The sequence below is a fragment of the Acomys russatus genome, chromosome 4 (assembly GCF_903995435.1).
Source record: "Acomys russatus chromosome 4, mAcoRus1.1, whole genome shotgun sequence".
Lineage (NCBI taxonomy): Eukaryota > Metazoa > Chordata > Mammalia > Rodentia > Muridae > Acomys > Acomys russatus.
In genome coordinates, this window is record NC_067140.1 from 5517379 (window position 1) to 5588746 (window position 71368).

Below are 71368 nucleotides of genomic sequence, written 5' to 3' on the forward strand. Positions count from 1 at the left end.
AAAAATATGAAAGTTGGAAACAAAACTTAGAAGAGAAGTTAGAGAGGCTTATAACTATGAATAACGATACTAAGATAGAATCAGAAGAAAAAGGGCTAGAGCATGCAACACCACTTTGCGACAAGACTACAGGGTGGTCCACATCTGTTAAACAACCTACATGATTTTCCCAGCCTTGATAAAGGAACTACCAGGAGATGAGGAAAATCCAATGTTACCAGGTTTTTGATTGGCAACCTATAGATACACATGATTTAAAAGGGTTTGGCCAGGTGTGGTGGTGCACACCTTCAATCCCAGCACTCAGGAGGCAGAGGCAAGCAGATCTCTGTGAGTTCGAGGCCAGCCTGGTCTACAGAGTGAGTCCAGGACAGCCCAGGCTACACAGAGAAACCCTGTCTGGGGGAAAAAGAAAGAGAAGAACTGGGACACACAGAATCATATAATTCCAAAATATTGGAGAGATTTGATAACAGTCATTCTAGAACCAGCCCCCCCAGTTACAATGGCCTCAGTGATGGGACAATGCAATACGATGGGAAGTGTGGATATTGTCAAGGATCAGTTACCAGGTGAAGGACCGTGTTGTGGACTAGAGTACAGATTACCCTTGATGATGCTGTCCTGGGACAATGCTGAACAATGGCCATGAATTCTTGGAACAAGGTTGAACAACAGATGTGGGAAAGATTAAGCTTTGTCACAGGTGGAAGCAGTCTTGGTGGGCTTTACCCTTGGGGCACCCTATGAATACCTTGTGCCAGACTGAGTGGAGCCATCTGGGCCTGGAATTCAGGAAGCAGACCTGGGAACCCCAACGAGGCTATTGTTTTTCTAATTGACCCTCAATGGGAGAAGGAGACTGCCCTTCCCATGTGACTCAGGCAGGTGGGGAGGAGAGAACAACAGGTTCAGCTCGGGCTTGGGTGCATGTGGAGCAGCGGACAGGCTGGACCAGCACACGGGCCAGAGAGACACCTAAGGACCGGTCCCGTGGAACGGATACCGGAAGGTTCACTCTTTTGTCCCTTTAACCGTTTTTCCTTCTTGTGTGAGCTAGTTGGGTTGTATAATAAAGTTTAATTGTTAAGAAACAGAGCCAACAGGGACAAATGGAATCATCTGCAAAAACAAGGTTCAAATGAATCTTTTACTGACTTTTTACTTAGAAAACCCAAAGCTCTGAATAGAACAATAGCAGACCCAAATGCCAGAGAATTTTGTACTTTCAAATCTAGCTTTTGACAATACTAAAAGACACCTTTAATCCCAGCACTCGGGAGGAAGAGGCAGGTGGATCATTGTGAATTTGAGACCAGCCTGGTCTACAAAGTGAGTCCAGGACAGCCAAGGCTACACAGAGAAACCCTATCTTGGGGGAAGAAAAAAGATACAGCTTTATATTGGGGAACCACTGCTGATTCTTTTAGATAAAATGGTTGACTGACCAACCTATTTGGGTTTTTTGGTTGTTTTGGTTTGTTAGTTTGAGAAGGGGTTTCTCTGTGTCAGATCATGGAGTTACAGACAGGTGTGAGCTTCCATGTGGGTGCTGGGATCTGAACTCCAAACAGCTCTTTATTGACAACTGTTACACTCACTGAAGGCATTGCTCCACAGACAACAAATGACCCACATCATTTTTGTCCAGAGATACCACCTCTCTTAATGAGAAATCTTTTTTTTTTTTTAAACAAGGTTTTGCTTCTAGCCCTGGCTGGGAAATCTTTGTGGGATTTGGTTTTTGTTTTTGTTGTTGTTTTCTTTTTCGATACAGGGTTTCTCTATGTAACAGCTCTGGCTGGCTGTTCTGGAATTCGCTTTGTAGGCCAGGCCGACCTCTAACTCATGGAGATCCACCAGCCTCTGCCTCCCAAGTGATGGGATTAAAGGCGTTCATGATTACACTCGACTATGAGACGTTTTATTTTTAATTTATGCTAGTGTCCACTATCCCAATCAAAAAAATTACGAAATACTCATCTGCAAGATCCACATGTGTTCCTGGCCCACTCTGTAACAGCGTATTAGGATTATTATCATGCAGCCAGGTGTGGTGGCACATGCCTGTAATCCCAGGACAGCCAATATACCACAGAGAAATCCTGTCTTGAAAAAGTAAAAAAAAAATAAAAAAAGGTGGTGGTTGGGGGGGCCGGTTGGAGAGGTGCCTCAGTGGTTAAGAGTACTGGCTGCTTTTCCAGAGGTTCTAAGTTCAATTCCCACTTCCCACCAACCACATGGTGGCTCACAGGCATCTGTAACACCATCCAATTCCCTCTTCTGGTATACTTATATACATAATAAAAAACAACAAACTTAAGTTGCCTTTCCACAGTATTCTCAGTTCTACTCTATTCAGGGGCATGTTTTGCTGGTATGAGCAGGATGAGTACAGTTTTCCAGCAATCCTGCTTATTTCACAGCCTTTTTCTTGCGGTACTCTTTGCTGATGGCTGCTAGATTAATCTATCTGTTTCTTTCTTTGATAACATTGGTGATTCTACCCAGCACTCAGGAGGCAGAGGCAGGTGGATCGCTGTGAGTTTGAAGCCATCCTGGTCTAGAAAGTGAGTCCAGGACAGCCAAGGCGACACAGAAAAACTCTGTCTAGAAAAACAAAACAACAAAAACAAACAAACAAACAAAAACCAGGGAGAGAGAAAGAGAGAGAGAGAGAGAGAGAGAGAGAGAGAGAGAGAGAGAGAGAGAGAAGGATCGGACTATTATGTTTATTTGATAAGCTTTATGGCACAAGACCTGAGCGGTGGTGATCTATTTTAACCCTCTAAAATAATCTAGGTACCTCCAAGCTGAAACCCCTGAGATACTTGAATTTGATGGCTATCTCTGCTCCAGCTGAGACCCCTCCTCTTGGTTGAATCCAGTGTTCCTCTCTCTCTTCTCTTTCTCCTCCAACCCCTGGCTGGCACAAAGTCCAGACCTATTCTCTACCTGGCTCAGTCATTGGCTATCAAGCCTCTTTATTGACATTTAAGAGAACAATTGGGGAACAAAGTTTATACAATAAATTCTCCAAACAAGGATTGTAACCAGATATGAGGAGCACAGAAATCAGCATTTTAGTCTTTTCTTGAGGGCGTTCTAGACAGGGTTTCTCTGTAGCCTTGGCTGTCCTGGACTTGCCTTGGAGATGAGGCTGGCCTCTGCTGCCTCTGCCTGGGATTATGGGCCTGCACCACCAGCATCAGCATTTGAATCTTTACAGAGTACATAATAACATTTTGCCTCAGTAAAAGATTTTACCCACCTGGAGCCGGGTGGTGGTGGTGCACGCCTTTAATCCCAGCAGAGGCAGGTGGATAGCTGTGAGTTCGAGGCCAGCCTGGTCTACAAAGTTAGTCCTGGACTGCCAAGAATACACAGAGAAACCCTGTCTTGAAAAACCACCACCACCACCACCAACAACAACAACAACAAAGATTTTACACCCCTGGAACTGGAGTTGCAGACAGTTGTGAGCTGCCATGTGGGTGCTGAGAAGTGAACTGAACCTGGGTCCTCTGCAAGAGCAGCACTTGCTCTTTTTGTTTTGCTTTGTTTTTTGGTTTTTTGAAACAGGGTTTCTCTGTGTAGCCTTGGCTGTCTTGGACTCGCTTTGTAGACCAGGCTGGCCTCAAACTCACAGCAATCCACCTGCCTCTGCCTTCCGAGTGCTGGGATTAAAGGCGTGCGCCACCATGCTGGGTGAGCAGCAATTGCTCTTAACCACTGATCCATCTTCTCTGTGTAGCTCTGGCTGTCCTGGACTCCCTTTGTAGACCAAGCTGGTCACGTACATCTGCCGACCTTTGCCTCCCCAAGTGCTGGGAGTACAGGTGTGTGCCTGGCTTCCAGCCCCTATTCTCTTTTTTGTTTTGTTTTTGGTTTTTCAAGACAGGGTTTCTCTGTGTTACCTTGGATGTCCTGGACTTGCCTTGTAGACCAGGCTGACCTTGAACTCACAGTGATCTGCCTGCCAAGTGCTGGGGATTAAAGGCATGTACCACCAGGACCAGCTGATGTTTTCTTTTCTTTTTGCGGTAGGGAGTGGGGGTGGGGGTGTTCCAGATGGAGTTTCTCTGTGTAGCCTTGGGTGTCCTGGACTTGTTTGTTTTTTAAGACAGGGTTTCTCTGTGTAGCCTTGACTATCCTGGCCTCGATTTATAGACCAGGCTGGTTTTTTTTTTTGTTTTCAAGATAAGGTCTCTCTGTGTAGTCCTGGCTGTCCTGGGCCTCACTTTGTAGACCAGGCTGGCCTTGAACTCAGAACTCCACCTGCCTCTGCCTCCCACGTGCTAAGAATAACAGCGAGCGCCACCACCGCCTGGCTATTTTTGGTTTTCTTTTTGTGTGTGTGTGTGTGTGTGTGTGTGTGTGTGTGTGTGTGTGTGTGTGTTTTCGAGACAGGGTCTCTGTGCAGCCTTGGCTGTCCTGGACTCGCTTTGTAGTCCAGGCTGGCCTCGAACTCACAGCGATCCGCCTGCCTCTGCCTCCCGAGTGCTGGGATTAAAGGCATGCGCCACCACGCCCGGCTTATTTTTGGTTTTCTATCTCCCTTCTACTATGAAAACTCATTGAGGGCAGTGTGTCCCTATCTGGTCCCATTGGCCAATGCATCCCCAACACCCAGAATAAAATGTGTGTCCTGGAAAGCCTTTAAATTGGTGGATGAAAACATTAGCAAGTGGCGGAGGCAGCTACGGCAGGCAGGTGGAAGGGAGTCTCCAGGGCTCTCCAACGCAGTTCTGGGCTTCGGGGCTGCACCAACCACACAAAGAGATGTCTTTTGAAGCAACAAAAAGGTTAAAACAAAGTGTGTTTACACTTGTTGCTCATGGTGCCAGTCCAGCTGAGCAGCAAGAGGTCACACAGAAAAGCAGTCTTTGAGCCTAGAGCCTTCTTCAGTTCTCTATCTCCACACGGGTATGCGGTAGCTCTGTAACACAGGTAGGCCCTCAGATGAGGATGTCCACACTCAGTACAGTAGAGAAGACTCCTGAGGAGGAATGAGAATATTTCCCTAAAGGCTAGAAACGGTACCTCCTTGAACATCTCACTTGAAAATGTTCTGAGGTGAAGTCAACTGGGCTGTTCCAACTCTTGTTTGACCATGGACCACCCACTGCAGGGAGCAAGGTTCCTGGCTGTGCCCGGATCGGTGAGGCAGGGGCGGCCAGGACAGCCCAGACTCACGGGCCCGCTCTTCTAATGTTGGGTCCACTTGATGCTCTTGAGGTCAATGCCATCCTGCACCATCTCCCAGAGAGGACTGCCAAGGAGAAGAGGTAGTGAGTGAGCTGTAGACAGGAAGCAGCAGCCATCACTGGCTCTCAGGCCCCCAATGGTGTGTCACTGCCTGTCCTTGTTGCTCCTCTACCTTCTCCCCTGGTGAACCCCAATACAAGAGATGACAAACCTTTCCCAGCTTCTGTAAATCCTTGTCAATCCCAGCCTCTTCCTAATTTCCCCCTCGTAGAAAGCGGGGTTTGTTTGTTTGTTTGTTTGTTTGTTTTTTGTTTGGCTTTTTATGATTTTTTGAAACAGGGTTTCTCTGTGTAGCCTTGCATGGCCTGGACTCACTTCCAAGATGAGGCTGGCCTCAAACTCCCAGAGATCTAACTGCCTCTGCCTCCCTGAGTGCTGGGATAACAGACCTGTGCCATTGAACCCAGTATCGCCTCTTCCAAACTTCTAAAATTAGGAATAGCATCTGTGACTTTAACCGGAGAGGATGTCTTGGATCTATACAAGAAATGTTACTGAGAAGATTCTGGGCAATGACCTTAGGCCAAATTTGCTGTCAGGGTGGTGGGAGTGATGGCTATGAGAAGTTTTGTCTGTTTGCTTTTGCCACTGAAGGTAAAGCCCAGAGCCTCATGCACAGGAGGCAGTCTCCTGTGCTGAGCTGCAGCCATACACCCAACTACTGAAATTTCTGGCTTCCATTTCCCCAGTGAATTTTCTGTAATGTTACTGAATCCAATCCTTTGATCTTGTTTCTGAGAAAAGGTGTCACTGACAGTCTTCCTGCGCAGCTTGAGAGCTGCAATGTCAGGCATGTGGGTGACTCCTGGTTTTGGCTTTGTGCTTTCTAGGCAGGCACCACCAAGCTTTTAACGTCAGCCTTCTCTTGGTTTTTGCAGGGCTGGGGGGGTCAAACCCAAGGCCTTGGGCTGGGCGTGGTGGCGCACACCTTTAATCCAGCACTCGGGAGGCAGAGGCAGGCAGATAGCCGTGAGTTCAAGACCAGCCTGGTCTACAAAGTGAGTCCAGGACACCCAAGGCTACACAGAGAAACCCTGTCTCAAAAAACAAAACAAACAAAAAAACCAGGGTCTTTACTGATGCTAGCTAGACAAGCAACCTGTATGCTAGATACAAAAACCTCATTTTTAAACCACACTCTGAAAAACAAGAAGCTTTGTGGAACCTTTAAGTCCTATAATCCCTTTACACTTGGGTTTCTGGCAGTACGAATACAGAGCATATTGCCAAGAAAGGAGTCAGTATAGTTCCTTCCAAAGAGTCTGCATGCGGCAGCGCGCACCTCATTTCTCGGAGACGTTTCACGTGGTGAATGCACTTCTCCACAGTGTAGTCCACTTCCTCTTCTGTCGTGAAGCGGCCAATGCCAAAACCTGAGAGAACACAGAGGACCTCCATACCGGGCAGCCGTTTGGGTTGTTGTTTGGTTTTGGTTTTGTGAGATAGGGTTTCTGTGTAGCCCTGGCTGTCCTGGACTCACTTTGTAGACCAGGTTAGCCTTGAATTCATAATGATCCACCTGCCTCTGCCTCCCAATGCTGGAGTTACGGGCACATGCCACTGAGCCCTGCTTGGTTTTGTTTTGCTGACCAATATTCACCGAGGACCTACTAAATCCACAGAGAGGCTGGGGATGTAGCTCAGTTGGCAGAGCTCTTGCTTAGCGTACATCCAGTCCTGGGTTCAGTGGCTCACGGCACAAATTGGACATGGTGGTGCGCTTCTGTGAGTCAGCACTCTGGAGGTACAGGCGGGACACGCAAGGCCATTCTCGGGCTACATAGGAGCTGGAAGCCAACTGGGCTACACAAAAGCCCCTTTCTAGATAAATGCTCCTAAGAATACAGTTTGTGGGTCAAAATCAACTGAGACGTCTCCTACACCTACTCCAGACCTGCTGGGCAGAGGATCTGAGTATGCGGTGCAGACACTTTCATCTTCACCAAGATTGGAGAAGTGGGCATGGGCATAGCTTAGCAGGCAGAGTGCTTGTCTACCACGTGTGACTCCCAGGCATAGTGCCCACATGCCTGTATCTGAGCACTCTAGAGCTGGAGATATAAGGACAGAGTTCAAGGCCAGTCCCGGTTCCTAACAAGACCTTACCTTACTTAACGAACCAGGTATACAGCTGGGCAGTGGCACACCCCTGTAATCCCAGCACTTGGGAGGCAGAGACAGGCGGATCTCTGTGAGTTCTAGGCCAGGCAGATCTACAAAGCGAGTCTAGGACAGCCAGGGCTACACAGAGAAACTCTGCCTCAAAAAATCAAAACCAAACCAACCAAACAAAACAAAACAACCACCCCCAAACCCCCCAAAAAACCAACAACAACAACAAAAAACCAGGAATGCACACCCACTTGAATGTGGGTGTGTGCATGTGCACTCGATAGACAGACAGATAGAAACACGCACACACACTCACTCACTCACATCTTCTCTCTCACACACACACTCACATACACTTACATGTTCCCCCTTCCTTCCCCCCTCTCACTCACTCTCTCTCTCTTTCTGCAGCTGAATACTGACCTGATGGAGGAGTGTGCTAAATCCTCATCAGTGCCAATTGCTCTGAGGACATAAGAGGGCTCCAGTGATGCAGAAGTGCAGGCACTAAGGATGGAGAAATAAGCCTTTTAGTCCACAGGACACACAGGACCATCTCTCCTAGGGTCCTAGAATCATACCATAGGGACAAAAAGGACATAGCCTGGGAATGTCCTGGGACCTGATGATGCCATGTACATCCTGGGACATAAATCCAGCCTTTTTGGTCCCTACAGTAGATAACTTCCTTGAGCAAGGGCACTGTAAGGAGTGAAAGAGCATGACAGCTCGCGCGCTGGCTGACAAAGGAGCCAGAGAACCTCGGTATCCAGGGCAGGAAACACAACATGTAGCCCTGGAGGACGGATGGAGGATGGAGGACGGAGGACAGAGAATGGATGGAGGATGGAGGACGGAGGACAGAGGATGGATGGAGGATGGAGGACAGAGGATGGATGGAGGACGGACAGATAAACTCTGGTGGTTTACAGCTGAACTGTTATAGCTGAACTGTTAGTTCAACCCCGCAAAAGACAAACACATCTTCCGCCGGGCCACAACTTTAATCCCAGAATTTGGGAGGCAGAGGCAGGCGGATTTCTCTGAGTTTGAGGCCAGCCTGGTCTACAAAGTGAGTCCAGGACAGAAACCTTGTCTCAAAAAATCAAAAAACCACAAAAGAGCCCTTGTATCCATACCAGGAAACCCAGTGGCAGGCAGGGTACTTAACTGGCAAGCTAACTGGTGCGACCCCAGTACCTGTCCACTTGGTGCAACTCACCTCCCTGAGGACAAGGCAACATCCTTGAGTGCCATCAGCAGGCTCTCCCCTTCCACATACGCAAAAGAGAGGTTGACACAGCCTGAAGAAGAGAAAACACAATGCTGGCGCTCTGGGTCTCGGCGTCTGCCAGAAAGGAGACTGAAATGTGGAGTCAGAGCTCAGGAGCACACAGTGCTTGAAGTGGAGGAGGCACGCGCAGCCAAAAAAAAACCCTTTAGCTACAAAATATTTTTCAAAAACAAAAACAGAACAGTGGGGGTGTGGAGGGCGCCATGAAGGCTCAGCAGGTTAGGCCCTTGCTGCACACTCCTGCTGACCTGAATCCTATCTCTGAAACTCACATAAGGGCAGAAGGAGAAAACTGACTATACAAAGTTGTCCTTCAACCTCCACACAGGCACCACAGAAGGCATCCTCCAGCCCCACACAATAAAACTTAAAGAGAAAAACAGAGCTAGGCGAGGTACCACATGACTTTAATCCCAGCACTCAGGAGGCAGAGGCAGGCAGATCTCTGAGTTCGAGGGCAGCTTGGTCTACAAAGTAAGTTCCAGGACACCCAGGGCTGCACAGAGAAACCACTTCTCAAAAAGCAAAAAAAAAAAAAACCCCCAAAAACCAAAAACCAAAAAACCACCCCCCAAAAAACAAGCCCCCCCCCACACACAAAAATCCCCCAAAAGGAAAAACAGATGCAGACTGAAAGTGCACATCCATACCAGGGTAGTGCTGTTTAGGGTCCCCGTTCATCACCACATCTGGAAGGCTCTTCATTATCTTCTCAATCAGCCGCTCCGCTAACCTGGAGATCCGCTTATGGTCATACTGAGGAGCAGGGAGGGGAGCGCTAAGTACAGTAACAGCAACCAGCTCGGACAGCACATTCCAGAAGCCCTTCTCCTCACCCAGGCCTGACACGTACCACACGGGCCCTTCTTGTCTTTGCTATGTGTGGAGACCTCTGGATCTCCAGTATTGGGTATACTATCTGGTATTCAAAAAGTGCTCAGAGCTGGGCCTGGTGGCACACGCCTTTAGTCCCAGCACTTGGGAGGCAGAGGCGGGTGGGTCTCCACAGAGAAACCCTGTCTCAAAAAAAAAAAAAAAAAAAAAGGTGCTTAGTAGCTGAACACAGGGTTCCAGCTACGCAGAGAAAAGCACACAGGTAACTGCAAGCAGGGCACGTGTGGGGTCCAGTTGAATTCCCTCCCTAAGAACAAGGAGCTGCAGGACCTTTACAGAGCAGGCTGTTATAATTTTGTGCGGGACTGAACCCAAGCCTTGTGCATGCTACGCAAGCACTCTAATACTGACCCAGCGCTTTATTTTCTGTTTTGACCCAGGGTCCTGCTATGTAGCCCAGGCTGGCTTTCAATTGAAAATTCTCCTGCCTTAGTCTCCCAAGCAACTACCATTACAAACATAGGATGTCACATCTGACTCAAAGACAGGATTTTCCTAGACTTCCTCTTCCAGCAGAGATTAGATGGCTGGGAGGGATAGGATGTCGAGGCAGAACTCCCAGTACCTACCTCCATCTCTTGTTGGGCCAACTCACATGCAGCTCCCAGCCCCACCACCAAAGGTGTAGGCACTGTCCCAGACCGCATACCCCGCTCCTGCCCGCCTCCACTCTGTAGGGCCTCCACTCGTACCCGGGGCCTACGGCGGATATAGATAGCACCAACCCCTTGGGGAAAAAAGTTGTTATTAAAAAAAGAGAAACACAAATGAAACAAAATATTACCTTCTAAAGAAATTAAAATATCCCTGTTTCGGGAAAACAAAAAACAAAAACCAACCAACCAAACAAACAAAAAAAAAAAAGAAAGAAAGAAAGAAAGAAATTAAAATATTATTTCGTGTTTTATATTTTTTCTACATTAAAAAAAAATGGATTACTAGCCAGGCATGGTGGTGCAGGCCTTTAATCCCAGCACTTGGGAGGCAGAGGCAGGTGGATCGCTGTGAGTTCAAGGCCAGCCTGGTCTACAAGGCGAGTCCAAGACAGCCAGGGCTACACACAAAAACTCTGTCTCAAAAAACAAAACAAAACAAAAAAGTGTAACTGTTTTCTCTCTCTCTCTCTCTCTCTCTCTCTCTCTCTCTCTCTCTCTCTCTTTCTCTCTCCAGGGTTTCTCTGTGTATCCTTGGCTGTCCTGGACTTACTTTTTAGACCATGCTGGCAGTGTAACTGTTCTTACAAATAGAACTATTAAAACAACAACAACAAAAAACCCCAGTAGCGCATGCCTTTAATCCCAGCACTTGGGAGGCAGAGGCAGGCAGATCTCTGTGAGTTCAAGACCAGCCTGGTCTACAAAGTGAGTCCATGACAGCCAGGGCTACACAGAGAAACCATCACAAAAGAAACCAACCCACTGGGCTATGGGACAGCAGACATGCCTATGGCCCTACCACTCAGGAGACTAGGGAAGGAGGACCATGTCTTAAGACCCTGATGTAGGTACTCAGGGAAAATCAGAAATCTTAATCAAGTCACACTTTAGAGTACAAGTTGGAATCTGCAAGAACAGCTCACAAGACTGTTAATTATGACCTGTGGGAAACCTTAGCAGCCAGCATGGTGGGCAGACAGAAATGTCAGCCCTGTCTAATGACATCTGTCCTGTCTTTTGCTTCTGCTCATGGCTATGTCTAGTGAAACCTGAATTAACACAACCCTGTTTAAGGACATTGTGAAGGGATTAAGGGGGAATGCCAGCTCTGTACACAGCAACTGCAAGAATCTACAGGAGGCGAGTGCTTTTGGCTATTGGTGAATGACACTTCCATATTCCGGGACACCTTGAATGAACAGCCTTCCTGGAGAGCAGACACAGTCTCAGTTGATGGTGATGAGCATCTGTGAAAGCGTTTGCTGAGAAGTTCAAAGAGGAGGCAGGCACTGGTACCTTTAGGGCCATAGATTTTGTGGCCGCTGATGCTCATGAGGTCAATTTTCATGTCGTTGACATCAAGAGGGATTTTGCCCACAGCTTGGGCTGCATCCGTATGGAAGTATACCTTTCTGGAACTGCAGATCTGCCCTGAGCGATGACCGAGAGGAAGACCCTTAGCACAGTGACAGTCACCTGGCACTGCCGACGAGCTAGGCGACTACTAACACGCATGTAAGTCCTCTCCTACTCCCCGCCACCCCCCCACCTACCCCAGCTCCCCGCCAACTCCCAAATTCTCTGCTATTACTTTAAGATGAAGGGCAAAACACCAAAGCACAAATACGCATGATATTTTGATGCCCAAGATTCGTTGTACCAACTCATTAACTCTGGACTTTGGGAACGTAATACTACCCTTTAAATTCTTTTTTCTTATTGTTTTGTTGTGATTTGGGGTAAAAACTGAAATTAAAAACAACAACAACAATAACAAAAACCATAAATGGCGCTCAACCCTAAAGTCTAAAACCTCAGATAATAGCCGCCTAGAATGCAGGTCAGCAAGGCACGGAGCTCTTTCCCTTGGTGCAATTGGCTGCCATGTTAGAATTCTGTCTGTTGCTGGCCCCTCCCATGGAGCCGGGGTGGGCAGGATCAGGGCTAATCTGCTGTACTCACCTATTTCTGCAATCGGCTGCTTTACTCCAATCTCATTGTTCACTGCCATAACGGAGACCAGGCTGGTGTCTGGTTGGATGGCAGCCTCCAGTTCCTAAGAGCGTAGGAGTTAGGGGTCTATGTGATGCCAAGAGGGAGCTGTATAAGTAAGGAAGCAGACAGCCCGACATCTAGAAAAGGGGCCTTCACTATAGCCCTGTCCGGACACTTAACTCTTAAATACTAGGGGTTAGAGTGGGGCTCAGTGCTTACCTAGCACGTGTGAGGCATTGAGCTCAATCGCTCGGGTTCCCAGTTAAAAACACAAACTGGCAACACAAGGGGCTGCAGACATGGCTCAGCAGTTACAACTGCTACTGTTCTTCCGAGGGACTCATGTTCAGCTGCCAGCACTCCACAGAGGCTCACAGTGTCTGAAACTCCACTTTCGGGGGATTGAACTCTTTTTTCTGGCCCGCACAGGCACCAGGCAGACATACAGTGCAGGGACATGCACACAGGCCAAATACCCAGACGCAAAAAATAAAAGATAGAAAAAAGGCCAGGCACGGTAGCACATGTCCATAATCCCAGATACTAGGAGGTAGGGGCAGAAAGAACAGAAGTTCAATGCCACCCTGGGCAACAGAGACCCTGTTAGACCTCATAAAACTGCAACCTATGGGGGCTGGAGAGATGGTTCATCAGTTTGGAGCACTGACTTCTCAACCAGAGGTCCTGAGTTCAATTCCCAGTAAGCACATGGTAGCTCACAACCATTTATAATAGGATCTGATGACCTCTTCTGTCATGCAGGCATATATAGATATAGAGTACTCATTTACATAAACAAACTTAAAAAAAAATATATATATATATATAGGAGCTGGGTGTGGCGATGCGCACCTTTAATCCCAGCATTCGGGAGGCAGAGGCAGGCCTGGTCTACAAAGCAAGTCCAGGACAGTCAAGGCTACACAGAAAAACCCTGTCTCGAAAAACTAAAACAAAATGAAACAAAACAAACACACACACACACACACACACACACACACACACACACACACACACACGGGCTGAAGAGATGGCCTAGTGGTTAATAGCAATTGTTGTTGTGGTTGTGTAGAGGGCCTGAGCTAGTTCTCAACACTCACACTCATAACTACCTGTAACACCCAGGCACAGACTAAATAAATGTAAAAAAGAAAGAAAACGTAGTTGCGTAAGTATTGTAGCCCAAGACTATTAACCAGTATTTAATAGGTAGAAGCCGGAGGATCGGGAGCTCAAGGTCACTCATGGCTACATAGCCACTAGAGGCCATCCGGAGACTCATGAAACACTGTTTCTTCTTCTTCTTCTTCTTCTTCTTTTTTTTTTTTTTTTTTTTGGTTTTTTGAGACAGGGTCTCCCTATGTAGCCTTGGCTGTCCTGGACTCACTTTGTAGACCAGGCTGGCCTCGAACACACAGCGATCCACCTGCCTCTGCCTCCGGAGTGCTGGGATTAAGGGCATGTGCCACCACGCCCGGCCTGAAACACTGTTTCAAAGCCAAGAAATAGTGAGCACCCTTTCCCCCACCCCAAAGAAAAAACCTGGAAAGCTTACTTGAGACCCTAACTAGACCAAATAGACAAATCCTTACTCCAAGCTACTATAAAGCCACAGCAATAAAAGCAGTGTAACCGTGACATGGAAACATGTACTTAGGCCTTTTCTTTTAGGCAGGATCTCACTCTGGAGTCCAGGCTAGCCTCAAACTCTGGGAATCCTCTTGTTTGAGCCTCCAGAGTACAGTGTTTAAAAGTGAATTCCCCAGCTGGGTGTGGTGGTGCACGCCTGTAATCCCAGCACTTGGAGAGGCAGGCGGATCTCTGTGAGTTCGAGGCCAGCCTGGTCTACAGAAGGAGTCCAGGACAGCGAGGGCTACACCAGGAAACCCTGTCTTGAAAGACAAAAGACTGAATCCCCCCCTACACTGACGTGTTTGCTTTTGCAGTTCTGAGAGAATGTCTAGCCTAAGCCTTGTGTATACTACTATGCAATAATTCTACCACTGAGCTACACCTCTAATCACCGGGCTTCCTTTTTTTTTTTTTTTTTTAAATAATTTCCTATGTGCATGGTGTTTTTCCTGCATGTACATCTGGGTGAGGGTACCAGATTTCTTGGAACTGGAGTTCCAGACAACTGTGAGCTTACATGTGAGCGCTGCAAATTGAACTGAGGCCGAGTTCTCTGGAAGAGCAGCTCATGCTTCTAACCACTGAGCCGTCTCCAGCTCACCACAATCCCTCTATAGCGTGATAACAAACCGCAATGTGGCTGGGTGTGGCAGCGGGTGCCTGTAACCCCAGCACTTGGGAGGCAGGGGCAGGCAGATCACTGTGAGTTCGAGGCCAGCCTGGCCTCCAAAGCAAGTCTAGGACAGCCAAGGCTACACAGAGAAACCCTATTTTGAGAAACCAAAAAAAGAAATAGCAATGCAGGGAAGAGAGAGGACAGAGCCCTTCTGTGATGTGTGTCCCTCACACCCTGCACCCAGTAGCTCTCATACAAACCAGCATCACCAAAAAGCTGAGGCAAGTTTTCCATGAAGGAGGAGAACGGTGCACATACAGAACACGATATTCTCTGACCGATGTATTTCATGCTCCACTCTCCCATTAGATCAACCTTTGGCCCCACACAAAGCTGGAGGGACAGCCTTGCAGGATGAAGCCAGGCTCCTCCCCTTTGCCCCTCCTGCCTAGAGTCAGTCCTACCTTTAAGTCAATGATCCCAGTCTTCTGCACAGGGAGGTAAGTGACCCGAAAGCCCTCGGCTTCCAGCGAGCGGCAGGAGTCCAGCACACATTTGTGTTCGGTCTGCGTGGTGACCAGGTGCTTTTTTCTTGACCTGTAGAACCTGGCCACTCCCTAAGGGTTGATGATAATAAAAGAAAAGGATAACATGCTTGGAGACAGCAATGGCATGCATCCCACTTATGAACAGTCTTCCTGTGAGTGCATGCTAAGGATTGAACCCGGAGCCTCGAGTATGCTAAAGACATCCTACGTCACAGATCAAATCCCCACTCGTGTGTAGGCTCTGTTTTCTTTCTTTCTTTCTTTTTTTTAAAGACTCGTTTATTGTATATGAGTGCTTTATCTGCGGAAGAGGGCACCAGATAACATTGTAGATGGTCGTGAGCCACCATGTGGTTGCTGGGAATTGAACTCAGGACCTCTGGAAAGAGCAGGAGGTGCCCTTAACCACTGAGCCATTTCTCCGGCCCCGGCTCAGTTTTCTTAACCAATATATTTTATTATGAACTTATTAACCAAGCGTATGTCCTTTATAACCTGAGTAACCTAGACGATAGGAAAAGAGGATTAAAGAATAACAAAACCATAAGGATATCAGTTCCGAGGAACGGTTCTCCTGGCGTAATCAGCAGGATTTCTTCCGCTGGAACCTGGAGTAACCAGAACCCGGAACCTCAGCAGGAGCCAGAGCCCCGAAGCCTTCCCTCGAGCAGTTCTCTGTAAGAGCGTCTTGAAGTGGAGGGATGAACAGTCAAAACTATCCCAAATCTCTGCAGGCCCCGCCTCCAGTTCTGGGCTCGTTTATATATCTCCTCCCAGATTCTATTCACGGATCTTTTCAGCTGCCAACAATCAAGTTCCCTCACGAGGTGGTATGTCTTCTAGTGGATTAACCTCACCTATTCTCATAAGACCCTTCTGATCCACACTTAAGATCATAACAAAAACAGGTTTATCTCTCCTTCAACTCATGTATGTGATACTTTTTTTTTTTCTTTTCTTTTTGGTTTTTTGAGACAGGGCTTCTCTGTGTAGCCTTGGCTGTCCTGGACTCCCTTTGTAGACCAGGCTGGCCTCGAACTCAACACCGATCTGCCTGCCTCTGCCTCTCCAGTGCTGGGATTAAAGGCGCGCGCCACCATGCCTGGATGTATGTGATACTTTTAACATCAAGAGAAATATAAAGATAGGCTAAGAAAGATTGAAATAGCCAGAATTTCAAATGCTATAATAAAATAATAAAGTGATAATGTTTATGTTATTAAAAAGACAAGCAAACAAACAAAAACCATAGCCAAGGACAGCCCATATAGCTATGGCCTCTGCACTCGGGCATTTGCAAGAGGACACCTGCATGCTGGGACCCTCTTGGTCTACATATTAAGTTGTAGGCCACTTAGGTCTACTTAGTGAGACCTTGTCTCTAAACAAACAAAGGAGCAAAAGGAGTGAAGGGGGAAAGTAAGAAAGGACATAGACATGGCTGAGTGCAATAGTCTGTAGTCCTTGCTACTCGGGGGACTGAGGAGCTCTGGATCACCAACCTGAGGAAAATAGTGAGATATTGTCTCAAAAAAATAAATAAAAATAAATAAAATAAAAGATAAAATGAGGGCCAGGCATGGTGGCGCACACCTGTAATCCCAGCCTGGTTTACAAAGTGAGTCCAGGACAGCCAAGGCTATACACAGAAACCTTGTGTTGGAAAAAAAAAGGGGGGGGGGCACTGGGGGGACGACTCAGTGAGTGAAGTGCCTGCAGCATGTGCATGAGGCCCTCCTGGAGCCGGATGGGGGCTCAGCAGTTAACAGGAGAACCGGCGTCCCCTGGGACTCATAACTACACTTGGCAGGGCCTCTGACACTCTCTTCTGGCTCTGAAGGTACTAGGCACACATGTGGGATGCAGACAAATGTATAGGCAAAATATACATAGAATAGAAATGAGTAAATCTTTTTTTTCAAGTTTAAATAAATAAGCATAAGGGCATGAACTCTATCTCAGAACCCAGAGCTCTTGTCATTCCAGGTTTGGAGGGGCAGAGACAGGAGAATGCCAGGGACTCAGCTGCCAGGCAGGCTAGCCCCGTTAGTGAGCTCCAGTGCAAGGGGAAACCTTGTCTCAAAGGATGACCACTGAGGTGCCCTATGGCCTCCTCATAGAGGGGGACTTTCACACCTGGCATTTAAATATTTTGTTGTCACTGATTTAAGAGTCAGTGAGTCATACTGCCTTAGTTTTTCATGTTTCTTATGTGTCTGTTTTGTAATACGATACCTGATTAGTTTGGTGTCTCTCCTGTTTTTATCTGGGAGGTGTTCTCATGGAATAGTGTGTGCTGGAGGGTTCAAGCCCTAATACCTACCATTCAGGGATTTTTTATTTTCTTTTCTGAGACACTCTCACTATGTGAACTCACAGAGATCCGCCTGCCTCTGGGTCCTGAATGCTGGGATTAAAGCTGTACCATCACAGCCAGCACTGCTTAACTATAACAGCTACGAAATGGGGCCAGCCTAGATGCCCATCAACAGACGAGTAGATGAAGGAAACATGTTACATAAACAACAGAATTTAATTCAGACAAAAAGAAAAATGAAATAATGACATTTACAGAAAAATAAATGAAATCAGAAATCACTTTGTTAAGCAAAATAAGTCAGATGCAGAAACAATATTGGGCTGGAGAGCTGGAATCCAGGCATGATGGTACACACTTTTAATCCCAGCACTCGGGAGGCAGAGGCAGGCCAATCGCTATGAGTTCGAGGCCAGCCTGGTCTACAAAGAGAGTCTAAGATAGTTATGGCTACACAGAGAAACTCTGTCTCAAAAAACCAATAAATAAATAAATAAACAAACAGAGCATGGGCTGTTCTTCTAAAGGTCCCGAGTTCAATTCCCAGCAACCACATAGTGGCTCGCAACCATCTATAATGAGATCTGATGCCCTCTTTTGGAGTGTAGTTATATATGCAGGAAAACACTGCATACATAACAAATAAATAAATCTTTAAAATAAAAAAGAAAGCATACAGAGCAAGCCATGAGAAGGACACCAATAAGTAGCATCCCCTGCATGGCTTCTGCCTCAGTTCTTGCTCATCGAGGACCATATGTTATAATATGAAGTAAACCCTTTCCTCCTAAGATGCTTTTAGTCATAGTGTTTGGTTTTTTAAGATGTTAGTCCTTTAGCCAGGCGTGATGGCGCACGCCTGTAAGCCCAGCACTTGGGAGGCAGAAGCAGGTGGATTGCTGTGAGTTCAAGGCCAGCCTGGTCTACAAAGTGAGTCCAGGACAACTCCAGCTAAATAGAAATCCGTCTCGGAAAAACAAAACAAAACAAAGATGTTAGTCCTTTGAAAAAGTGAACAGCAGTAACTCTGTCTTAGGTTTCTGTCGCTGTGATCAAACTGTTCAGATCTAAGAGCCAGCTCCTTTCCTGTCCAGCTGCCACACTGAACTCAGAGCAATAGGATAAAAGACAAGGTGACTGCAAAAGGCTGAGAAAAGCTTACAAGATGGCTCAGTAAGAAAGACACTTGCCTGGTGCCTTGGATTTAATAGTCAGAACCTAAGGAAAGGTGGAAGGAGATTTCAGACTCCACAGAGTTGTCCGCTGACTCCCACACACAATTTTTTCTTTAAGGCAGAGAAAGAAATAGGGAGAAGTAAGTGGGTAGCTGGGGAAAAAATCTGAGTCCAAATGATAGAGGAACAGTAATCTCTAGACCCAAGAAGTATCTGGCTCCCTCGTGTTTAGCTCTGTCCTTCTTCCCAAACGCCCCTGAGGTGCAAAGGAAGTGCTCCAGTACACCACACCCCCGACCCCCACCTCCGTCTCTTACCTTAATCGCTATGTTGTTGGATTCAGTAGCTCCACTAGTGAAAATGATCTCCCGAGGATCAGCTCCAATCAGGGATGCTACTTGCTGTAAGCCAAGGGCCAAAGACACATAACATCAGTGCCCCCGACAGCAACCGGGCTACAGTCACAGCTAGGACAGAGTTGTGTACCAAGAGCTGTGCCACTGCATTCTACCAACAACTGCTTACAAAGAAGCCCTGTGACTACAAGGTCTGACTAGGGCTAAAAAAGAAACTGATTGTTACAGCTCAGATATTTTATCCTTTCTCCATTCTAAGACAGGCCAATAAGACTGTCAATTGTATGCAGGGGGATGGTGGCATAACGTTGTTAATCCCTGAACTCAGGAGGCAGAGGCAGGTGGATCGCTGTGAGTTCAAGGCCAGCCTGGTCTATAAAATGAATCCAGACAGCCAGGGCTACAAAGAGAAACCCTGTCTCAAAAAAGCAAAGTAAAGCCAGGCGTGGTGGCGCACGCCTTTAATCCCAGCACTCGGGAGGCAGAGGCAGGCGGATCACTGTGACTTCAAGGCCAGCCTGGTCTACAAAGTGAGTCCAGGACAGGCAAGGCTACACAGAGAAACCCTGTCTCAAAAAAAAAAAAAAAAAAAAGCAAAATAGTAATAGTAATAATAATAAATTGTCAAATGTAGCTCAGTTGGTAGTGTGCTTGACTGGTATTTATGGATGCCTGGGTTTGATGTCTAGCACTGCACACAGCAGGTATGGTGGCGCACACCTGAAATCAAAAGCACGTAGGAAGGGGGCTGAGGTAAGACCGCTGCCACACATTTGAGGCCGTTCTGTGATACACAGTGAGTTCCGAACCATCTTAGATGAAAGTGCAAAGATGCTGGATACTGGCGGTGGCACCTTTAATGCCAGCACTTGGGAGGCAAAGGCAGAAGGATCTCTGTGAGTTCAAGGCCAGCCTGATTTACAAAGCGAGTCCAGGACAGCCAAGGCTACACAGAGAAATGCTGGCTGGGGTGGGGGGAGGGAGTGCAAAGTTGGCCGTAAACAACCAAAATAGGGGCTAGTGAGATGACCCGTGGATAAAGGCATTTGCTGCAAAACCTGACACCCCAGAGTTCCTTCTCTGAGAACCTACATGGTAGAAGGAGTAAGACTGCTCCAAATTGTCCTCTGACCTCCACTCTGCATACTGATACAGACATGTACATGAATATACATGATCACACATGCATGCACACACACACATGCACAAACACACACGCAAATATATATATATATACACACACACACACACACATATATATATATATATATTTGTTTTGTTTGTTTGTTTTAAAGATTTATTTATTATGTATACAGTGTTGTCTGCTTGTAGGCCAGAAGAGGGCATCAGGTTACATTATAGATGGTTGTGACCCATCATGTGGTTGCTAGGAATTGAACACAGGACCTTTGGAAGAGCAGGCAGTGCTCTTTACCACTGAGCCATCTCTCCAGCCCTTTTGTTTTGTTTTTTTAAAGAATTATTTATTACATAACAGTATTCTGCCTGCATGTGCACATACACACCAGAAGAGGGCACCAGATCTCATTACAGATGGTTGTGAGTCACCATGTGGTTGCTGGGAATTGAACTCAGGACCTCTAGAAGAGCAGACAGTGCTCTAAACCTCTGGGCCATCTCTTCAGCCCTTATTTTGTTTTTGAGACACGGTTTCTCTGTGTAGCCCTGGCTGTCCTGGACTCACTTTGTAGACCAAGCTGGCCTCGAACTCACAGAGACCTTCCTGCCTCTACCTCCCTAGTGCTGAGATTACAGGCGTGTGCCACCATGCCCCACAATACTTGTAATCTTTAAAAATTACTTTTGCTGGATGTGGCAGCACACATCTTTAATCCCAGTGCTCTAGAGGCAGAGGCAGCAGGATCTCTGTGATTCAAGGCAGGCCTGGTCTACAAAGCAAGTTCTAGGACAGCCAGGGCTATTACACAAAGAAACCCTATCTTGTAAAACAAAACCAAGCCAGGGGTTGGGGGGGTGAGAGGGGTGAGGACTCCCAAATGTACAAATGGCTCAGCGGTTAGGAGCGTTCGCTGCTCTAGCAGAGGACTCAATTTAAATTCCTAGCATGGACACAGCAGTAGCTCACAGCCATCCTTAGCTTCCAGTTCTAAGTGATCTGACAGCCTCTTCTGGCTTCTGCAGGTACTAGGCACATACATGGTGTGTGCGCGTGTGTACACATGTGTGCACATACACACACACAGAGGCAAAACATCCATTTTTACATTTATGTATGTTTGAGTGGAGGACATACATGCCATAGCATGTGAATTTTGAGGACCAAACTTAAGTTGTTAGGTTAAGGTACCCATGGAAACATCCCACTGACCCAGGAGATGCAATTTTAAATTGTATTTACTGAACTCTCACTGTGTACTTACCAGCACAGTCTCACTTCATTTACCCAGTAATTTTTCACTTTCTGCTTGATAGCTAAGGAGTTTAAGGCTTAAAGAGATGCTTTTCCCAAAGTACTGTACATACGGGAACTAATTCGACAGCTGCAGTTAAACGTCCAGAGCTGCTCTTGTCATCTCTTCTACTGATGGCCCCGTCTAGGAAAGAAATGCCTCCCACAGGCCACTGAGCCTGACTTCCAAACTTCTCCGAGTCCTTTGTGCTAACCCTGGCGAGCATGTTCCATGGCTGCCTCACTCTCCCAGCCATACGCATGAGTCCGAGAATGCGGGTTCCCGTAGTAGTTGACAAGGTATGGGAGCATGGCATCAAGCACCCTGGGATCCTAAACACAGGAGAATGCGTCAGTCTCTTTGAGCCCACAATCAATTCAGAACCTGCTCCATCCACTGATAACTGCACACCTTGCTCAGTGTATTCCCAATGCTTCAGATGCCGTTTGCTTTCTTCCACCTACTCAAATACTAATCAAATATCAACCTGAAATACCCCCCTTCAAAACCACCTTATATCACAATGTTCTCCCATTCACTCAAGTAGTGTGTAATCACTGCCTTTCATCCTTCCTTATTTATTGAAAGATAAGGTCTTATGTAATTCCATCTGGTCTTTTTTTTTTTTTTTTTTTCCTTAAGATTTATTTATTTACTATGTATACAGTGTTCTGCCTGTATGTACACACGCACACCAGAGGAGGACACCAGATCTCATTACGGATGGTTGTGAGCCACCATGTGGTTGCTGGGAATTGAACTCAGGATGTTTGGAAGAACAACCTGTGCTCTTAACCTCTGAGCCATCTCTCCAGTACCTCCATCTGGTCTTAAATGCATAACCCTGCTAGGTACTGTGGCACATGCACTTTACAGAGCGAGTTCCAGCCAAAGCTACCCAGAGAAGCTTGTCTCAAAAGCAAAAACAAAAAAAAACAAAAAAACAGGCCCTCAAACTTGCTAAAAGATGAAGATGATCTTAAACTTTGGGCCCAATCCTTTTGCGTCTATCGCCCCAATACCTTAGAGCTATGCTTGGCTTTATGCAGTGCTAGGGATCCAACCAAAGGCTTTGTGAATGCTGGGAAAGGGCTCTACCATATATATTTACATCTGCCTGCCTTAAGGAAAAAAAAAAAAAGCCAAAGTGCTGTGATTTGATGTAGGTAGGATGACATCCCTCTGATCACAAGGATGAAAAGTTGTATTAATAACGGAATTGGGGCATAGCTAGCAGTGTGATATATGCTTAGCACCGGAGTACTAGGGTTTTATTTTGTTTTGATTTGTTTAAAAACAAACAAACAAACAATCAAACAAAAACCAGGTCAGCCGGGTGTGGTGGCACACGCCTGTAATTCCACCACTTAGGAGGCAGACGCAGGCAGATCAGATCACTGTGCATGAGGCCAGCCTGGTCAACAAAAAAAGGAAACCCTGTCTCAAAAAACCAAAAACGAAAAACAAACAGACAAACAAACAGAATCTCAGAGTGAAGAGATACAGCTCAGTGCTAAGAGCAGTGGCTGCTCTTTTGGAGGACCCAGTTTCCATTTCTAGCACTCTCATGGCAACTCACAGGGACTATATAACCCCAGTTCCAGGGCATCCAACACCCTCTTCCAGTTTCCACAGGCACTGCATTATGTGGTGCACAAACAAACAGAAAAACACTTGTAAGATAAAAGTAAAATAGATAAACAGGGTCTCATTGTATCCCTGGCTAGCTTCAAACTGACAAAGCAGCCAAGAATGCCCTTAAGATTCTGATCTTCTGCCAGGCATGGTGGCGCACGCCTTTAATCCCAGCACTCGGGAGGCAGAGGCAGGCGATAGCTGTGAGTTTGAGGCCAGCCTGGTCTACAAAGTGAGTCCAGGACAGCCAAGAATACACAGAGAAACCCTCTCAAAAAACCAAAATAAATAAGTAAATTAAATTTAAAAAAAAAAAAAATCTGCTCTGCCTGCCTCCACCAAGTATTGAGATTACAGGAATTCAGTTTTACATGGTGCTGGAGACTGAACTCAGGGCTTCCTGCATCCCAGGCAAGAACTACCAACTGAGTCACGTGAGACACATATCCAGCCCCAATAACTATTATTTTTGAATGTTTATCGACTGTTGGTCTGCTATGTCCTTTAGCACATTTAACACACGGCCAAATTCACATGGTTACTACATGGTCGTCCTGCTAATCCCAGGGCCCATGTGTTTGTTTTCTTTAAAAAAAAATTTTTTTTAACTTAGGTTTCAAAGTCCTTATGTAGCACAGGCTCCCCTTGAGCTCGCTCAAACTCCCCCGTGCCACACTGCTCAGCTCCAAGACCTGAGCATTTACTATTAACTATAATACCCTGTACTGGAAGTGATCTGACCAAGGTCAACAGCTAAAGCAGTAACGCCTTTTTCTAGTGAACTAAAATCCAAGACTCCTAATGCCCGGGTCCTTTTTCTAGCACATATAATGACTCTTGATTGTACAGAAATCTAGCCTTTGTCCTTCTAACCTTCCCTCCCTACAAAGAGCCTCAGGGAAAGCTCCCGGTTAGTCCTTACCAGAGGAGTTGTAGCCTGCACATCCATGTAGAGCGGTCGCAGCACTGCCTCTCCCTCTGAGGAAGCAGCTGACTGGGGAGCATGGTCTACAACTGACAAGAGTGACGTAGCAAAGTGAGAAACGATGCCACCGTGGACATAGGGCACACAAGAAAACAGATGGTCAAAGCCGAGGTGAATTAAAAAGGAGGGCTGAAATCGAATCCCAAAGGAAAAAGAAAAAAACAAAACAAAAACAAAAACAAAAAAAAAAACAACGCGCAGTAAAAGTCAGAAAGTCAGAGACTTTCAGCGGTTCTCTGAAGGGACGCTGGACGCAATAGGGAGGCAATGTTCAAACGACCAAGCAGAGTTGGGATAGGCTCTAAAAGCAAAACAATTTAGAGGAAAAGTGAAAAGCGCAAATTCCTACAAAGGTTCGTAGCTGGACGAGCCTCGACTATCATCTTTAAGTCTTGTCCGGGAGATTTCTGAAAGGAGTGACCCCGGTTCAGGGGACGTGTGTGGCAGGATGATCGGGGCGTCCTAGGGAAATGGGGAGCTAGGCTAGTGGGAGGCTGAGAGTCTGGGCGACCGAACGCGGCGGGGAAGCTCTGCAATAAGGCAGTGCGTAGAAGCAGCGACCGAAGGGGTTCGCACTACGGGGAAGGGTCGGAGCTAAAAGGAAAGGGAGCGTACCGCGCAGGCGCAGTCCCCGGGTGGGCGCCGAGGCCCTCGGACAGGCGACCGCGGTGGCCGCCGACGCCGCCCGCCTCCAGGCGGCTCGCAGCAGCATGTTCCGAGCAGCAGCAGAGCCCACCACCATCCCCGGCGCTCGCCAAGTCCTCAGCCCATGCTCCCGGAAGTAAATGCCCCACGCTCCGGAAGCGATCCCGCGGGCCGCGAGCGCCCTCCGCCTAAGCTTTCGGCCCGAGACGTCGAGCTGAGCGACCGCGGCGGCGAACGAGGTGAGGTGGGGCGCGACGGTGCGGGGCGTCGCGCGTGCCGGGAGCTTTTGCCGCGAGGAGGGGTGGCGGAGGCGTGCCGCGGGGCTGGCTTCTGTCCTGGCCTCTGCGGAAGCCTTTTTTTTGCGCCGCTAGCCGGCGCCGCGGGGCTGGCGGCCGGGCCCTCACTGTCGCCGCCCTCTCACCCCAGATGCCGGTGGCCGTGGGTCCCTACGGGCAGTCCCAGCCCAGCTGCTTCGACCGCGTGAAGATGGGCTTTGTCATGGGTTGTGCTGTGGGCATGGCGGCCGGGGCGTTGTTCGGCACCTTCTCCTGTCTCAGGTGAGCCGCGCGGGCGGGACTTCCTGGCTGCTTCTTACTTGGAGCCCACTTAGTTGAGGTTGGGAGCGCAGTGGTTAGGGATATGAGCTCTAAAGTCAAAATGGCTTTTCTGACTCCTTTGTGGTTCAATGACCTTAGGCAAGTTAGAGCCTGGGTTTCCTCGACTGTAGTGAGGACAGTACGCTTACCTCCGCTTTTGAAAAACCCAAACATGTTAGTGTGTTTTACAGATAATCTGGCGCGTGGTAATTGCTCAGCATGGCATTTTAATCTCCAGCTGTGTGGTTAAACAAGCTTTCCGAGCCGTTTTACTGTCTTGAGGACTGGATGTAGAGATAAAGCCGATAAACTTAGTTCTGTAATCAAATGTTGTACATGTGAGATATACTGTGCTATTCTAAAGATCATCACCATATTTTGACACTTAATTTATAAATTACTGATAATTCTGCACTAGTTAAGTGTCCTGCTAAAGCCTGGCGGTGGTGACACACGCCCTGATTGTTAGAGGCCAGCCTGGTCTCCGTAGATAAAGTTTCAGTACAAAGAGAGATCCTGTCACGGGCGCGAGAGGGTGGGAGCTGAGAAAGTGTCTTGGTAGTGTAGTTGCCAGCTAGCGGTAGTAATGCACGCTGTATGTCTACAAACACGATCACTATGTGTTTTTCTGTTTAACAGCCTTGGCGGATCTAGAACTCACTTTTAGACTTGGCTAGCCTTGAGCTTGCAGATATCTGCCTGACTCTGCCTTCCAAATTCTAAGAAAAAAGGATTGAACTGACACAACCCTGCTGCAGACCTTTTTTTTTCTTTTTCTTTTCCCTTTTAAATCTTTCTAGCTTTCTTTCTTTCTTTTTTTTTTTTTGTTTGTTTGTTTCTTCAAGACAGGATTCTCTGTTTAGCCTTGGCTAGCCTGGACTCTTTGTAGATCAGGCTGACCTTGAACTCACAGAGATGTGCCTACCTCTGCCTCCCCGAGTGCTGGGATCCTGGGCCTCCCACCACTGGGACCAGACAGCTTGATTTTTCTCTTTTTCTTTTCGTTTTTCGAGACAGGGTCTCCCTGTGTTGCCTTGGCTGCCCTGGACTGCTTTGTTGACCAGGCTGGCCTAGAACTCAGGGACCCGCCTGTCTGCTTCCCGAATACTGGGATTACAGGCCTGGACTACCATGGCTCAGAGCTTGATTTTTAATCCAGATTAAACTCAAAAAAAAACAAAACAAAACCAAAAACAATTACCTAGATGACAAATAACATCTTGGATACTATATGCCACAGAGGCACAGTCATGATTGCTTCCCCTCCCCATGTACTTCATACTCTATCTGCCTTCTGTAAACTGAAGGGAATTTAATGCAGCACTCACAATGTACCTGGGAATGGGAGCATCTTAAGAATGACAAATAAGATAAAGAGACTGTCAAGTTGTTAGTTCATCACCTATTTCAACCCTAGTTACAAAGGGGAAATTAGTTCAAATCTATTTCCTGTATTTTTATTAGCAAATGGTTCCTTCTTTCTTTCCTCCTTAGGATCGGAATGCGGGGTCGAGAGCTGATGGGCGGCATTGGGAAAACCATGATGCAGAGTGGAGGCACCTTTGGCACATTCATGGCCATTGGAATGGGCATACGATGCTAAGCAGGGCACTGATTGCCTGCTACATCTATCCTTCCCCATCCAATTCGACCCTTGTACAATAAAGTTTTTCTTCTCACTCAGTCTGTTTTTACTTCAAGGACCTAGCATTTAAAAGGGTAGGCTAAGGACTAAAGAGGTTTAGTCCTAAGACCCACATGACAACAAGAAATTGTTGACTCCAATCCCCAAGAACTGAGGCAATGTTCTTGGCCTCTACAATCACCAGGTAGAAACATGAGAAGTCTTTGACTGTAGAGCTCAGATCCCTAGTACATGCAAGCATACCACAAATACATCTCTAGCCAGGCTTGTTGGCATAAACTTTTAATCACAGCATTGCTGTATCATTAGACATGAGCTAATAAAAATGAGTTCTCACAAATCCTGATTAAGCGTACCAAATAAAAGTTAACTTAGTTACTAGTTGCTTGTTGGTAAAATCAGAAGTAATCATTTTTTTACGTTACTGCCAAATGTCCTGTTCACAAGAGAATATTATTCTGAGGTTGTCTTCCCAGTGTCTTCAGACTGACTTAAGTGATTTCCTAAACTGTCATCTCAGATGACCTAAGCAGCCAACATTGGGCATTCTAATCATCTAGCCCACCCATAAAAGTACTGGGTTAACATGGCAGCCCTTTGATTAGACAAGTATCAAGAACTGACTCATCTTGGTAGATTTTCTGATGTGCATCACCCTGTCCTTTGATAAGACCTTGAGTAATTGGTCAACATGACATTTCAGTATCTTTAGGGGAAGGGGGACAAGATTTTGTGTAGCCTTAACTATCCTACCTTTGTAGACCAGGCTGACCTCAAACTCACAGCAATCCGTCTGCCTCCTGAGTGCTGGGATTAAAGGCTTGCGCCACCATGCCCAGCTGATATCCTTTTCTAAACATGTTATTCATGGAAGACATTTCCCCACCAGGTCAACAGATTGAGGTCATACTTTTTATTGATACCCTGTAACCCAATGGAAGGTCCTGAAAACTGATTCCTACAGTTGACCGTACCTTAAAAGCACTGACATGACAATTTAAGAAAACACAAGGAGACAGAAACAGGAAGTGTCTGTGGCTCTTGTAGAGCCTGGATTTGTTCCATTGCTCACCCACTTTGTGGCTCAAAACCATCTATAACTGTCCTTCCTGACCAAGTCCAAACCAGTAAGAATGCATACAGTCCATATGTGCAGGCAAATGTTCACGATTACTAAAATTACTTTTATAAATATGGATTGCTTATGAATAGAGGAAGATGGTCTGAGTTTTAGGACAGCCTGATCTACAAAACAAGCTTCAGGACAGTCTACACGGAGGCCTAACCTCAAAAAAATGACTGTTGTAGCATTTAAAAGACCGGAGTGATGAAGGGACAGATGTAGTATTGCTGTTTTCAACCCACACAGGACAGTAGTTCTCATATACATTTGGAAGGCAGGAATACCAAAGAATTCAGTGTATATGGACACATTTCTACACTCTCTCAGGAACCCAAAGGCTGAGGCAATTAACACCTGCAGTTTGGGGTTAACCAGAACTAGAATGCTGAGAAACTAATTTGAAAGCAAGAGAACAAAACCAAATGAAAAAAACCACCACAACAGCCTATGCTTAAATGTGCAGCATCAAAACATTGGAAAAACGAAAAGTTTTCTTGTGGCCTTTTTCAGAGAATTTTATTTGAGTGGTTCTTACAAAGATTGTTGCAATATGAAAGTCATTTGTTTGATAGAAATATCAAGCTGTCTTGTCAAACACACTGAAGTAACCCAAAAATATATTTCAGAGCTCACAGAGCTTAAAAAGAGCAAAGATTATATGCAACCAGACAAAACCTATTTCTGCATTTCCTATCTCTTGCCCCAAATACTTTGTTCGAACTCTTACATCAACCATCTTTAGGAAATGCAGGGATCATTTTGTTTGGAATCTCAAGACACACTAAAACACACAGTATTTACAAAGAAACTTTTACAGATAACAGTAATTGAAGTTACCATCAAGAAATAGAATTTGAAATCCCCTTCTTGCCAAATGATCAAGGTAAGATGCCAAACAGCCCTTTAGCTGCCTAGAATTTTCAAACACTAAAAGGGTATTCCAGAAACCTTTGCTGAGCCATGAGCCAAATACATGAATGTGAAATATAACTGCTTTGTAAAAAGTTAGGCTTCTGTAACATTAAAACATTACCTGTCTGCCTTTATACAGAAAGCACATTTGTTCCCCTAGAGCTAGTCTATAGATCCTTAATGTAATTTTCTACATGGACATTTAAAACGGCAGAACAAGAGAACAGCTTTGCATGAAGTAGGATTTGCTAGTTAGGGAGAATGAGCACACTGCATTCCTGTTAACATTTTTATTTTTCAAGATAACAGGAGTTGTATACAAATGACAGTAGACCCTTGCCTCTTTATTTTTATCTAAATAAAAGATAACTCAAGATGAATTTAAGAAAAAAAAAAAGCTATATACATAAAGGATTATATCTTCCTTCATCGTCTACTTGGGACCAGTAGTTGTGTTGCTGTCATAGAATCAGGAAAGAGGTTGTGATAAGTTGGAAGAGGTACATAGGCCGCTGTTATCATTTTACCTGTTGACAAAAAGAAAAAAGTTGGGTCAGCCATTTTTATTTAATGATTAATCTAAACATAAAGTCTTTGTAGTTCTCACTCACCAGCAAACCACCTGCCATGCAATGCATTGACAGCAGCAATAGCTGCAGCAATAGATGGGCACTTCACATACACATTGCCCTGAAAAATATAAAAACAAAAAATGAAAACAACTCATGTACATGAACTCTCCCAAGTATACTGAGATTATATATCTTACTTCTTCTCTTTGAATTTCTCCCCATTTATCTCCCCAACTGCATATTATATTATCTACAATACTAATCAAACTTTCATAATTTTGAACTTGCCTTTGTTTTGGAGGGTGTACTGAGCTAGCACACTTTTTTTTTTCTTTTGGTTTTTCGAGACACGGTTTCTCTGTGTAGCCTTGGCCATCCTGGATTCACTTTGTAGACCAGGCTGGCCTCGAACTCACAGCGATCCACCTGCCTCTGCCTCCTGAGTGGAGCTAGCACACTTAAGTTCTTTTTAGAAATAACCATTACAAAAGCATAGTGCCTGTAAGCCTCAGCACATGAGATAGTCAACAAAAAATAGCTAAATTCATGCAAGGACTACACAAAACAATGCATTTAAAAACAAAACATAACAAACAAACAAACAAAACCAATTGGGCTGCAGAGATGGCTCAGAGGTTAAGAGCAGCACTGTCTGTTCTTCCAGAGGTGCTGGATCAATTCCCAGCAACCACATAGTGGCTCACAACCATCTATATGATCTGATGGCCTCTTCTGGTATGCAGGTGTACATGCTTTGTAGACCACGCTGCCCGTGAACTCAAGGCCGATCAGCCTGCCTCTGCCTCCCAAGTGCTGGGATTAAAGGCATGTGCGACCATGCCTGCAAGTTAAATAAGTTTTAACAGAAAAAACAACAAAAGGGGGGGAGGGGGTGTCAAAATACCTGAGCTGAATTTTTGTCAACATAAATATGAATAACTCCTCCGTGTTTATTACATTCTTCAATCACGTCATCCTTAATCTCTGTATCCCATCCAACTTCTTCTTCTCTGTAATAAAGTACCAAAAGCAATGAAATTATATTTATTCAGTAAAAAATGCTAAAGTACATTTAATTTGTATATGTAAGGGTATGTATGTTGACCCTTTACATAAGGCAGTTCAGTTTGTCCTCTACCACATGAGGACCAGGGATCCAAGTCTAGTCTTCAGACTTGATGTCGAGTACCTTTACTCACAGACCATCGTAATAATTCAGTCTCTTCCAGAAAAGCAGCCAATGACCTTTCTGCACATAACTACCTGCTTATTTATATCAACCCCCAAACTGTCACTCATAGAATCATGGCAACCACTTTAGATGCTATCTAACAAACCCTTAATCATGCATTACTTAAGACATTAAAGCACAAAACACATACAAAGACTCCATTAACGTAAAATTTCTACTATTGGATTTAATGTAAATTTTTGTGGAGATGGCTTAGCAGTTAACAGCACTTGCTGCTTTTATGTAGTACCTCAGTTAAATTGACACCAACAACATGGCTTCCTAAAATAAGAGATCTAACACTTCTGAACCTGCAGGTAGCAAACATTTACAGGCAAACACTGATACACAGAAAACAACAAGAACATCAACAATATCATCATCAACAACTGGCTGTTCTAATGGTCCTGAGTTCAACTGTCAGCAACCACATGGTGGATCATAACAATCTATAGTGAGACCAGTTGCCCACTTCTGTCATGCATGTACATATGTAGCAGAACCCTCTATAAATACTAAGTAATTTTTTTTTAAAAAGATCTATTTATTTATTATGGAAGCAGTACTATACCCTCATGTTCCCCGTAGGCCAAAAGAGGGCATCAGATCACATTATATAGATGGTTATAAGCCATCATGTGGTTGCTGGAAATTGAACTCAGGATCTCTGGGAAAACAGTGCTCTTAAACTCTGAGCCATCTCTAGCCCAAATAAGTAAAATAATTTTTTAGGCCAGGAGTGGAGGAGCATGTCTTTAATCCCAGCATTTGGGAGGCAGAGACAGGCAGATTGCTTGAGTTCGAGGCCAGCCTGGTCTACAAAGTGAGTCCAGGACAGCCAAGGCTACAGGGAGAGATTCTGTCTTGAAGGAAATAAAAACATTCTAGTATTTGGATTATAAAAGAAATTTCAAAAAGGAAAGGTAGTACACAAAGGTAAACTGACAGGTTGAAAGCCTGCATGGACTACATAGCTACTGATGGATCACAAAGCTATCCCTGATAACTACCTGAGATACTGTCAGGAGTAGAAATGACTGGTGATCATTATCAGTGGCATAACTGCCTGGTAAGAGGTACCCTAGGTTTAAACACCAGTACAAGTAGTAAATGGGACAGAGTAGATAGATTAGTGACCAAAGATACTTGTACCCAGGTTCAGTTGCCAGCACACAACCATCCTTAAAGACCTCTGCGGACACAGATGTGATATATATATAAACATATACATATATATGTATATGTATAAAAACACACATGCAGGCAAAAACAAGACAAAAATAAAAACTGGTATGCATCCTCTATAGAAAAACAAACACAAAATTGGAGTTAAAGTGGTGGTACAAGACTAGTGATAGAAGCATGCTTACGTTTGAGGGTTAAACATGTTGGAGAGTTGGAAACACTGTGTTGCAAGTGGTTGAACAGATGCAGCTGCAGCTAAAGCTGAGGCTAAAAAGAGAAGAAGAAAAATTAGCTTCATGGAAAATTTGTAAATATCCTTGGCAATTACTAAAATCACCCTTTCTAACTGTGGAGAAGATATTTTTCCAATCACCTTCTTCAACATAAAATAAACAAATTTCTCATGTTATCATAATATATCAGTTAAGCAAGAGTGCCTACCTTAAATCATATTTAGTTTAACTTATAATAGACAACACAATTGTATAAACACTCAAGTACTATTTAGAGAATGAGAAAGGGAAACACTGTACAGTCGTTTCATACAGATGCAAATAAATTTCCCTAGAAATTTCAGGAGCTGGGTTATGTTTGTGTTGCACACATCAAGCTTTGAGCGTCACCCAGCATGGTAGTAACTGGGTGTGCCTATAACCTGAGTCTGAGAAAGGTAGAGGCAAGAGGATCAAAAGCTCAAAATCATTGAGGTCAACATAGGTTACACGGCAATACATGCAACCCATTCTTTTACAAAAACCATACTTAACGTGAAAAGGGGAGATAGGAGGAGCTCAGAATTGTAAATCTACCCAGGTACAATGTTTTAGGTTAGCCAGGATTAACAGACAGAAAGAGGCTTGCCCTCAAACCAGACCGATGAGGGCTGGAAAGACACACGGGCCAGACTAATCTATTTCTAAAAACAATGAACCACATTCAAACACCACCACATAATTCCAGAAAAAAGGTAAAATGGAAGAATTAATTTAACAGTGAAATGATAGGAATGATAAAAAATATACTTTTAGGAAAGCCTAAATAAAACAACACCCTTCTATTTTTCTTCTCTTGCTGTTTTTTTTTCTCCCCCTTTAACCAGAAATATATAGGTGTGCTGTGTTTTGTTTTTGGTTTTTCAAGACAGAGTTACTCTGTGTAACAGCCCTGGTAGTCCTCTTCTAGTTTGTAGACCAGGCTGGCCTCCAACTCACAGAGATTTGCCTGCTTCTGCCTCTCAAGTGTGGGGATTAAAAGTGTGTGCCACCAGGCCTGGCCCAGCTGTGTTCTTTTAAAGATACATTAACAATGGCAGTGGTGGCTCACTTTCTTTAGTCTAAGCCAGGTATCTCTGAGTTCATTGCCAGTCTGTCTTACAAAGTGAGTACAAGACAGATAGGGATTATTATACAGAGAAACACGGTCTTGAAAAACCAAAGGTAAGTAAATATAGAGAATTTTAAAGGATTTTTAAAATCCTGTATTAAGTGCTCGATACAACTCGGCAACATCTACATCCCCTGTGTTTTGCCTAGAAGCCTATCTACCACTGGTACGTGTTGCCCTCAGGCCAGAATAATATGTCATATACCCTGAACTTTGCTAAATACTTTTATGAATTGTCATGCAAATGCAGAGACCAAACCTGAATCTTGAAGCAAGTGCCTCAAGTGCTCTAAACCAAGAAGCAATCTCAAGTTTCTTTTCAATATATGAGCTGTAATATGATTAACTTTTTAAAAGACAGGAGGAAGTATCCAAGAAAAAATAAAGTAACATTTTAAATGATTTCTCACTTGACAATACACAACACCAAAAGAGTAGCGCATCTATGGTATGAATATTGCAATTTAAAAGCATTGTGCACTGTAACAGTCAACATTAAATTATATACACATCTGTATATAATTAAATGTTTTTTGACGTTAGGAACTGCAATGGTTTTCTATTTGGTGTTCTTTAGGTTTGGGTTTTTTTTGTTCTTGAGACAGGATCTGATGTAGCTCCAATTTTCACAGAATTACCAAAGATACAACTGTTATAGAACTCACCGTAGTCATATTTTTTGACCAAATCCCATTCCAATGCTTAACAATAAAAAGCTAAGGATAAAATAATACATTAAAAAATAGAAATAATTGAAATGAATAATCACCTAAGGAAGTATCAGACAAATCTCACTGGAGAAAACTTTAGGGCTATGCATGAAATACCACATTAAAAAATCATGCTGATCTATCTGGGCAGTGATGGAGCATGCCTTTGGTCCCAGCACTGGGGTGGCAGAGCTAGTTGCATCTCTGTGCGTCTGCGGCCACTCTGGTCTATATAGCAAGTTCCAGCAGAAACAAGACTGCATAGAGAACCAGTCTCAAAAAACCAAAGACATCAGGGAAGAATTATAAGTGCTTTTCCTTCTTTAGTACTTCCTTCAAAGAAAAAGGTAGCAGTGCTTTAACCACTGACCCAATTATACAATCCCAAGTAAATTTTTGTCTTTTTTTTTTTTTTTTTTTTTTTTTTTTGAGACAGGGTTCTTTTCCCCAGAGATTTGAGAAGTTTTTTCTCATATTTTCTTCTATGAACAAATGTTATCTGGCATTGGCTAAGAGGTAATAAACCCCAGCTAGCTACTTATGAACCTAAGGAAGAACCTGCTTAAAAAATACAACATAGGTCAGGCTTGGTGACACATGCCTTTAATCCCCGGCTGGTGGATTTCTTTGAATTCCAGGCCAGCCTGGTCTACAAAGTGAGCCAAGGACAGCCAAGTCTACAGAACCCTGTCTTGAAAAACCAAAACCAAAACAAAAAATAACCCGCCACCACCACAACAACATAAAAGTAAAATACAACAAAAATATAACAAGCCCAATGAATACAATTAAAGAGGCCCAGCTCAAGGATTGAGAGTAAACAGATCTGTGTAACAAACCAGTCTGCTCTACAGAGTTGAGGTCAGAGTTACATAGTGGGGACCCTGTCTCAAAAATCAAAGAAGTATGCATAATTAAAAAGCTTTTTGTTTGTCTAGATAGTGTGTTTCTGTGTTGCAGCCTTGCCTGTTCTGCACTCACTTTGTCGAACAGGCTGTCCTCCAATTCAGAGATCTACCTGCATCTGCCTCCGAGTGTTGGGATTAAAGGAATATGTCAATGTGTCACCACACCCAGTTATAACTAAAAAATTAAGAAAGCAGCCGAGGGGAACTACAAATCAAGAGAATTACAAAAGGATTTTTCTAGCTCAAACTTTGTAGCATGCAGATGAGTAATGAAATCTTCTATTGTTCCCTTCAGATAAACCTGTTAATCATTAAACAAACCGTAAAAAGATGGCATTTTCTTAAAGAAACTTAAAATACATTTAATTCTCATCTAAAATATGAGAAAGTCACTGTCAAATGGCCACTTCACATGTAATTTAGAACAATTTATAGCTGTATTATTGGCGATATACCACAGGCAGTACAAACTAATATGTTTAACATTATCAAACAAGACAATCTACACAGAATTCTAAACGTAAGTAAACTTTCAAAGAGATTTAATTATTAATAAATTTTATATATATTAGTGCTCTGTCTTTTATACATAACAGAAGAGGGAATTAAACTCACTCTATATTTTACTTTCCAAGTCTGGCCTGGTAAAATAATGGTAATAGTTCACTTCCTTTTATCTAAACTTTACACTTATATAAAAACATGAATGAAATCTAAGACTGAGTATCGAGTCTTCCTTTTTTAGGTGTCAAGAACAGAGTACTAAGCATGCATGGCCAGTACTGTACTAGGGGGTCAGAAAACTAAACCTAAGACTGTAATATTCAAGCAATCCACAACAAAAATAACCACAGACAATTTTATATTCTTTGACTGTTAATTCATTGTTATTTTTTAATTCATTACAATGCACAGCAAACTATATCCCAACCTCAGTTAACAAATTATATCTTTGTATATTCAACTATATTTAAAAGACAAAAAAGCTGAAAAATATAAGTAACTCACCTTCAGTCTGTTGGGAAAGTCGTGTTTGCAAATCTATAACAAAAGAGAATTCTACAGCTCAGTGCAGGAACAATGAAGAGCCTCAACTAACAGGGTAAATGTCAGGAAAGTATTAATAAAAGAGGACTTCAGTAGCAGGGTTTATTAAAATAAACTTAGTAAAACCTGGCAGCAAGACCTCCTTCCCCATTCCTCATTGACAAGGCTTTGGGGCCTGTTGTTCCCTCTTGTCCTAGAAAGTTCTTCACCTTTCCACCTACTCCTAGTACATTCCTCCCTATCTGTCATACACAGTGTTCCATTGATACCACAGTTAGGAATAATGGGAAATGGGGAAAGGGGAGCAAACCAGTAAAAAAAAATGTGAAAAACCCTGATTGAGAATTCAATTCCAAGTACTTGGATAATAAAATTTTGTAATTAACGGTAGTAAGAATTCAGTATATCATAAGGTTATTATTAAAACTGTAGCCGCAGCAGCCACAAACACTGAATAGCTAGGACTGTGTTCATTGGTTAGCATTAACCAGAGAAACACCCATTTCAACTTGGAACTTAATTTTATCAGATTGACAATTTAATCAATGTTGGTTCAATTACCTACAGTAAAAATTACTATGTCTATACAGGAAGGCATATTAAACAAATCTGTCAAGTAAATAAAATTTGCATGAGAGGGAAACAAACTCAGTAACAGGTAGGGTCCAAGTATTTTATGCTAAGAAATCATAGGGCAGAGGCAAGCAACACTGTATTGATGTCAACCTGATCTATACAACAATGAATTTCAGAACAGACAGTACAACATCCTAGTGAGACTTTGTCTCTCAAATAAAAATCAAGCTCCTGTATTGCTGTAAAGCTATCATAGCTAATAAACAATGAAGCTCAATATGGAACGTGAAAAAAGCATAAGAAATATATAAGGAAATTTCAAGTACTGCAATTATTGTGTTAAAAGAGCCGGCCCCATCCGGGGTGGGTTGGGGTGAACCCAGGAAACACAAGGTTGAAGGATAGCTCTGAATTGGGGGATACAGAATGAGACAAAGGCCAAACAGAGATATCCAGTAGCATCCTGCCTCAGCAATGAGAATCTGTATATAATACTAGTACAGAAATGAGCAGGCTGCCATCCTGACTGCCTCATTAGATCTCTGAAACACGTATATGTAGGATAGAGCAACATATAAATTGGCCTTTAACTTCCACACATGGGCAGAGGCATAAGAAAGCATTTTACATAAAATTTCAAAAATGCAATTAAAACAAATAGAGATAATCTCCACTCAAGTGATTTCTATTTAAATACATCCTGGCTGACTGTGCTTGGATGAATGTCTGGAATGGAACACATGTGTTCCTATTACCTTCAGGGTTGGAAGGCGGCATCAGATCCCTGGAATAGGAGTTATAGATAGCTGTGGGAATGCCTGAACTAGAACCTGGGACCCATGCAAGAGTAGCCAGTGAAGTTGAGCATGGTGGTGCCTTGAAAAAACAAAAAAGAGTAGCCAGTGTTCTTTACCCCTTAAACCCATTATTATATTTCCCCCACCATCTAAGAGTTTTGGTAATAACCACTAGGACAAATCATCCAAATATGACTTGTTATTAAACTAAGAGAATTAACAGTGCGAAGGCTTTGGGGGACGGACGGACAGGGGGTGTCAAGAGAGGGTCTCTCTGTGTAGCCTTGGCTGACCTGGATTTGCTTTGTAGAACAGGCTGGCCTCAAACTCAAGAGATCCACCTGCCTGGATTGCCCAAATGGCTGAAGATATAGGTGTGTGTCACTGCACCTAGAGGGAGGTCAGAGTGGCCTGGAATTCATTGTCCTAGGACAGTATACTAATTTTGCCAACTTACGTGGATTATAGAGTGAGAAGACCTTGCCTAATCTTAACTCCCTCACTTCTCCTGTAAATATCTTCATATTGGCTGCGGTTCTCAACCTGTGGGTCACACCACTTTAGGGACTTGAACTTAAAACACGATTTGTAACAGTAGCAAAATTATAGTTATGAAGCAGCAATGAAAACAATTTTCTGGTTGGGGGTCAGCACAGCATGAAAACTGCACTAAAGGGCCACAGTGCTAGAAAAGCTGAGAACACTACTCTAGTGGGATGATTGCCTACAACATGGTGGCCCCCCACCCCTTTTTAAACAAATTGACCTTGAAAGATGAAAAGAACTTAGAAAGAATCAAAGTCTTGTTCTACATTGTCCTGGCTATCTTGCAGTTTACTCTGTAGAGCAGGTAGGCTCTGTCTCCCTCCCAAGATGTACGCTTCCCAACTTGGAACATTACATTACTTTTTGCAGTTTTTCAAGACAGGGTTTCTCTATATGGACCTTGCTGTACTTGAAAGGACTGAAAAACCTCACCTGTATCTGCCTGACTCTGACCATCAAGTGCTAGGATTACGGACATGCACCCTCCACATGCCCATCATTATCTTTTAAATAATAAGTCTGATCTTTATGTGTAGACATTTATGACGTGTGTGTTGTTGCTTTCAGCGGGTGTGGATCATCAAGAATGAGAGTAAAAGGTAACTGAGCTGATCCTTGAGTTTGCTGGTAATTGAACAGAAATGCTTTAGAAGCAACTTAAATCATCTTAACACCAGTACTATAGGTTATTTCTCAAATTTAAGTTCACTTCAATTACAAAAAGCACCATGAGGCACTCAGGAGGCAGAGACAGGCAGATTGGTCTGAGTTCGAGGCCAGGCTGGTCTACAAAGTGAGTCCAGGACAGTCAAGGCTACACAGGGAGACCCTGTCTTGTCAAAAACGGAAAAGAGAGAGAGAGAGAGAGAGAGAGAGAGAGAGAGAGAGAGAGAGAGAGAGAGAGAGAGAGAAAACAGTATGTTGTCAGTGATTAACACCAGTTTTTTTAATGTTGAAAAGCAAAACTCAGGTAATGGATAGTTTTGGGAGTATAAGTTGCTTCCAGCCAAAGGTCTCACAATGATCAGTTGTATCAGTAGAAATTCCTCAACACTTGTGGCACAAAATAAACATTTAAAAAAGGGGTGTCACTCTGCAGTCCAGTCTGGCATAGAAATTATAGTAATGTTGCCTGATCTTCCCCAAGTTGGAATTTCAGGGACTTTATCATATCATATATTGTATTTAGTTCTAGTCATGACATCTCAAAATCAAACATTACCTTAGCTCCTAGATTTATGACTATTTAACTTGTTTCAGTAAGAATTTTATCTGTTTGTCTGCAAAAAGTATCACAGCTAGATGTGCCAGTACTAGATTTATTAGATGGTTCTGAGCACACAAGCAGAAAGAGCTGTAATTGGGCTGAAATAAAAGCTAAATTGCTTGTAGCTTTCCATGTGCTACTGGTAATGGAACAATTTAAGCAAAACTAAATTCTAGTTAACTCTGGGCATTTTCTAAACATTAATGGTAATGATTGAAACTACACGTGAGATGTTTCTATACTCTCTTAGGGCATTCTGGCTAGTATACAGTTATATACTAAACCTACATTTATTTACAATCATTAAGATTCAAGAAGTACTTAATGAATTGAATTCTCAGTTAGTCCTTTGAAATGCAAAGAAATTTGGCATATTTTCGAATTAGGTGAAAAAATGATTTCAAATTAGAAAAGATTCAATTCCTACCTGCCACAGCACCAAATGCCAAAGAGCCACTCATCTGTAAAGCTTGCTGTGCTGCTGGTGGAATCTGCAAACCTGTACCTGTGAAAGAATGTGTCTTCAAGTTTTTAACGAGATTTGGGGATGCCACCAAAATTGTTCTGCATTAAAAGACCTTAATATCACCAAGGCTGATAACCCGCAATCTTTGGTACACATATGGGTAAAACTTACTACCCACAAGTGATACTCTGACATCTACCCCATGTTGTATCATTAGTACACCCTTAAAATAAAGGAAATAACTCTAAAAAGCCAAGGTAAAATAATTACAACTTACTGAGTCTGATATATACAAACCAAAACAATGGCATTAAAACTTCAATAATAATGTACTAAGTAATCCTATCGATAAAATGACCCGTAAAACAAGACTTTCATTTTGTAGTTTGCAAGGTTACCTTTCTTTTTCACCACTATACCCATGATAAATCAGTAACACTATTAAAAACATACCCTCTGCAAGTCTCGCCATTAACTGGAGACGACCAGTTGTTCCCAAGTCAATTCCAGTCCTTTCTAGTTCATCGCTGTCCAAAAATGAACTAGCACTAGAAGCATCAGTTCGTTCAGTAACATGACCAACTTTCATTGGCCTTCCAGCTAGTTCAAATCCATTAAGCTGTTCCAAAGCTTTCTTGGCACATTCTGAGTCAGAAAACTAAAATGGACAACAGATATTTGAGTAATTTGCATTTATTTCACTGTAGACAAATAGTAACTTCATAAATCTTATCCTGATAAAGTACAAAAAAAAAAATCTAACAAATTTTGCAGATGAAGAAATAAAATAGCTTAATGATAATGAATTTCTAACTTTAATTTTTAGGCAGTTTCACTATGTAACATTCTGGAACTCACTAGGTAGACTGAGCTAGTCCTGAACACCTTAATAGCACCCTACCTCACAACATCCCAATTGCGTGGGATTAAAGGTGTGGCAACAGGCTGGATGTGGTGGTGCATGCCTCTAATCCCAGCCCTTGGGAGTCAGAGCCAGGTCTCTCTCTCTCTGTGTAGTCCTGGACTTGCTTTATATACCAGCCTGGCCTTGAACTCACAGCAATCTACCTGCCTCTACTACCATACCTGGCTTCGCATCTCTTTCCAACTCCAAATAATGTCTTAAGGTCCCATACTTTAAGTGTTACCCCTTTTGAAAAACATAAAACTAGGCTCTATTTTCTTTCCAGATTTCATAGGACGATTCTTGTAGCCTCAAGGTATACTATAAGACTTTCCTCATTCAAATTAATGTTGCTAGGGATTAGAGTACTTGCTACTCTGGTTCCAAAGAACCTGAGTTCAGGTTACAGAACCCAGCTCTAGTTCCAAACCCAGGTAATTGAAAACACTATACTAATTAAACTAGAAAACGCTTAAAGCCAGAACACTAAGGGCTGTTATAAATCTGTCTTAAAACAAAACAAACAAAAAACCCATAAATGTTTAAAAAAAAAAAGAGGAAGGAAAAAAGACCCTCTAATTCTTGGCCCTTTATCAATGTTGAGATGCAGAAAAAGACACCTAGTAGAGTAACCATGGTTAGCAATCCAAGCAAAGTCAAGAAGATCAGGATTCCAAAGCCATGAACAATACAAAAAGAGCTAAAGGAGCCAAGCCTGCAAGCACATGCCTTCAATACTGATTTTCAGTAGGATGAAATTATGTTATCCAAGTTCAAGCCAGCTAACATATAAAAGGAGTTCTAGGGCTGCAGAGACAGATCTGTACCCTAAATTTTAAAAAAGCAAGAAAATAATTAAGTGTGTTGATCGCTTGAGTTGAGAATCTGCCTTAGAAAAACAACAACAAGCCCCCCCCCCACTTGTAGCCCAAAACACAAAGAACAATTAGGCTCACAAGCAAAAACCAAGAAAGTGAAACTGAAAATTGCTTCCATGTTACATAATTTTTTTTCATTCTTTGTGATTTTATTTCTTGCCTTCAAGCATAATATTAAAATTTTCTTTTAAGTGGTGGGTCTTATCTATTCCACTTTCAAGTTTGGCAAATGCCAATTCTTGAAATGATACCACCAAGGACCTTTATGGGTCAATGACCTGAAGCCCCCTTTGCCTGGCTATATCTTCACTATACTATGTGGCTACTTTACTAGACCCCATTCCAAACTAACCTGTCCATGGCTTCCACATTATTTTGCCATGTTTTCAGATAAAATGTGTCTGACCTTTACTCACCAAATATACAAACATTATAAAGTTTTAAGTAACTGCTCAAGGCTATTCTGGTGGAACACATCTTAAATACAGCCAGTTGGGAGGCAGAGGCTTTTTATTTTTATTCCTTCTCAGGCTTGTCTGCACAGCCAATCCCTGGTGCCACATGTTAATAAATAAATGTATCTACTGCAGGGTCTTTAAATGCTTAATTTGTACAGACACCCACCACGTATCTGAAAACTGAAACTATTTGAATTGTGTCCGAAAATTACTAAGAAACAAAGACAAAGCAAACAAGAAGGAAAGAGCAGTGAGACAGCAGCCCACGCAGACACTACTCAAACTTATTGGAAACCTGGGCTTGGTGCCTCAACAAGGATGCAATAGTTTATGAAGGTAGACCGTTTTACAATATTCATGTTAACAGTTCAAAAGCTCAGTAGATAACTCTGGTTAGACAATGAAACCTGATTTACTGAGACAAATCAGGGACCTGGCTGTACCACATGAGCTTTTCTAACAATGCGAGATATGGTAGTTTACGCTTTAATTCTAGGACTAGAAGCTAGAATAGCAGTATTGGACAGTTACAATCTCATAGATATTCACTCTAAGTAGTAAGAATGTGCATAATTAGCCTGGCACTGGAGTGGGTGCCCCACTGAGGATTTGGAGCAAGCCTGGTATACCAGGAGAGTTACACTGAGAGACAATGTCTTAAATATATATACACTCCACTTCCAGGAGAATCTGACACTCGTTTGCACACACCAAAACAGACAAAGGACACACTAGAAAGAACTGTGTCTGTATATGAAATCACTTGGAAATACTAACTCTTCATTCTTGGTAATTACTAACCCACAAATGTTGCTTGATGTTATAGAAGACAACTACTTACGGTAATGAATCCATATCCCTTAGATCGGCCGGTTTCACTATCCATCATGAGCTGAATACTTTCGATCTAAAATTTAAAGGCATTAGATGAAATTATTCTTTAAGCTATAGTGTAAAAAATATACAGAATATACTTAACCATATCCCCTAGCCTTCAAAAGAAGGAAAAACATTACAACTGTTCTTTAAAAATAAATTTTGTTAAGGCCTAGGAATTATTAGGGCTTCTGCACTTTGCTGGGACTGGTGGTGTGCACCAGTTATCCCAGCACTCTACATAGACCGAGACAGAAGATGTCTGTGAGTTCAAGGAAAGGCTGGTGTACAAATTGAGTGCAGGACAGCCAAGGTTGTCTTGAAAAACAACAACAATATCAAATTAAAAGCAATTGCCCTTTGGCAGAGAATGGTCTATAGAGTCAGAAAAAGAAAGCACTAAATTTACCCTTCCGAAAGGCTCAAAGATCCCCCGAAGCATATCTTCAGTTATGTTAAAGTGTAACGAGCCCACATAGAGCCTCATAGGTCCAGCACTTCCCTTTTGTAAATTATTTGCCATTGCAGCAGCTCTGTTTTTTTCTGCCTGTAAATAAAATACATATCAAACACTAATATATACCAAGTATATGTTCAACAACAAATGAGGCATAACATAGAAAAACTGTGCCCTACAAATCTATTTAAAGGAATCTTGAAAAATAGAAAAAGATCTAGAATTGTGGATAAAAAGATTTTTGGGGGGCTGGAGAGATGGCTCGGTGGTTAAGAGGTCTGGCTGCTCTTCCAGAGTTCCTTAGTTCAATTCCCAGCACCCATGTGGAAGCTCACACTGTCTGTAACTCCAGTTCCAGAGGATCCGACACACTCTCACAGGCAAAACACCAAGGCAAACACAAAAAAAAAAAAAAAAAGATTCTTTTTGGGTCCCAAAAATTTTTACAGAGAAAGGATGGTGGTGAGAGCTATCCACATTAATGGCATTAAATTGCAATACTAAACTCAAGAGAAAAGTGTACATTATGCAAACGCTCTACCAGAAAGCTATATATCCCGTGACTCTAAGCTGTGTAGTGAATAGCTGTGTCAGATGTTGTATTTTTACCATTTTAATGAGGTTTTGAGGAATACGCCAACTATATTCCTCATTTCATGAAATTATAAATAAAAATTAAAACAAACCATAGGAAGTTGCCTTGTGCTATCACAAGATAAACACAAAAATTAGATTCTTCACTGGATATTTGTAAATATATTCATTAACGCATACCAAACTATAAGTTGAGAAACTTACAAGCCATTAACTTAGTAATAATAACTGCTGAGGCAACTCTAAACCCTAGGTAAGAATTTTTACTTTGGTAAGAAACTGCTATGTATAGACTGGTACTTACCCATGGACCTGTACTACTCTGTAAGACTTACAAGGATGTAAACAACCATCTCACTGATTTGCCTTTTCCCATTAATTCTATGAATAAATTTAACTATTAGGTCTATTATATAGTTAATATTTATTCTAGGTATCTCAACAATCCTCATGTCTAACACTAACTGCGGACATTGGCATGCATGGTGGCACACACCCTAATCCATGCACTGGGGAGACAGAGGGAGGCGTATCAATTTGAGTTGAAGGCCAACCTGGTCTACAAAGTTCGTTCAGGACAGCCAAAGTCACACAGAGAAACCCTGTCTTGAAAAACCAAGCAAAGAAACAAAAGTTACCTGTGATGCCTGTACTATGATTGGCACTCCTAAAACTCGTTGGCCAGTTAATCCGATTGCTAGAGGCACTGAACTAACATCAACAAATTCCACATAGGCAATTCCTTTGGAACGTCTTGAATTTCTATCAGAAATCATCCTCACATCTCGAACCTAAAATGAGAAGGGCAATGTTTACAATTCTGTAACCAAATAATACAGAAGCACACACATAATTATTTTAACATATAAAAGATATTTTTCATCAGAAATATTGTCTCAATACAAGTCTCTGATTCTTTTAACTCCATTGTGTAGACCTTGCTGGCATGAAAGTCACATTAATCTATACATCAGCCTCTAAAGCACAAAGACTAAATGTCAGTACAGGAGTCAGAGTATAGGCACGTCTCTAATTCAGGCACTAATGACGCAGAAGCAGGTGGTTCTTTGTTTCAGGCCAGCCTGCACTACACAGCGATACTGAAAAATCAATAATAACCAGGTGTGGTTGCAAGTTCCTATATTGGCAGCAATCAGCTGTCTTTGGGTTTTTTTGTTTTGTTTTGTGTTCGAGATACGGATTCTCTGTGTAGCCTTGGCTGTCCTGGCCTCCCTTTGTAAACCAGGCTGAAATTCTGCCGGCTCTGCCTCCAGAGTGCCACCACACCCGGCTATTTTTAACTCTTACAGAAATATGCAATTTGTTAGTGAAATTTATCAACAGGTAAAGGTGCTTTAACAAGAAAGGAAAATTGCCTATTTCTGTAATTCTTGGTTATCTTCCATATGTCAAGCTTAGTCTCTATTGCTAAGGAGACAAGCACAATGTATGGAAGTAAGACTTGGAGGAACTCAGCTGTAACTGACCTGGAAGCTCTTCCCTGAGGACTAGCTCTCTTAGCACTGGAGGGGGCTTAAACAAGCTGCCAAGGGAGAAAAGCAATCAATAGGCCTACCCTGCTGTGATACTACAAAACACAATGTTGATTACAGGAAGATTTCCAAACTGTGCAATGTGGCACTTTTCTATCAAGGATTAACAAATAAACAATTGTCTAATTTTAAAGTTATAGCTGACTGAATAAGAGAAATCATTATCTATTCCTGTACTGTATACCTACTAAACTTCCCATGCCTGTTGAGACCATAGACCATAGTATATAACTTCGTACTGTCACTTTTCCAAAGCAGTGCAACTTCAGAGAAAAATGTAAATATTTATCCTTATACACCAGTAAGTGTACTTAGCCTCATCTCTGATCAAAGCAGCTTTTGCAGCAAATAAAGACCTTTTCAGAAAGCACCACTGGTTCAAATATAGAGATTGCATAGCTGGCCATAGAGCCCCATTGATTTATCTACAACTACCATCTATACCCAAAACCTAGAGGCCATTAAGAGAGAAAAATAATAAAGATTTTAGGAGTTCGAGCCGGGCTTGGTGGCAAAAGCCTTTAGTCCCAGTACTCGTGAGGAAGCAGATCTCTTGTTAGTTCAAGTCCAGCCTAGTATACAAAGTGAGTCCAGGAATGTCAGTGCTATTACAGAGAAACCCTGTCTCCAAAAAAGAGTCATCTATATATTACAGAAATGCTGTATTCATGAAATTATCAACAATACAGTATAGTAGACATACTAAGCAAAGTAGATGGGGTACAAGCAGTCTTCACCATGTAAGAACCTAACTACTTATCCAATACTAAGTCATTATACATATACAAGGACTATGAAATGGTCTTAGCACATTGACACACAAAGTGTTTAATAATATAGCAATTAAAGAAAAAATTAAATAATATAATATTTTTTACTATAACCTGCCAAAGACACACAAATTTGAACCGTTGTTTTTTTGTTTTGGTTTCTTAATTTTTGTAGTTGTTTTCAATACACAATTTTCTGTGTGGTCCTGGTTGTCCTGGACGTCACAGAGATCCGCCTGTGCTTCTCAGTGCTGGGGTTAAAAGCAAAGGAAACCATGCCTGGCTCTGTATTGGGATTTAATGTGTAGTCTCTGTGCCCAAACATTGTGCCAATAACTAAAAGCTTCTATCAACTTCCAGTCTTTAAATGTGAGCAGTTACCTTTCCTACTGTAGAGAAAAACTCTTCCAAATCTCTTGGCCGAATTCTTGCTGCCAACTGCATGCAGAAAACTGTCCTTGCATCTCTTTCCTCAGGAGTTAGATTATCAATAGGTTCCCTAATAGGAGAAAAACATATTAACTTCTCAACATAATATATCATGATTGCCTCCATTTCCAACCCCAATTTTATTTTTTCTGAGAAAAGTTTCTCTGTGCAGGCTTAGCTATCCTGGATCATGCTCTGTAGACCAGGGTACAATGAAAATCCGCGGTCTGCATATCTCTTCCATTCCAAGTGCTAGTATTATTTATATTTTAAGGCAGAGTTGCTCTCAAAATCACAGAGGTGTGCGTCACCATGCCCAGCCTCAACAATGATCTTTTAAAAATGAAATCTGTATCCCTGCGTTCCTGGCTTGCACCACCTTGCCTGGCCCCAGTGCCAGTATTTAATGGTGCCTGCTCCCCAATCTAGCTTAAACTCTTTAAATCAAGGATGTTCTGTAACTGTTTTCAACTTTTGGGGGATGGGCGAGGGCTTTAAGACAGCATTTCTCTTTGTTGTTCTTGCTGGACTCCTTTGTAGATCAGGCTATTCTCAAGGTCAGAGATTTGCCTGGCTCTTCCTCCTTCAGTGCAGAGATTAAAGGAGTACACCACCAAGCCCAGGATTTTTTTGTTTTCACTTGTTATCTAATGTACATGTCTATATGTTCATTCATTCATGTACACACGTACACACGTACACACACACACACACACGTATATTATTTTGATGTAGAAGCTCAGGAAAATCAGATCCTTCAAAGCTGAGTAACAGGTGACTGTGAGTTACCATGTAGTTGCTGGGAATTGAACCCAGGTTTTGTGAAGGAAGAAGCAGTCAGGTGCTCATAATTCCTAAGTCATCTCTCACTATCTAGAACTTTTGATCCTCCTGTTTTCGGCTTCTCAGGTAGTCTGATTACAGACTTGCATAATCTAATCCACTCGGAGGCATTAAACCCGTTTTCCCCCTGAAGACAGGGTTTCTCTGTGCCGCCCTGACTGTCCTGGACTCAAATTGATAAACCAGGCTGGCCTTGAACTCTGTACCTGCCTTTGCTTGGATTGCTGGGATTAAAGATGTGCATCCCCACGCACAACGTTTAAACCTTGAGGCAAGTGCTTTTACATCTGTGCACTTCTAAGGATTGAAGCCAACATCTCACACGTTAGGTAAATGATCTACATTAAGCTACGTCTCCATCTTAATGTAATTTTAAATACACAAATCAGTAAAAAAGAAAAAAAAAGTAAGCAAGGGGCTAGAAAGAGATGATTCTTCATTTAAGGGTAACTCCAGAGTATCTTGTGCCCTCTTCTCATCTCCAGAGATGTCAAGCACTACACAGATAAACCCTGTCTCAAAAAACAAAACCAAGGGGGCTGGAGAGATGGCTCAGAGGTTAAGAGCACTGTCTGTTCTTCCAAACGTACTGCGTTCACTTCCCAGCAACCACATTGTGGCTCACAACTATCTACAATGAGATAAAAAAAAGGGGGGGGGGAGGGGGGACCTGAGAGATGGCTCAGTGGTTAAGAGCGCCACCTGTTTTTCCAAAGGTACTGAGTTGAACTCCCAGCAACCCTATGGTGGTTCATAACCATATATAATGTGATCTAATGCCGTTTATTTATACACACACATACACACACACACACACACACACACACACACACACACAAAGTGCCTTTCTTATAAACCGTGGCATATAGTGAAACTTGTGACTGTTGTGTTATTTTACTATGAGGTAATTTCAAGTATGTTATTATGAATTAATTCTATATGAAATGAAGCCTACTTCAAGTTATCAGTACGGATGATATTAAAACCTGGCTATGGAGCCCGCTGTGGGTGACACACACCTTTAATCCCAGTACTTGGGAGGCAGAGGCATGTGTATCTCTGAGTTCAGGCCCGCCTGGTCTACAATGTAAGGCCGAGGCAGCTAAGGCCACACAGAGACAAAACTACCTGTTGATATAACACAAAAAAAGATGATATTTATTATCTGTTCTTTCTGAAAATATTTTGCTTTTAAGATTATATAAAATTTGGGGCTAAAGAGATGGTTCAGTGGTTAAGAGCACTGGATGCTCTTCCAGAGGTCCTCACTTCAATTCCCGGCACCCACATGGCAGCTCACAAGTGTCTGTTACTCCAGTTCCAGAAGATTTGACACCCTTTAGACATCCATAAAGGCAAACAATACAAAGCAGAAAAAAAAAAAAAAATCATATAAAATTAAAAACAGAACAACCTAAAGTAGATTAACTGACTTAGGGGTTGGAGAGATGGCTCAGAGGTTAAGAGCACTGACTGTTCTTCCAGAGGTCCTGAGTTCAATTCCCAGTAACCACATGGTGGCTCACAACCATCTATAATGAGATCTGGTGCCCTCTTCTGGCCTGCAGGTGCACATGCAGGCAGAACAATGTAAGGAATACTCAACAGAAAGTCAAAGAACGTAATCATTATTGTTATTATACAAATTGAAGTGGGTTTTTTGTTCAATAACAGAAGTTTATAGAAACAAAATTAAAAGTGGGGGGGGGGGGGGAGAGGTCAACAGCTACCTCACAGGGCTCTTGTCTTTCCTGAATGGACTTTTGCTTCGGGAACGTCTTCTGCTGCAAGGTTAAAAAGTTTCACAAGTTACTCAAACAGGTTCTATCACAATATTTCCTTGAAAAACAATTTAAACAATTCAGAAGTATGTTTAAAAACCTTAATTTGATGCTATGAGGCAACCCAATCTTTCCTCGGATGGCACTGTTAAATTTTGGTCCGGAGCTAAAAAGAAAACACAAAATTACACTAGTTACAAGTTTAGGGTCTTTCTAAGATGTCGAGCAACTCTAACATTGTTTAGCCTGCTTCTTTTCTACCTCAATTATAAAGAGGATACTAGAGAACTTAGAGAAATCATAACTTTATCCAGGAACTGTAGCCTTTATATTTTTCTATCCTGGACCAGGTTAGAGTTGCCAACTACAAAAGTTACATTACAGCCTCAAAATTTTGATTCTTAAAAAAAAAAAAAAAAAAAATCCAGTGCATCGATTTTCAGTTTTTCAATCATATAATAATGAACATGAATGACTGTTTAAAACTACAAACAATAAAAGCAAATTCCTCTGAACTCTCATCCCACCACAGCTTGTTTACTGTGTAGTTTTTCTTGGGGGGGAGGGGAATGTTTACTTAAACACAGACATTTATCTAATATTTTTGTCCTTTTTCACACAAGATCTCAAGAAACCCAAACAACTCTCACTGAATTCATTATGCAGAATGACTCCTGCTGCCTCATATTCTGGGAATGGTGGGATTGCAGTGTTGATTTACATGCCTGAGCCACCTTAGCCATTTTTTCTTCTTCCTGTCCTCTTTGAGGCAGGGGATACCCCTGGACGTCTTGGAACTCACTATAGACTTCAGCGATTTCATGTCACTCTGCTCCTAAGTACTGGGATTAAAACTATGTACCGCCACACCAATCCAGCTCTTTCATTTTTTGTTTTAAGTAATTTACTCAGATCTCTCTGTTTTTCAAGACAAGTTTTTTCTGTGTAACTCTGGCTGTCCTCGAACTCACAGCAATCCACCTGCCTCTGCCTCCCGAGTGCTGGGATTAAAGGCGTGCGCCATCACTGCCTTGATTTGGACAAAGTTTTAACAACTATGTCAACCTATAACCACAGTTAAGTAAATTTTTTCTGTCCTTTCTCAATCAGATTTTTCTTTTCTCTTTTGAAACAGTCTCTGTGTAGCCTTGGCTGTCCTAGAACTCACTCTGTATACCTGAGTAACCTTCAACTTACAGATATCCTCCTGCCTCCGAATATTGTGATTAAAGGATTATGCCACAACCACCTTGTCGTATTTCTTTTGTATAATTTATTTTTATTTTATGTACATTAGTGTTGGATCCCTAGGAACTGATGTCATAGGCAATAGTTGTGAGCCACGAGGTGGTTCCTGGGAATTCAACTCATGTCCTCTAGGAGTAGCTAGTGATTTTAACCATTGAGCATCTCTCCAGCACTCTAATTCAGAATGTTTTAAAAAATAATTTATTTACTTTTATTGTATGTGCATTGGTGTTTTGCCTGCATGTCTGTCTGTGTGAGGGCATCAGATCTTGGAGTTACAGACAGTTGTGAGCTGCCATGTGGGTGCTGGTAATTGAACCCGGGTCCTTTGAAAGAGCAGTCAGTGCTCTTAATGGCTGAGCCATCTCTCAGGCCCCCTAATTTAGAATTAAAACTTATTTTTTTAGAGATAGGGGTGCATATCACTGACTCCGCATATAGTTCACTTTGTAGATCAAATGGGCTGGAACTTCACAAGTCATCTTCCTTTGCCTCACTAATAGGAAGAGAACTACTGGATTTAATAATGCTCCTTTAAGTATATATAAAGAGAATTTAACAAGTTATGTTCTTTCCCTTCTGTTATTTATAATACCAAACAGTAATTGAGACAAGGTGTAACTAAAGATATCTAGCTGACCTGGAAACACACTACGAAACCCAGGTTAGCCTTGAATTCACAAATCTTTGCCTCTGCCCTCTCCACTGGGCTTAAGTTATAAAACAGACCAGTTAGAGCCTCCACAAAGTTCAATTGAAACCCAATATAAGAAATGTTTAAAGTCCATATATGAGGGGCAGACAAATAAATCCGTTTTGGTTTTTTTTTTTAATTTTAATCTATGGGCATTGGTGTGAGGGTGTCAGATCTTGGAGTTACAGACAGTTGTGAGCCTCCCTGTGGGTGCTGGGAATTGAATCCAGGTCCTTTGTAAGAGCAGGCAGTGCTCTTAACCACTGAGCCATCTCTTCAGCCCCAATAAATCCGTTTTTAACAAATAGTATTCTAATTTTTAAAGATTGCTGTCCCCTCTTTAGTTCTTATTTGTTTGTTTATGTTTTTCTGAAACAATGTTTCTCTATGTTTAACCCTGGTCCTGGAATCACTCTGTAGACCAGGCTGGTCTTGAACTCAGATCTTCCTGTCTCTGCCTCCTGAGTGCTGGCATAGACAGTGCTTGCCACCACCGCCTGCTAACAATTAACAATCTTTTAAAAAAAAAAAAATTCTTAAAGAATGTAAATCTTGAGAAAATGAACAAAGAATTCTAATATATAATACAGAAAAAAATATATCATTGTGGCTCATTGTCAACACGTAAAGTTTATAAGTAACTAGAAGGAACCTAGAAACATAGAGGGCATATAGACTCATGGAATACACTAGACTCATAGATGAAAGTTCCAGAATCCAAACTCAAATGCCTTCATTCAGCTAATACCGGCATCTCACAAAAACAGTATTCTGAATATTTTGTTGCCAATCATTGTTCATTATTTAGTTTATATCCAAGTTTATTCCTTAAAAGCTTAGACACCGATTCAGTTGACCATAAATGCAATTCTGAACTGCTTCAAGTTTTAACTTTTTACAATCAAATGTATTGATTGGTTAAGGGAAACACTGCCTTAATCGTTCCGTAGTTCAGTTCCCTGCATCCACAAATTTAGAACTTCACAAATGCCTCCTATAATTTCTACTGGGTAGGGAGAAGGTCCAGTGACTTTGGCCTACACAAAAACCTATATTCACTGGATCATGGCACCACACAAGCATAAATATTTTTGGTTGTGAGCCTAGCCTTTAACAGCCATCTCTCTAGCCCGCATAAATACACTCAAAAGTGCTTTACAAGGTCTTAGTTAAGTATCAAGGAGGGATTGTGTTTCAATCCTTCCTTAGAAATGCAATTGTCCCAAAGTTGTTCTATATGCTTTAAAAATTATTTCAGGGAAATAGTTTTTTGGGTTTTTTTTCTTTTTGCCTCCGGAGTGCTGGGATTAAAGGCATGTGCTAACACGCTCAAATACTGTGGGAATCTTTCAAGACTGGTTTCTCTGTGTAGCCCTGGCTGTCCTCAAACTAAAAGAACCACCTAATACTGCCTCCTGAGTGCTGGGACTAAAGGCATGAGCCTGACCAGGTGAGTTTTTTTTTAACTATAATGAATTTTAAACTTACTTTAATAATGCCTGCAAATCCCTGTAACTTAATCTACAAAGCACCTTTTGTTTACTCTAATACCTTAAACACAAATATAAGAGTAATGAGCATATAAACTGGGCACATAACTTGATAATTTCAGCCAGCCACAGCCAGTCAAGTTTTATTAACTGATTTATCTACCTGTACTTTATCATATGGACTAGCATGCAATTCTAGATGGTCAGTTAGAAAGCTGCTAAGTCTAGTAGATTCTCAAGTTTATGTATCAGTCCACACTCGATTTTCACTTTACTAGCTTCAATGTCATCAATATCCTTCACTTTAAATCTGTTACTAGAAAACAAAATCGCTCAATCCTTCAGGTAAATTGCTATATAAATGTGTAGTGAAATTCCTGGTAACAGTTACATACTAGGGACTTCTGTAGCGGCCTCGAAATCTTCTGTCTCGACTTCGTGAGCGGCTTCGTCTCCTTTCTTTGCTTCTACTCCGTTTCCTTTCCCGGCTTTTGCTCTTTTTTCTTTCTCTATCTCTACTTCGTTTGCGCTCCTTACTTTTGCTTCTCTTTCGCTCATGACTACGACTTCTGCTCTTGCTTTTTTTTCTCCTGAGGGAGGAAAAAAGTACGGTTATCACTCTGGTTTAAATACCATCCAATATATACTTCCTTTTATGGTCAAAATCTTTATCCTTTTTGTGTATGTATTTTCATCACTGTACAGTGGTACAAAAATCATACTTTTAGGAAATAAGCAATTCCTAGGTATGTGAAACAACACCCCAGCCTCTGCTTCATGTTAACTGAAGATGGGCAAAGAATTAAGAGATAGGATTAAGAGGATGAATCTGAAATCTCCTGAGGCTGCTACAGCTTGAAACAGGACTTACTGGTAAGTAGAAAAATAAGCCTGAACTTTAAAAAAATTTAACTGTCATTCATATAACAGACCAACTAGCATTATTGTTATCTATAAGCTATAGTAATGAAAGTTATGTTCACTTCCAAGAAATAGTTGCCACATAATTTTCCGTTAACAATTTAGTTCAAGTCAATTTGAATACAATGTACAAGACATGTAAGAGTATTTTGTACTTTCAAATACCATATACATTACCATTTGGTTTTTATAAGTAAAATTACAAGAAATAATAAAGGATACTTTGAATGCAGTAAAAAAAAAAAAAAAATTCACTCTCACACCATTTATAAGCTTTCCACTTAAAGCTGTCATGAAAATGAAAATCCCCCATTTTAGCCTATGGGATGTAAGTAAAACAACTTGACCCTCCTTGGAAAGTTTAAAAAGCCAGTTATCTCTCCACTCAGTGTTCCTCACAGTATTTCACCCACTGGTTTAATGATTAAACCTTAAGACCTGTACCTGTCATCACCCAAATTAGAGGTGCCTTCAGATATTTCAATGTAAATCGAAAGACATTTCAAAATAAGTTTAATCCAACAAAATGTCCAGTTCAAAACTGGTCTGAAGTCTGAACATTTTGACAACTCTACATCATTAAGAAAATGAATGAGCTATTTAATCTGTATCAAAGCAAAGTTAGCACAAGAACAACTGAGGTGTGCCTCAGAGAACCTGTAAGCAGGTTATCTTAGAGTGCATTAAAAATAGAAAACGAAGACACCCACCTTCTGGAATCTTGAAACCCACACTCCAATCACAAGGAGATGTAGAGCTTTCCAAGGAGGCAGAAACTTTGTCTAAAATTTCAAGATAATCCACCTGACTGTCAGAAATATGCTAGGTAGCACATGACAGAAAATTAGGCTACACTCATTATATAGATGTCAAAGCAACTCCAATGCTCAGGAAGGGCATCAATTAACATTTCAACTTTGATGTTTCAAACCCTGACACTATTTCTTAGGACTACAGAATTCTGAGTCAGTTAAAACCTTAAATCCTACCTATATTAATCCAAATTAGGGGAGGCAAGGTAAAAAAAAAATAGTTCTGTTCACCAAAAAAGAAGAGTTTTTGCTCTCTTCAAAGATGGCAGATTCATCTATCTATTTACCTTTCAGGCCCCAATCTTATTCTGCCAAAGCAGCTTTTAAAAATAAATAAATCTGAGCTAATTTTAACTCCATTTCTTGCCAGACTTCTCATAAGGAAATCCCCACCGACATCTGAAGGCAACCCAAGATAGGTAAATAGACAACAGACTAGGAGATCAAAAAATACAATCTTACAGACTAAAGATTGTTATAAGAAACTATAAATTACAGCATCAGAAAACATTTTTTCAACTAAAGAAATGGGTATAAATTCCATCCTAATAGTCAAATCCTGTTACAACTTAAATGGGACTTTCCCAAGTCTTTAGTGGCAGTGGAATTTTGTACTGAACATCATTGAAGTAAATGGTCCACTGGGCCTATGGCCTCTGCTGTAAAGGTGTTTTGCTATAACTGGATTTGACCTCTTCCATGTAAGAAGATCTAAATTTAAATGCAAAGTATTCTGGAAAATAAGAAAAAAATAGAAAAGTCATTTATTCCAAGATTTGATAATCCAAACCATAGTAAATATATTTTTAACCGTGCCATTTTACTGTTGTTATTTTGAGTGATTCTTCAAAGACTAACAAAATGAAGTTCAATTTTAAACTGCAAAACTGGTTACAATAACAAATACTTCCAAGAGGGGTGACCTCAGGTACTTAAGAACTTACTGGAGGCTTTTGACAAACTCAGTGTCATGACTCCAGAAAAAAGACTATGAGACTGATCCCTTTACTACTGGGATACACTACCTTGTGTGTTACAAACCACAAATAGTTTTTATTTATTTATTTTTATTTTTTGTTTTTGTTTTTCGAGACAGTGTTTCTCTGTGTAGCCTTGGCCATCCTGGAACAAATAGTTTTTTACACAAAGCATTTGCATGCTTAGCCAACTCTGAAAATGTGCAGTTTCTTACTCTTAGTGCCTTAACAGCAATAATTATTTTCAATAATCAATGGCTTTTAATTCAGTTTTAGCATGAACCACACAAAATTGTTAAATGTTATCTTCTACATTATGTTCAATTACTTTTAATGTCATGTCCAAAAACTTTGTAAGTAAATCGCCTAATTTAAATAAGCTATAACTTAAAAAATATTTTGACCTTTTCTTTTCTTAGTTTTTTGAGACACGGTTTCTTCTGTTTAACCGCCCTGGCTGTCCTGGACTCACATTGTAGACCAGGCTGGCCTCAAACACACAGAGATCCACCTGTCTCTGCCTCCAGAGTGCTGGGATTAAAGGCGTTTTGCCACCAAGTCTGGCAATACTTTGATCTTTTAAAGATACCACTAAATGAAGTGTACAGGAAAGTCTTTCCATGAAACATTTTACCCAACTGACTACAGCAGATAAATATATACCGCTCTCTTTCATGGGGAAAAGCTTGATGATCTTAATCAGAGTTTAAATGCAGAATTAAAAGGGTACAATTGAAAGCTTGGGGGACAGTGACATTAGAGAATACCACAAGATTTGCATTCACATTTATCCTTTTTTCCCTCCTTAAGATAAAGATCTTTACTAAGTCACGAGCTGTGATATCTGAAGGCATTTTTGTAAATCGGTAGATACCTGTTCCTGGATTTTCTGTCACTAAGCACTGTAGCGAACAAGCACAGACATCCTTCAATGGTTTTGGCTTTTTTCAAGACAGGGTTTCTCTGTGTAGGCCTGAATGTCCTGGACTCACTTTGTAGACCAGGCTGGCCTTGAACTCACAGAGATCCTCCTGCCTCTGAATCTCACGTGCAGGGATTAAAGGTGTGCACCACCACTGCCCAGATTTTCTTTTCATTATAAGATTATGAAACTAACATTTTAGGAAACTGTTAATTTGGCAAAGTTTAAAAAGGCATGCTGTCAGGCGGGCATAGTGTAGCATGCTGTTAATCTCAGCACTCGGAGTCAGAAGCAGGTGGATCACTATGAGTTAGAAGCCAGTCCGGTCTACAAAGCAAGTCCAGGACAGCCAAAGCTACAGAGAGAAACCCTGTCTTGAAAAAAATTAAAAAACAAAAATAAAAAATAAGTTTAAAAAAAAAAAAAAAAAGAAAAAAGCATGCTGACACCCAGGAACACCTAGGCATGTCTGTAATCCCAGCACTTGGGAGACAGGGGCAGGTGGATCACTACAAAGTGAGTCCAGGACAGCCAAGGCCACACCGAGAATTCTTGTCTCGAAAAAATCAAAATAAACGTGCTGTCAACATAGTCCCTGTTGACCAGTAAACTATTCGTGGTTCCAACTTAAGCTTGTACAAGAATAAAATTCCATCAATTAGACATTTCTTTTAACATTATTTTTAATATTTTATACAGTCTCACTACAAAATTCAGGCTTGCATTGAATTTATGACAATCCCGCCTCAGCTTTTTGGTTTGAGTCATGGGTTCTTGGGCTGTCCTGGAATAAATCTGAAGACCTCAAACTTATAAAGATCTGACTGCCTCTGCCTCCCACGTGCGGGGATCAAAGGAAGTGCCTCAGCTTGAGTGAGTGAGTTATAACCCTGCACCAGAGCACTCGATCCACATATTTCACATCAGTTCATTACTATCACTACGATGATTAAACCTTAGCAAAACCTAAGTAACCCTCATCAATCTTCTCACATATTTTATGAAATTTTATCAACCTACCTAACAAAGTTGTTGTAAGGATCACTGAGGTAGTTATTATGAAGCACTCTGAGCTCTTAGGAAGAAAAGAGTGGCTATCATTGTTTTACATTAAGTATTATGGGATCATGGTGTCATACCCAGAGGCTATAACAATTTAATGCACATACCATGACTGTGTCATGTAAAGAATCACTTATCTAGGAGCTGAGTGGTAATTTCACAACAGCTATTAATCTCCAACATTATAAATCAGAACCTGTTTAAACTGTTAGTATACCGTTTTATATACTATATTCTACATTACATCTGTAACATGAAGTTCTTTTTCTTTCTTTCCTTTCCCCCCCAACCCCCAAGACAGAGTTTCTCTGTGTAGCCTTGGCTGTCCTGGACTCACTTTGTAGACCAGGCTGGCCTTGAACTCAGTGATCTGCCTGCCTCTGCCTCCTGAGTGCAGTTCTTACTTCAGGTTACATAGTCTTTTTTTCTTGGTTTTCCGAGACAGGGTTTCTCTGTGCAGCCTTGGCTGTCCTGGACTCGCTTTGCAGACTGGCCTCCAACTCACAGCAATCTGCCTGCCTCTGCTTCCTGAGTGCTGGGATTAAAGGTGTGCACTACCATGCCGGGCTAAGGTTACATCGTCTTAAATCTCCTTAGATACACTAGATAAAAAGGCCCACGAAAATGAAGGAAAAAAAAATCTCACCAAAAATAATAATTATGCTCTTTCATTATTACTAACAGAGCCCTTAAGCAGCAAGGAACAGAAATAACTCAGCTGACTCCTGTGGTGAATGAAGGTGAACATCTTCATGGCCTTGGTGTTATTTTTTTCCTAATGTAAAAGTTCTTCTAACTTATCTCACCACATCTCCAAAAATTAAGCTAAAGTTTCCAAACTTAAAAATTATAGAACTCAATCAGGTGCTCGGGGAAAAAGGCAGAGGCACACAGATCGCTTTGAGTTCATGGCCAGCCTGGCCTACAAAGAGTGTGCAAGACAGCCAAGGGTACACAGAGAAATCCTGTCTCAAAACAAAACAAAAAAAACAAGAAAAAAAAAAAGGTATAACCAGTTTTCTAAAAGGCAAAACACACACACACACAAAACAAAACAAAAACCTGTTTGCTGCTTTAGGCACAAGAACAGACTTCCACAAGGTTACTTCCCACCCTCCCGGGTCCCTTGTTCAAACTTACTTTTTGCTACGTTCTTCATGGCCGTTAGCACTGCTCAACTTGTTCTCATCCTAAGCAAGGTTGATAGAAGAACATCATGAGGACGAAGTGGTAACATTTCAAGTTGTCAAAGGGTAAAGGGAATAGGAATAAGAAAATACAAGACAATTTTAAAACTAATTACTTATTTAGTTTAACAAGGAAGGCTATAAAAAAATTTTGATGGTATATGTTTAACCACTTTGTTGCTAGTAATTAAGACAGCAAGAAACAAAAATTAAAGTCTTTCCACATTAACAGGTTATATTTTACTTTCTTACATAGTTTAGTTATTAAAGAAGTTATCCAGATTACAATATTGAAGTGGTTAAATATTTCTATGAAACATGAAGTCGTTCTGAGTTTTATTCCATGTGCTATTGTCCCTTTTGTCGGTACCATGGCTCTATTTCTGCCTAAGCCCCAAGTGGCCATGCTAGCAGCCAGCCACTATCGATTTCCTGTGACCGATGCCATTCCTGAGATCTTCGCCCATTTCCGTTGGAGGGTTGGGACTGTAAGAGCTTGATGCCACCTCTGTCACACATCTCGCCCTGAAGCAAACAGGGATTCACACTGCTTTAGTAATGTTGACTCCCAAGAACCCAAGAAAAGTTAATTAATAATCCACCAGTCCAGCCTAAACATTTCCTACTTCCATACCTGTTTACATGGAATTACATCCATGTTAAACTAAGACAAGAAACATTAAAACAGAAAGTATGTCTTCAAGAGTCTAGCATTACAAAATTACACTATTTAAAGCTATCAGAATTCATCCAAAAGGCACCACATGGTCGTGCTACACTCCAAGACAAATGTATTATTTTTTAAAACAGTTTAAGCGCAATGTTTATTTCAAAGTTTGAACACATCAGCTACAGTAGCATATCTGCTAAGGTACAAAGCTTAAGGTTTGTGACACCAGTGATAATGCATGCATACTGCTAGCTTCACCGCCAACTGGTCAAAGAATGAAGAGTGTTTACTTTTACTGTGATACTGAAATGGGTCATATTGTATTACTAGCCAAAATAAGTCCTTTGTAGTTTTTAGTGTGAAATACTATGGCAGGGCCTAATTAAATACAAAATACTCTGGAGAACAGTAAAACAGTCTTCAAGTGACTCTAAGCTGTGATACTGCCTCTTGCCTTTTTTGTTTTGTTTTGTTGTTTGCTAATTTCTATTCAGGGATCCAAGAATTTTAGTAATTATTAACTGAAAAGCAGATCAACACCTGCCTGTTTTAAGGTTTACTATTACCAGCCTTGTATCTAGTTACATAAATTTTAAATCTCACCCATTTCTTCTTTAAAGGCTTGTAAGATTTACTTGCCACAGACTGGTTATGATTTATTATTCTTGGACCCCTGCTATTTTCCCAAACCACTACATTCACCTTTTTGCTATACCAAACTGGAGCTGGTAATTCTTAGTTGAGTCATTTTACCTAGGGGACCACGGTACAGCGATAAGTCACTCAATTACTACCTTATGATTGACAGTTCACACTGGAATCAAAGGTGAATTCATGGGAGTAGAGGTGAGATATCGTTAGGCAAGTCTACAAAGAGAGATAGATGGGCATTTATTCATCACGCTGAAGTGAAACTACTGCACATTATTATTACATCAATAGCATATATTTACTTTTGTAAGTTACAGGTAATGCATGTCTGATAAGGTAATCAAGAGGGCTCCGGGAAGGTTAGTTTACATTTCAGCAGTAGTTTCGTGAAATAATGCTAAATTAAGAAATATAGTAAAGCTCACTGGCATGCTTTTCTCACCTTCTTGTAAGGGGCCTCAAGCATTGCTTCGATATCTATATCGTCTGCCATTTTCTCTACACGCCTAAGAAAGAACAAGACAGTCCTGTAAGTAAACAACTTACAATTAATTCTGCTAAAAGAAAATTTTCCCAGGCCGGGTGTGGTGGCGCACGCCTTTAATCCCAGCACTCGGGAGGCAGAGGCAGGCGGATCGATGTGAGTTCGAGGCCAGCCTGGTCTACAAAGTGAGTCCAGGATGGCCAAGGCCACACAGAGAAACCCTGTCTCAAAAAACCAAAAAAAAAAAAAAAAAAAAGAAAGAAAGAAAAGAAAAATTTCCCACCACCTATAAAATTTAAGTTCTAAAAAAAAAAAAAAAAAAAGGCCTTATTAGCATTACAAGGATTAAAATTGTGAGACGCGCTTTATGCGGGCTTCACTTCGGTAAGCCAATGTGAAATGTTTCTTTCACCAAACCGATGAGCATAGCTCAAGGTCTGACGTCAAAAAGCCGCCTAGGAACCCCTCAAAAAAAAAAAAAAACGAGCCAGAGAAAACGAACCACGGCGCTTCCTTCCGCACAAAACCCGCGCTGCCATCTTAGAGGCAGAGGGAAACTCCCTCTGCTGGGAGGGGTTGTGTACCAAGGTAGCATTCGACGGGCGCCATGTTGGGAGGTCGCGACCAGCCCAGGGGCCTCGAAAAGGACAAGCCCCCTTTTCCGCCCGGTGTCCTCACGAAGGTCCTGGCCATCACCAAAAAAAATCTATCCGTCTCCACGGGGCCCCTTGGCAGACATATAAAGGCACGGCGGCGGCGATGAGACCGACCTTGCCGAGCAGTGCCTTCCCCACCATCGCGCGCGAGGGCGCGGGCGCGCGCGGATAAAAGCCGCTAAAAAAAAAAAAAAAAAAGCCTCCCCCTTGTCGACCTCCTCGGGCAACCCGCCCCTCGGGGGGCAGCGCGGGGCGCCCCGTACCTGTGCGGGCTTCCGCGCGCCGGTGCTCGACTCGCGAAGTCAGCTGCCGCCGCCGCCGCCGCCGCTGTGACTACGGCTAAGCCCCTTAGGCCCAGGCCGCGGTATCGCCCAACCCGGATATCGGGCCCGGAGGGCGTCTAGGCCCTAACGAATCTAAAAGAAACAATGGGATAAAGGAGCCCGCGCCGGAGAGCAGGGCAGCGGCTTCGGCAGCTCAGGATCCACCCCTGCGACAGCGTCGGCTAGCTCCCTGAAATGGCGGCCGCGGCTCCTCCGTACTCACAGTCACCAACACACATACACACTCACACACACACACACATACACACACATACAAACACTCGGGGTCTCCCGGAGCCTCCGCACGGGCTCTCGCGAGAAACTGCCCCGGCGTTCTAGACTGAGGGGCAGGAAAAAAAAAAAAAAAACAAAATATCGCGAGAACTCAGGAAGGCTCTGGCGACCGTGGCCCAATCTCTCGCAATGATTGCGCCACAGACGAGCCCATCCCCCCCCCCCACCTCCCACCTCCAACTCGGAAAGGCTTCTAGGACTCCCCCCCCCCCCCCCCCCGCCAGATATCGAAATCTCGCGATGCTACGTCGTCTTTAGGGCAAAGGCGGTTGGTGCGCTGGCTGTCAATCTTTGGAGGGCGTCGCTGAGTGGGTCTTTGCTGTCCTCCTGGCTGGTGTCGTCTCCTCCCTGAGTGTGGAGGTTTCCGCTCTCGCAGCCGGCCGCCCCCGACACCCGCCCTCCCAACCCAGATGGCTGTCAAGGTCGCCATAAGGCAACCAATTAGAGTAGATATGGCTGTAGGGTAAGGCGTTCGCTCCCAGATTCCCAGATGGTGAAAACGCACGCGGACGACAATACGCCCTGCACAAGGCAGTGGGGTAGAATAAAAAGTACCATTTCCTTGTCGTTTCGTGTCACCAGTTAGATGCGGCCTCGTTTCACTTGGGAACTGGAGAAAGGTGGACGAGATGGGAAGAGACTGGTTTCCGTCGTTAGTGCGTAGCTTTCTACTCCCTGACTTTAGTCGGGCCACGTTTCTGTGTGGTTAACTTTAAAAGTACCCTGCTTTTCCCTAGGAGTTGGGATGCCTACGTGCAAATATAACCTTTTGTTTATTTATGTTTTATTTTTTATTTTATTTATTTATTTTTTTATTTTTTTTTTTTTTTGCTTTTTGGGGAAGGGGGTGAGTACTGTAGTGGGAGAGAAGCCGAAAGATCTTTCTTTTCCTCTCTTTCAAAAAGGGGAAAATCTTTTGAAATAAAATTGAAATCTATCAGCAGCTTAATGATTAAGTGTATAAAAGATTTGAGCCAGGCATGGTGGCGCACGCCTTTAATCCCAGCACTCAGGAGGCAGAGGCAGGCGGATCTCTTTGAGTTCCAGGCCAGCCTGGTCTCCAAAGCGAGTCCAGGACAGCCAGGGCAGCACAGAGAAACCCTGACTCGAAAAACACCAACAAACAAACAAACAAACAAAAAAATCAAAAACCAACAACAACAACAAACCACACAAAAAACATACACATGCAGGCAAAGCATCAATAAAATAAAAACACATCATTAGCTGGGCAGTGGTGGCCCACACTTTTATTTTTCCCCCTTTGCTTTTTTTCTGAGACAGGGTTTCTCCGTGTAGCCTTGGCTGTCCTAGACTCTCTTTACAGACCAGGCTGGCCTCGAACTCCTATCGATCTGCCAGCCTCTGCCTCCAGAGTGCTAGGATTAAGGGAATGCCCCACCACCCCCAACTAAAATGTGTAGCCCAGGCTGGCCTCAAACTTGCGATAGTTCTGCCTCCACGTCCTTCAGCAAATTCTACCAGCATGTGCCACCACAACCAGCATAGCACACGCCTTTAGTCCCAGCACTTGGGAGGCAGAGGAATATGGATCTCTGTGAATTCAAGGCCAGTCTACAAAGGGAGTCCTGGGCAGTCAAGGTTACACGGGGAGACTGTCTCAAAAAACAAAACAATACTAATAGATAGGTGTGGTGGCGCGTTCCTTTAACCTCAGCACTTGGGAGGTAAAGGCTGGTGGATCTCTATGAATTTGAGGACAGCCTAGTCTACAAAGCCTAGTCTATGGCAGCCAGGGCTGTTACACAGAGAAACCCTGTCTCAAAAAAAAAACCTAAATAGAGCTGGGCGTGGTGGCGCGCGCCTTTAATCCCTGCACTCGGGAGGCAGAGGCAGGCAGATTGCTGTGAGTTCGAGGCCAGCCTGGTCTACAAAGTGAGTCCAGGATGGCCAAGGCTACACAGAGAAACCCGGTCTCGAAAAACCAAAACAAACAAAACAAAATACCCCCCAAAAACCTAAATAATAACAATGTAATAAGTCGGGTGTGGTAGCACAGGCCTTTAATCACAGCACACAGGAGGCAGAGACAGGTGGATCGCTGTGAGTTCAAGGCCAGTCTATAAAGCAAATCCAGGACAGTCAAGGCTACCCAGAGAAATCCTGTGTCAAAAAACCAACAAAACAAGACAAAAAAAAAAAAAAAAAAAAAAAAAAAAATATATATATATATATATATATATATATATATATATATATATATATATATAAAATAAAGCTGAAAGTTGAGGATGAGGCCTGGCATGGTAGCATACCTCTTTAATCACAGCACTTGGGAGGCAGAGGCAGCAGGATCTCTGTGAGTTTAAGGCTAACCTGATCTACAAAGGGAGTCCAGGATAGACAGGGCTATTACACAGAGAAACCCTGTCTTTTTTTTAAATAAATATTTATTTATCGTTATGCATACAGTGCTGAAAAGGGCATCAGATTACATTATAGACAGTTGTGAGCCACCATGTGGTTGCTTGGAATTGAACTCATGACCTCTGGAAGAGCAATCAGTGCTCTTAACCGCTGAGCCATCTCTCCAGCCCGAAACCCTGTCTTAAAAAAAACAAAAATCCAGGCTGGAGAGATGGCTCAGTGGTTAAGAGCGCTGCCTGTTCTAAAGGTCCTGAGTTCAATTCCCAGCAACCACATGGTGGTTTACAAGCATCTGTAATGTGATCTGATGGATGCCCTCTTCTGGCCTGCAGGTGTACATGCAGGAAGAACACTTTACACACAATAATAAATAAATAAATATAAACAAAAACAAAAATCCAAAAAAACCGGGCAATGGTGCACACAGGAGGCAGAGGCAGGCAGATTGCTGTGAGTTTGAGGCCAGCCTGTTCTACAGAGATCGAGTTCCAGGACAGCCAGGGCTACACCGAGAAACCCTGTCTTCAGGGGGAGTTCAGGAACATGTGACTATCAGTTTGATACACCTGCCTGGGCTACTGAGCTAGGTAAGAACCTTTCTCAAATAAAAGAAAAAAATTAGAGGGGAGGGCTGTGGTAGGGGAGAATTAAGGGGCCAAGTCACAATCACTTAAATTGTTTTATAAAGTTTAACATGAGGGTGCATGCCTTTAGTCTCAGCGCTGGGGAGGCAAAGACAGGCTGAGCTTTGTGAATTCCAGGCCAGCCTGATCTAAATTACAAGCTCCAGCCCAGCCTGAGCTACATAGTGGAATTCTATCTCAAAAATAAATAAATAAATATGAGGGCTAGAGAGATGGCTCAGCAGTTAAGATCAGTTTCCTAATTTTGTTTTATGTTTGTTTGTTTTGTTTTACTTCCTGAGACAGGGTTTTCCGGATAGACTTGGCTGGGCCCGGAACTTGTTCTGTAGACTGGGCTGGCCTTGAACTCATAGATCTGCCTGCCTCTGGTTTCCAAGTGCTGGGATTAAAGAAGTGTGATATTATCTGGCTTCTAATTTAGTGTTTTATGCTTAGCCTTTATTATTTTTAAATTTATCTTATTTTTTAAAAGATTTCTTACTTTTATCTATGAGTTTCTATGTGTATGTACATCTGCATGCCAGAAGAGGGCGTCAGATCCCAGTGTAGATGGTTGTGAACCACCATGTGGTTGCAGAATTGAACTCAAGACCTCTGGAAGAGCAGACAGTGCTGCTAACCACTGGCAATCTCTCTAGCCCTTTTTTTTTTTTTTTTTTTAATTGCTGCCGCCGCTGCTGCTTCCTCTTCTTGTCATCGTCGTCGTCGTCATCATCATTATTATAAAACAGGGTTTCTCTCTCTGTGTAGCCTTGTCTGGCCTCGAACTCACAGTGATCCACCTACCTCTGCCTCTGGAGTGCTGGGATACAGGTTTGCACCACCATACCCAGCCTGTTACAGAATCTTAATGTGTAGGCCAGATTTATCTGAGATATGGTCTTCCAGCCTTAGACCTTCTAGTGATGTGAGCATAAACATAAGCCACCTTCTAAAGTCATTTGCTGCAAAAAAAATATTGGTCATCATAATATTCATCATTCTAAGTGATAGGTAAGCTTGCTGTCCTAGCCCTTGGAAAAGCAATGGTCTCTGTGCAAGCATGGACTGGCTACATGGTAAGTTCAAGGCCGCCTTGGCCTTGTTGGGGCAGCAGTGGGGAAACAGAAACAGAGCAGAGTAAGAGGTGTTAGGAGACAGTTTCCTGGGTCCAGCCATCTCAGGAACAAGTTCCATCTTGCTGGCAGGGTCAAAAGTGAGTTCATATTCCCAGGCCCCTAAACCCAACTCCTATTCTGTTTACTCTTTGTCTGTTAACCAGTAGAGCATGCAAAGAGGGGCATTGCCATTTTCTGTTGTCTAAGCTAAGGCACACCAGTTGCCTGTCTTGGCTTAACTCACTACAGGCGGTGTGCCCACACCTTTGTTCTTTCCCTTGTCCTAAATTCCTGGTCAGAGTCCAGGAAGAGACAGGACTGAAGAGAGCTGATTCATGGGTCCTGAAACCAAGTGACCTGAAAAGGCGCAGTTACCCACATTTACTTCCTTGTGTCAAAATATAATTGGTCAATACAAGAGCCTACCCCGCTGCCCACTCTTTGTGTTCCCATCCTTTAACACTGTTGCACAATCTCCCTTTGGGGACAGACGAGGTTCAGATCCCAAACTGGTTGCCTCCCAGCCTGAGCAGAAAAGAAAACTTGCATTTTAATTGTCTGTCTCTGAAGTGAGTTTTGTCGGCTTCTACCCCTAGCCCAACAGTAAGTAGCACACCTTCAGAATCAGTATTTGGTGGCCATTGACATTTTGAGAAATTGGAAGCCAGACTATACTACATAGTGAGACTTAAAAAAATAAAAAAAGCCAGGGAGGTGATGGTGGCGCATGCCTTTAATCCCAGCAATCTGAGGCAGAGACAGGCAGATCTCTGTGAGTTCGAGGCCAGCCTGGTCTACAGAGAGAGCCCAGGACAGCCAAGACTACACAGAGAAACCCTGTTTTCTTTGAAATTTACTTATTTAATGTATATGAGTACTCTGTCTTAATGCACACCAGAAGAGAGAATCAAATACTCTTACAGATGGCTGTGAGCCACCATGTGGTTGTTGAGAATTGAACTCATGACCTCTGGAAGAACAGGCAGTGCTCTTAACCTCTGAGCCATCTCTCCAGCCCTCAGAAACCCTGTTTTCAAAAAATTAAAAGCAAACAAAAAATCCAAGAGGCTGGAGACAGCTTAGCAGTTAGGATCACCTGCTGTTCCTGTAGAGGAGTCATGTATTCTGTTCCCATAGTGTCTCAAAACCATGGGCAGACATGCATGTGGTAAACATACATACATGTAGGAACCCAAGGATCAATTTCCAGCATCCGCATTCTGGGTAACATCTGTAACTCCAGTTCTGAGGGAATCCAACACCCTTTTCTGGCTGATCCGGGCACTGCACACATATGATGCACAGACTTATGCTATAGTGTAAGAATTGCATGAGCCAGGCGTGGTGGCACACACCTGAAATCCCAGCACTTGGGAGACAGAGGCAGGCGGATCGCTGTGAGTTCAAGGCCAGCTTGGTCTACAAAGTGAGTCCAGGCCAGCCAAGGCTACACAGAGAAGCCCTGTCTTGGAAAAAATAAAAAATAAAACAAACAAAAGAATTGTCGCACAAACTGCTTAAGTACAAATCTCAGTGAGATTGTTTGTTTTGTTGTTGTTTTTGGTTTTTTTTTGTTTTGTTTTGTTTTGTTTTTCCAGACAGGATTTCTCTGTGTAGCCTTGGCCGTCCTGGACTCACTTTGTAGAGCAGGCTGGCCTCAACCCACCACTGCCCTGCCTCAGTGAGATAGTGATGGTTTATTGAACACCTTTCTCAAGCAGGCTGCAGAAAGGACTTGGGAGCCTAACCAACAGCGGCCTGCTTTACTTTAGGGAATTTTTTTATAGAAAAACCAGGCACAGAAGACAAGGCGAGGCAGTGATGCGTTTTGGCTAACCATGCAAAGTGATATTACATTTTTGTTGCTGTTGTCGTTGTTTTTTCCAAGACGGGATTTCTCTTTGTATCCTTGGCTGTCCTTTGTAGACTAGGCTAGCCTCAAACTCACAGAGATCAGCATGCCTCTGCCTCCCGAGTGCTGAGGTTACAGGTATGTGCCACCATGTCCGGCTCTGAGATATTACATTTTTTGGCTAACTAGACAAAGTATTATCAGCCATTCTTTAGGCTGATTAGTCCCAAGTGAAGTAAGTGAGGTGATGGTTAGGGTCATCCAGACTACAACCAGAGTACAGCCAAGAGCAGAGATAACATAGAGTGCAACCAGGGTTAGCCAGGTGGGAGATAGTAGAGTCATAGTAAAATATGAGGTTACCTAGACCCTCTGGCAGGCTCTGTTAGTGTCAGCTATGAATAGCTACTGCTTCTTTTTTTTTTTTTTTTTTTTTTGGTTTTTCGAGACAGGGCTTCTCTGTGTAGCCTTGGCCATCCTGGACTCACTTTGTAGACCAGGCTGGCCTCGAACTCACAGCGATCCGCCTGCCTCTGCCTCCCGAGTGCTGGGATTAAAGGCGTGTGCCACCACGCCCGGCACAACTACTGCTTCTTTTGTTGTTGTTGTTTGGTTTGGTTTTTTTCAAGACTGGGTTTCTCAGTGTAGCCTTGGCTGTCCTGGACTCACTGTGTAGACCAGGCTGGCCTCGAACTCACAGAGATCTGCCTGCCTCTGCCTCCCAAGTACTGTAATTAAAGGTGTGTGCCAGCCACCAAGCCCAGCTGAATAACTACTAGCAAGCAGAGCAAATTTTGAACTTAATCTCACAATATTAACAAAATGAAAGCTGAATACGCTGAGTACAAAGATGGCTGCAGCTGTGTCACTTGCCGCTGAGCTACAAAGAGCAGGCCCTCACGCTTACATGCGGGAAATACACACATATGTGAGTTCGAGGCCTGCCTGGTCTACAGAGTGAGTTTCAGGACAGCCAGGACTACACAGAGAAATATTGTCCAGAAAACAAACAAACAAAATAAGACCTACGCTAAATAAAGCACAAACAAACATAAACCTGAATGTTAACATCACAGGAGAAGTTATTCTTTTTCAATTATTACTTTATTTTATTTATGGGTGTTTTGTCTGCATGTATGTCTTGAATAACACTGAATCTTTGTACACTGTGGTTCATCTTACAATATACTCTGAATGCTTTTCTACTTTCAGCTTTCAGACAGAAGAGAGTTTCTAAACCAGGCGTGGTGGTGCACACCTTTAATCCCAGCACTAGGGGAGGCAGAGGCAGAGGCAGGCAGATTGCTGTGAGTCCGAGGCCAGCCTGGTCTACAAAATGAGTCTAAAACAGCCAAGGCTAACACAGAGAAACACTGTCTTGAAAAACCAAAAAATAAAATTAAATTAAATTTAAAAAAAAATGTTTCTAAGTAACTGCCAGTTTGAGCACATTAGAGTGTCTATGGTCCATCTGATCTTTTTTCTTTTCTTTCTTTCTTTCTTTTTTTTCTTAGGGTTGGTTATTTTGTTTTAGGTTCTTTATTTTTTCTCTTTTGAAGAAAATTTTATGTGTATGGGTATTTCGCTTGTATGTATGTCTACGCACCCCATATATGCCTGGTATGGAGAGAGGCACCAATCTTTTGGAACTTAAGTTACAGGTGGTGAGTACCCACAGAGAGGTGCTAGGAACCAAAGCCTGAGATCTTAACTGGTGAGCCATTTTTCCAGCCTTTGGTTTGTTTGTTTTGTTTTTATTTTGCAACAGGGTCCTACTATGTAGGTATTCAGGTCTAGAGTTCTATGGAGGCCAGTCTGGCTTCAAACTTACAAAAACCCACCTGCCTCTGCCTCCCAGGTGTTGGGATTAAAGGCCTGTGCTCCTACTGTCAGGAATGCTAGTTTGTTTTTTGCAGTCTTGTTTTGTTTTGTGTGTCTCCGCTGTCCTGGAACTAACTCCCTCCATAGACCAGGCTGGCCTCAAATTCACTGAGCTCCGGCTATCTCTGCTGCAAGTGCACCACCACACTCAAGGACGGGGTTCTGTGGACCTGGAGGGAGGACTTGTGGTTATGGTCTAGCTGCTCAGGCAGCAATTCTTCCGAACTCGGTGGACATAATGAACCTTTTACATTTCCTCTCATCATTGGTCACTGCCTCTTGCCAGCTGACAATCAAGAATTCCAACATGGTAACATCTGTTGTGAAGGTTGCTGACACGGAACAGTCTTCCTTTTATGACATAATTTTCAAATAAGGGTAAAATAGTATATATGTGCCCTTACTTGAAGTGTGGCTTTACTCCTTTCCCAGATATTATCTGAGAATCTCACAAACTAGATTAAACATTTCTTTATAGTTAAGAAATAAAAATAAACCAGGTGCTGGTGACACACGCCTTTAATCCCAGCACTTGAGAGGCAGAGGTAGGTGCATCCCTGTGAGTTCGAGGTCAGCCTGGTCTACAAAGCAAGTCCAGGACAGCCAAGGCTACACAGAGAAACCCTGTTTCGAAGAAAAAAAAAAATCAAAAATTAAAAAATAAAAACAAGGGGCTGGAGAGATGGCTCAGTGGTTAAGAGTACTGACTGCTCTTCCAAAGGACTCAGGTTCAATTCCCAGCACCCACATGGCAGCTCACAACTGTCTGTAACTCCAAGATCTGACACTTTCACACCAATGCACATAGATTAAAACTAAATAAAAATAATGACTCACTACTTTTTCTACCCTAGTGACCTAGGCTTTACTTCATTAGATGGAACTTCTTCAGTAACTATGATCTTATTATTGCCTCCAGAAAGAAAATGTTTTTAATTTTTTAAGGATTATTTATTTTTATTTTATGTGCATTGATGTTTTGTCTGCATGTATGTCTGTGAGGGTACCAGATTTCCCTGGACTTGGAGCTACAGACAGCTGTGAGCTGTCATGTGGGTGCTGGGAATTGAACCTGAGTCCTTAGGAAAAATAACAGCCAGCCAGTGCTCTTTACTGCTGAGCCATCTCTCTAGTCCCAAAAAGGTTATTTTGGGGGGGGGGTGGTGTTTCAAGACAGAATGAAAAGATTCTTTTTTGTTTGGTTTTGGTTTTTGTTTTTTTGAGACAAGGTCTGTGTTATCCTTGGCTGCCCTGGAGTCGCTTTGTAGACCAGGCTGGCCCCGAACTCATATCGATCAGCTTGCTTCTGCCTCCCGAGTGCTGAGATTAAAGGCGTGCGTCACCACACCCGGCCTGAAAAGATTATTTTTATTTAATTTTTATTTTATTTTATTTTTTGGTTTTTTGAGACAGGGTTTCTCTGTGTAGCCTTGGCTGTCCTGGAATTCTCTTTGTAGGCCAGGTTGGCCTCGAACTCACAGCGATCCGCCTGCCTCTGCCTCCCGAGTGCTGGGATTAAAGGCATGCATCGCCGTGGCGCACGCCTTTATCCCAGCACTCGGGAGGCAGAGGCAGGCGGATCGCTGTGAGTTCGAGGCCAGCCTGGTCTACAAGTGAGTCCAGGATGGCCAAGGCTACACAGAGAAACCCTGTCTCGAAAAACCAAAAAAAAAAAAAAAACCAAAAAAAAAAAAAAACCAAAAAAAAAAAAAAAAACCAAAAAAAAAAAAAAAAAAGGCGTGCATCACCATGCCCAGCTTTTTTTTTTTTTTTTGGAGACAGTGTCTCTCTGTGTTAGTCTTGGCTATCCTGGCTACCACACCTGGCCCAACAGTTGTGAACTTTCAACTGGATTCTGGAAATAAAACTCAGAGGTCCTCTGGAAAAACAGCAGCCAGTGCTCTTAACCTTGAGCAGTCTCTCCAGGCCCATGTTTTATTTTGTTTTGTTTTGAGACAGGATTTCACTATGTAGCTCTGGCTGGCCTGGAACTCACTACTTAGACCAGGCTGGCTTTGAACAGAGCTCTCCTTGCCTCTGTCTCTCTG

General features: G+C 42.7%; 3 protein-coding genes across 6 annotated transcripts; 1 reads left to right on the plus strand and 2 right to left on the minus strand.

The window, feature by feature from the left end:
* Nucleotides 1-5050: 5050 nt before the first annotated feature.
* On the minus strand, nt 5051-24657 carry Nfs1 (NFS1 cysteine desulfurase). The gene is made up of 13 exons (XM_051143625.1): nt 24531-24657; nt 23853-23944; nt 21511-21627; nt 18825-18908; nt 14932-15084; nt 12187-12280; nt 11521-11655; nt 10138-10295; nt 9325-9430; nt 8603-8684; nt 7802-7887; nt 6551-6638; nt 5051-5272 (listed from the first exon to the last, which is right to left on the minus strand). Exons 1-13 carry the CDS (start codon nt 24655-24657, stop codon nt 5209-5211), a joined length of 1386 nt encoding a protein of 461 aa, XP_050999582.1. The 3' UTR covers nt 5051-5208.
* Romo1 (reactive oxygen species modulator 1) lies at nt 24654-26759 on the plus strand. Its single transcript, XM_051143624.1, has 3 exons — nt 24654-24799; nt 24987-25117; nt 26651-26759. Exons 2-3 carry the CDS (start codon nt 24987-24989, stop codon nt 26757-26759), a joined length of 240 nt encoding a protein of 79 aa, XP_050999581.1. The 5' UTR covers nt 24654-24799.
* Nucleotides 26760-28413: 1654 nt separating this feature from the next.
* On the minus strand, nt 28414-60250 carry Rbm39 (RNA binding motif protein 39). Of its 4 annotated transcripts, none has more exons than XM_051143630.1 (16): nt 60144-60250; nt 58334-58383; nt 52895-53089; nt 49168-49233; nt 49017-49067; nt 46396-46513; nt 44330-44482; nt 43050-43187; nt 42606-42671; nt 39978-40182; nt 39486-39563; nt 35834-35866; nt 32010-32091; nt 30313-30418; nt 29448-29526; nt 28414-29363 (listed from the first exon to the last, which is right to left on the minus strand). In XM_051143630.1, exons 1-16 carry the CDS (start codon nt 60192-60194, stop codon nt 29263-29265), a joined length of 1572 nt encoding a protein of 523 aa, XP_050999587.1. In that variant the 5' UTR covers nt 60195-60250; the 3' UTR covers nt 28414-29262. The 4 variants fall into 4 exon arrangements, with proteins under 4 accessions (XP_050999587.1, XP_050999585.1, XP_050999586.1 ...); XM_051143628.1 differs by having other exon boundaries at nt 35834-35884; XM_051143629.1 differs by having other exon boundaries at nt 49017-49070.
* Nucleotides 60251-71368: the final 11118 nt, after the last annotated feature.

Bases quoted from the DNA above. Each gene is read 5' to 3' on its own strand.
- Nfs1 (XM_051143625.1), bottom strand. From the start codon at position 24,657: ATGGTGGTGGGCTCTGCTGCTGCTCGGAACATGCTGCTGCGAGCCGCC. The intron at 6,639-7,801 runs CAGTATTCAGCT...TTCTCTCAGGTT, and splicing joins AGCACACTCCTCCATCAGGT to TTGGCATTGGCCGCTTCACG. The intron at 5,273-6,550 runs GTGCGCGCTGCC...TCTCCTTGGCAG, and splicing joins AAACGTCTCCGAGAAATGAG to TCCTCTCTGGGAGATGGTGC.
- Romo1 (XM_051143624.1), top strand. From the start codon at position 24,987: ATGCCGGTGGCCGTGGGTCCCTACGGGCAGTCCCAGCCCAGCTGCTTC. The intron at 25,118-26,650 runs GTGAGCCGCGCG...TTTCCTCCTTAG, and splicing joins GGCACCTTCTCCTGTCTCAG to GATCGGAATGCGGGGTCGAG.
- Rbm39 (XM_051143626.1), bottom strand. From the start codon at position 60,194: ATGGCAGACGATATAGATATCGAAGCAATGCTTGAGGCCCCTTACAAG. The intron at 43,188-44,329 runs GTAACTTTTGTT...TTTTATTTACAG, and splicing joins TCATAGTACAGGCATCACAG to GCAGAAAAAAACAGAGCTGC. The intron at 39,564-39,977 runs GTATGTTTTTAA...ATTCTTTCACAG, and splicing joins AATGGCGAGACTTGCAGAGG to GTACAGGTTTGCAGATTCCA.